Source organism: Benincasa hispida, chromosome 2 (assembly GCF_027475165.1).
Source record: "Benincasa hispida cultivar pf3 chromosome 2, pf3_genome.v1.1, whole genome shotgun sequence".
NCBI classification, from domain to species: Eukaryota; Viridiplantae; Streptophyta; class Magnoliopsida; order Cucurbitales; family Cucurbitaceae; genus Benincasa; species Benincasa hispida.
Window position 1 is genome coordinate 53,746,107 of NC_143479.1, and position 72,089 is coordinate 53,818,195.

The window sequence follows — 72,089 nt, forward strand, 5'->3', positions numbered from 1 at the left end:
TAGGTAAGAAACAAAAGAGATGGCATTTGGGAAAAAAAAAAAAAAAGAAAAAAGAAAGTGTAATAGAATTGAATGCAATTGCAATACTTTTAATGCAAAGATGCCCAAAGAAAGTGACACACACACCCATCCTTTTAAAGAGACAAAAATTGCCTTACAATTTTGGATGAAAGTGGGTTCAAGTTTTTCACTCTAATTTTATTTGTCTTTCTCTAACCTTTTAAGATTCCCTTACTATGTTCTCTCTTACTATTTTCATTTTCTCCTCTTTTATCTTTACACTTTCTATGTTGTGCCAAAAAGAGACCTTACTTTTTGCTTCCTTCTTTCTTTCTTTTGGACTAAAATATAGGTTAGAATAATCTCTTAGATCTGGTGTTATGAGTTTCATTTCATTTTAGTCCTTATACTTTCAATTATTCAATTTTAGTTCATATACTTTCAGTAAATCTCAATTTTAATCTTTATATTTTAAATAAAAAAGGAAAATATACATTTTTCGTTCCTAAATTTTTTATCTAGTTTATGTTTGGTTCATATGTTCAAAATGTTCTATTTTTACCTTTGAGTTTTGGGTTTAGTTTTCATTTGGTCCCTAGGTTTCACATATTACTTTTTTACCCTTGCATTTTGTGTTTTGTTTCTATTTAGTCTTTACATTTCAAGATATACAATGATTATAATTAATTAGCTTTAAATAATTTTCCATCATTGTTAAAATTAATGCTAAAATTTTACTTCATAATTATTTTTAAATTAACTAACTAAAAAGTTAATGCTAAAGACTGAAAATGAGAATTAATGAAAACTCATGGTAAAAACCTAAAATATTAGGGATCAAATAAAAATAAGACTCAAAACTTAAGTATAAAAGTATAACATTTTAAAATAAATAAATAAATAAATAAAACTTAGATGTAGTCCTTATTGCTGCACCCAATTAAAGGACATTTATTAACTTTTTAAAAAATAATTAATATATATAGCTAGAAGAAGGGGAGCGTGAGACTTAGGTAAGTCTAGGTTGCACCTAAGTATTACTCTTTGAAAATTAAACTCAAGATTTAGAGATAAATGTGTAATATTTTAAAATTCAGGGATTAAATTGAGAATTAAATTCAAAATTTAAAGGCTAAAAGGATTACTTTTTTTTAGATTCTTAGATAAATCTTAAATGTAATAAGTCAAAGTTAATTTTTTATTTAAATTAGTTGTACAATAATAATAAGTTTCACATAAGAAAATACGCCATGTAAATTTATTTTCACAAGTTAAAAAAAATGTTAATAGAGACTGTTTTTTATTTTTATTTTAAAAAATCAACAATAAATTAACCATAAAGACTAGTATTTCAATTTATTAAAAATATAAAAACTAAACTTAGAATATTTGAAAAAATAAATAGACCAAAATGATATTTTAATTTTGAATATGTAAATTTGTCTTTATGTTAGATGTCATTTTCCAATTTTATGAATAATTTTTCAAAAGTTTCATTGTAAAAAAAAGAAAAAAATCATTGATATAGTGGTGATCTTGGACTAGACATTCCCATCAATAAAATAAAATAAAATTAAAAAAAGTATACCCATCTCACAATATGGCTGCCATTGTAAAAAGTGAAACCATCATTTTTTTTAAAAAAAAAAAAAAAAAAAAAGTTACACTATGAAAAGTTAGACCACTCCATTTTGAAATATAAATATTACTTACATTTCCCCATCAACATTCTTTTAATTTAAAACCCAATAATTGTAAATAATTGAATGAAAAAGTTTGTACATAAAGAATAAAAATTAAAGCTTGTAAAAGCTTGCCCAAAAGGTGACTTTCTAAACAACAAAGCAAGAAATAGTTGTAAGTTAGAAATAAGTAGATAACATTTATGATACTTTAATGATATAATAAATATGGTTGTTTCACAATGTTAAATCTAATCATGACATTTTGATTAAGAAAACACTATCCTAACTCAAATGATTATGTAATAAAACTCAAAATCAAATTCTAATCAACATTGCTACACTATACTCTACAACTCACCTTTATTTTATTCTACACAAATATAGGTCTTCAGATTCTGGGTTTAGTTTCTATGTGGTCTATAAGTCTCAAATTGTTACATATTTAGTTCTTAAATTTTGAGTTTTGTTTCAACTTAGTTCCTAAGTTTTAAAATGTTTTAATTTTACCCTTGAAATTTGAGTTTTGTTTCAATTTTGGTCATTGTGTTTCTAGATTTACACTTTTAATCTCGATTTTACACTAAATACTCACATTTTGTCTTAATTGTTAATGTCTATTAATTAAGGTCATGTGTTTGCTCTCCACTCTTTAATAATATTCTATGAATTATTAATAATACAAAAAAATTCATTAAGATTGTAACAATTTAATTAGAGGCTAGTAAATATGACCTAGTTAAAAGAATTCTAATTAATAAATTTTTACTATTTTTCATCATTATTAAAAATAAATTTGAAATTTTACTTCATAATTATTTTAAATTAATTGATAGACATTCATACTAATGATTGAAAGTGAGTATTTAATGAAAAATTGAGGTTAAGAGTATAAATCTTGAAACCTAAGAACCAGTTTGAAACAAAACTAAATTCTCAATAGTAAAATGGTAATATGTTGAAACCTAGCAATTAAATTGAAACCAAACTCAAATTTAGGACTAAATGTGTAATATTTTAAAATAAAAGGACCAAATGGAAACTAGTCTTAAAAAGTTTTTGTTTTATTTAGTACAACTATGTGAGGGAGGAAGATTCAAACTTCTAACCTCTTAATCAAGAATATATGTTTTAATCAATTGAGTCATGCTCATGTTGGCTACAACTCGACTTTAATTAAATAGATGCATCTTTCAAAATAAATATTGTATGAGCTACAACTCTCTCGCATTCCCCGACTAATATAATGGCTAAATATTTCGAGAAATTATTTATATGCTTATAATCATGTTTTAGAAGAGTGTTGTTGGGGTTGGGCAATATAAAGGAAGTAGAAGCCCTTAACTATAATCTATTAAAGTGAGTTTGGCTCGATGGTATTGGCATAATCTTTAACATTAATCGTCCGTTTGGTTCATGGAAATAAGAGGTGAGAATGAGAAATGATATTTTATTTGGTACAAGTTTTTAACCTTGGGAATGTGAATATCTTATTTAAGACATTTCATATTCCCATCCATTGAGATTTTTCATTAACCACCCAAATAGATGGGTTTTCTCCATTTCCAATGATTTTTTTCTCTCTCTTACTTTTTATCTTTTCATTTTATTTTTTTTCTTCTTTGTTGATAGTAATTAATATATTTAATTTTTATAAATAGGTTTAAATTAAATTTATAATTGACATATATAATTAATCTTATTAATAATAATGCTAATATAATAATTTATTCTATTATTATGAATTAATATGAAAAATCATAATTTTTTTTTCAAAAAAAATATGAATAACCATAACTATATTGGCTTAAATCCCTTTTTATTGGTAATATATATTAACATCATAAATTATTTATTAAAATTATTAACTAGTTTTTTAAAATAAATAACTAATTAACTAATAATAAAATAAGTTAATTTTTCCAACTAAACAATCTTGTACACTTGTACTTCTAGTTTAATCTATAATAATAGTTTTTTTAAAAAAATTAAAAACATTGTTTGATGATTTAAAATAAGCTAGTTTATATCAACTTCTTTTGTATATATATATATGTACAACTTATAATTGACATTAATCAAGGAGTTAATTAACTATTCAATTAACAAAACTACAAAAAAAAAATAGATATTTAAATTAATTACCAATATTTTTAAAATAAAAATTGATAATATATATGTGCAATATAAAAAATTTAATTGATAATAAATATATTAAATTGGAGGGTAAGTGGGTAAACTTAGTTAAATTTTAATGGCTTAAAATTGATTTAATAACTAATGTAATAAAAATAAATTAACAAACGAAAATTAATTGTTGAAATTAATAAAATTAATTTCAAACTTTATAAATGCATAAAAAAGTATAATACATTCTCAAACATCAAATCCCCATTCTCATATATAACTAAACACGGTAATCATTTATTCTCAGACATCTTATTCCCAAACATCCTATTCTTAGACATAATTTATTCTCAGACATCTACAAAACCTTAATTCAAACAGCTCCTAAAGGTCGAAGGTTCAATCTCCTATCTCACAATTGTTGTACTAAAAAAAATTATAAGAAGCAATTTTATTATACATTTTTATGAAGCACAGACACTGATACAGATATGAAATACGGATATGATAGGATACGACAATACACCAATTTCTAAAAAACTAGGATACTGGTACATTGAAGATACGTTTTCTTTTTCTTAAAAAATCTAAGATATAGATAAATTTAGCATACAAGTTAATAACAATAGTACAAAATATAATACAAATACTTAAGTACAATAAAAAAAAAAAAAGCACCATCTAAGACATTGAAGTACAATAGTCAATAAAATGTAATAGAAAAGTGACTCATATTGATTAGAGAAGAAAAAGAAGATTAGAGGGAGAAGTTTGAAGATAAACGAAGAACTTCTTTGTTGAATTTTTTAAGATATTCAAGTGAGTTATATTTTGGAAGGCTTTGTAGGACTCAAATGTGAATATGAAGATTAGATGAATCTAAAGTTTGATCTTTTATGTTTTTTCTTCCTTTTAGTTTTGGACTCGAGTAGTTAACTTTTTTAATAGGTTGCCTAGTTTTAAATTGGGAGAGATGAGATGAGTTGCTTTTTTTTTTTTTTTTTTTTTAGAAAAAGGTAAATATAAAAATAGGTATGTCTAATCACGTGTCGTATCTAGAAAGTATCTGAAAGTATTAGTATCTGATACAGATTCTTTGTCTCATATGAAATATATGTGCTTCATAGATTTATTTTGTCATATACATACTCTTCATTCAACCAAAGTCCATGAAAATTTATTCACAAAAATTTAGGCCATTTTTGGTTATTGTTTGCGGAGTTTTTAAAATATATATATTTACATTAATTTTAAACTTTTTTTTTTTTTAGCTTTCAAAACTTGACTTGAAGTTTTAAAATTATTTTTAAAAATTAAAGAACAAATCATAGAAATTCATAGGTAGAACTAAACACATAAACTTTTGTAACAAAATAGCTCTTAGGCTTGTTTAATATTACATATAGCTCTTACCTCCTCCAATTATTTTGTATTCACCTATCCAACCACAAAGCCTTCTCTATTAAAGATGCTTGAAATTCCACTCCAAATTTGGGGTACAAGCAAAAATAGGGAAAAAAATCGACCTAGCCTGTTAAACCAACCAGCCATCTGTCCATGTAAGCAATTTGGAGTGTAGGAACTAAAAACAAGCAAAATTGGTCTATTTCGAGTATGGTTAAACCGAACCAAACTACATATACTAAAACTAGTCAATTAATTCAAAAGACTAGGGATCGATTTGAATTGACTTTTTAAGTATTTAAAAACACATTTTTAAACACGTAAAAGTCCAAATAGATCTTGAGAAGTTGAATTAGACTTCATTTTCCGGCCCTAAATGAAAACCACTTTTAGTCTTCCAAAATTTGAATCCCTTCACACCGTAACTAGTCTTTGAGAATTGAGTATCAATTTACTGTTTACTTTGTTTATCATATTTAATATCATTTATTTGTCGGATTTTGTTTAGTAAAAAAAATTGATAAAATATATTTTTAGTCCATGAAGTTTGAGATTGATGTCTATTTAGTCCATAAGGTTTTAAAAATAGAACTTTTAGTCTTTGATAAATTTTTTTAAATAGTTTGAAAATGTTGATATAACAAAATACATAAATTAAATAATATTAGTTTGGTTGATTGAACTTTCTCACTCTACTCATTTTATTGTTAATCAACTAACGGTCAAAAGAGTCAAAATGACATTTCTAGTCCACTAACGGAGAAAAAGGAAAAAAAAAAAAAAATCAACCAACCCCACTAAAGAAATATTGTTTTACTTCTTAGTGTTCTACTTGTCATGGGTGAAAATGGGTGAAAAGATAAGTGATAGGGCAACAAGAAATGAAGATCATGTCACTTTAGATAATGATGATTTAGATAAATTTGTTGAGATGTTACCACCAACAAATCCACAATCAAAGGAATGAAAGAAGAAAGAAATATCTATAATACGTATGGGATCATTTTATCATATTGTTCAATTGTAATGAAGATAAATCATAGACCAGATATAACGATGAATGGAGCAGTAATAATGAGATTACATATTAATGGTTACAGTTTAAAAAACGTCCATGAGCAAAAACAAAATATGCATCTCATCAAGAATGATGTTCAAAAGTAATGAGAGAAAACAATAAATAAACCACCAAAGTAAGCAATTTTAGTGCAGAGAATGCTAGAAAACTCATTATTGAAAGATCTATCATATTTGATGAGTAATCCATTATATTTGTGGAGGGAACAGTCACTTTATTAGTATCTAAGTTTGTTCTCCCTTCTTGAAATACAATTGCAAAGGATATTTTAGCAATTTATGCTAGCAAAAATGATTCAAACGAGATCAAGGATAAATAACTAGAAAATCACTAAGGAGATCATAGTTAGAGAATTTGATGTTTAAACAATGGAAGATTGAAAATGTATTAGACATTGACGGTTGGTAATGTTTCATCGATTTATATTAATTATTGTATATCTAGTTAAGCATTTAAAATATGAGTTGGTGTTGAAGGTAAATTTTTGCACATATTATGGATTTGAAATATGTGTTTTGAGTAAAATTATTTGAATTCGAATGCTCTTAGATTTTCTCTTGCACGGTTTGCTAAGTTTAATGATTGTATTGAATAAATTATACATAACAATAATATTCTATATTTGCATCCCAATTATGTGAAACTCTACATATTTAATGCTTCATGCAACAAAAGTTTGAGAAGACATTTGAAAGTTTAGAAGATTGCAACATAGTTTACTTGAACTTAAAAGTTAGAGTTTCACCTGACTGAAAAATCAAGACATAAAAAACTATTGCTAGGTATATTCTCCTCTTCAATATACTTCTTAAACTTAGGAAATCATGCACGAGAAGATCTAACAAATCTACTCGCATTTCAAATTCAGACAATCAACTGTATGATTCGATAAATATTATAAGAATCAAGGTCAACACTTTTTAAACCTCTACAGTTTCGAACATTGTTCAACTTCTCTTGGGTGGGAGGGAGGGATAGTTTGTACTATGATCAGAGACAATCAAGGAGAAAACTAAAAAAGGAAGCCCACCACAACTTATAGTTGATATTGATTTTTTATTTCTAAAGTTCAATCGAGTCTGAGATTGAATGTCTAACCTTCTAGACAATGGCAAATGTCATAACTAGTTGAGTAATACTTAGGTAGGTAATTTGTCTTTCTGGTTAATCGGTCAATTTAGGTATATACAATTTGGTTTAGCCAAACCCCAAAACCAACCAATTTGCATTAAGTGTTTAATCCTTCATGTCAAACAACCAACCTAAACCTCTTTTAACCCAAATTGATATGCAATCTAGGTGTCTTTCTTTCGATTTTTGTGTTCCCTCCTACACGAATCTACAAGTAGGAACAATGAAGCAAGATTCAAGGAATTGTCCTATCTCCATACATCTGTAACAATTACAATTGTAGTCATCTAAACTAGATTGTACATCTTTTTCTTTTTCTTTTTTATATTTGTATCTGTCTGAGTCGGTTTATGCACATCTCGACTAATCTCATAGGAAAATCCATCTGACCCTACATCATTTGGGTATCAAAGAAACTTATAAGATATTAAATTCTAAGTAGATGGCCACCATGGAATGAGATTGCCATCAATAATGCTCTTTAGTCAACACAAGTTGACTTCGAGTTTTGGATTCAACTAATTTGTACTTAAATTCACTTTCTTGTTAGGGACTTCACAACACATGGTTTCCCTTTTTTCTTTTGATAAGAGAAAATTTCATTGATGAGTAAAATTACAAAAGAGGGATAGAAAATAACCCCAATCCAAAGGAGTTACAAAAGACATCTCCAATTGGACAAAAGAGAATCAAAACTATAATACTTGAAATCTTTAGACAATTTACACCAAGATATAGCAATGAAAATAACGTGATCAATGAAGGGGTCTATTTGTTGACATTTGCCGTTGAAAATCCGACCATGTCGACCACAAGAAAATGAGGCAAAGAAAACTACTGATGTCCCCAGGAAAAGCCACAGATCAATTAAAGGAGCTAAGGACGAGATCCCAAAATCTTTTGGAGAAAGAGCAAAGGATGAAAAGATGATATTGTGTCCCGTTGCCTCTTGCAAAGAGTGCACCAACCTGCAGAAATTGTCATAAATGGCAAACGACGTTGAAGTTTAGCATGAGTGATAACAGCCTTGTGACTGAACTCCCAAATAAAGAATTTTATCTTTTTGCGGAAGTGGTCTAACCAGATGGATTTGAAGGGGCCCCTCGCAGATGTAGAGTTTGTACTATGATTGGAGGCAAATCAAGGATTTGGTGGAGAAAAACCCAGATGGCTCAAGCTTCCAGAACCATTTCTCTTCAGACTGTTGTGGCCGGAAGTCAGTTAGCAAGAGGGACAGAACACCCCACTCGCTTATCTCCAAATCATTTAGGTTCCTATGGAGCTTTAGGTCTCAATAGCTCTCCCTTATCTTCCAAGAGTTGAAGACCGAAGCCTCCTTGACAAGGGAGAGAACGAAAAGGTTAGGGAAGGCAACTTTCAAAGGGGTTGAGTTCACCCAAATATCATGCCAAAAAGCAACCGAACGCCCATTGCCCACTGTCACAGCAACGTGTTGATCCACTTATGGCTGAAGGGGGGAAATGACCTTCCAAGGGCCTTTCACAGTATTTAAAGAGATGGTTCCAGGCTTCCAGCTTTGGTATCTCTATGGGAGGAACCATATTTGGCCACGATGAGCCTTCTCCAAAGAGCATTATTACTCTCTAACCTGAATCTCCAGATCCACTTAGCAAGGTGGGCTTCATTTCTAAGTTTCAGATTAGTAATCCCCAGCCCACCATGGGCTATTGGTTTGGTGACTTTATCCCAGCCAACAAGGTGCAAACCAGACCCATCTTTCCCCTTCCACAGAAAGTCTCTATACAGCTTTTCAATCGAGTGAGCCACTTTACTCGATAATTTAAAAGAGAGAAAGGTAGTATGTAGGGAGGTTACTCAAAGTGGCTTGAATGATGGTTAACCTACCACCTCTGGATATGTAAGACAATGGCCAGGTTTTGAGTCTCTTCTCAATCTTCTCAACAATAAGGGAACAGAAAGATTGGTTTCTCGGCTTTCTATTCAAGGGAAGACCCAAGTAGGAGTCGGGCCAAGAACCAACCTTGCAGCCATATAGATCAGCAATGCTTTGAGTTTCTTCCAGATCCATATTAATACCCATAATTTCTGATTTGTGGTGATTTATGGACAAACACCCGAGCAAGATTCAAAAGTACTAATGATGCCGAATAAGTTTTTTATGGATTCATGGCTGTAAGTGGAGAAAACATGGTTCCCCTTGAGTCACGAAGCCATATCTTCCCCTATGTAAACAACTCTTTCTTTCTACACATTGGCCACTCTTTAAAGAATGAAAAGAAAGATCTTTGGCTTCAATTCTGGCATATGCGGCTTGGAAGAAAAGAAAGACTTATTCAACAACAAAGATAACTGAACTATGATATAAACAAAATTTCAACCAATTGAAGGAGGTTCTTGTAATCTCCTTTTGGCTTCTTTCCTTCCCATCTTCCTTAATCATAATTTAATGTTATATACCATATCCAGTTTTTTCTTAAAAGAAAATTCAGAAAATACATAAAATTATGATAATGGCAACATTTATAGACTACAGAAAAGAAGAAAAGGCACAAAATAATTTATTTCTATAATTTAACATTCTGAGAAAGAATGGAAAAGTAAACAAAAAGCATACTCATCATATGGCCATAAGAATTGCTAAAGAACAAAACTGATGAAAATATTACTGGTGAACAGCAGATGGAACAGAGAGTTGAACCCAAGCAAACTCCTCTTTATAAGCTATGCTTGACTCACAGGATGCTTCACACGTATACACAACAATTGTCGCCCAGTCGAGTGAATCCACGTCATTCTTTACCCCAAAATAATAAAGCAACTGAGGCAAGATCTGTTGTCACCCAATACGAATTATCTATAATGCTCGAAACTAAATAATCCAAATATGAAACCAGAAGAAAGAGGGGGCAGGGCTTACCTGAAATTCATAACACATGGGACCACTGCAGTAACTGCATTTTGGGATATCTTCTTTGGAAGGCAGACCACTTGGCATTGGCCATAAAGGTTTAGATCCCACATCTCTACAATATCTGTTTCCATTTTTTTTATTAATGATATTAATAATTTACTGACATTGACATGAAAAACTTAGTCAAGTAAAAATGTAACTGCACGTTTTGATCATCGGGTGTCATAGCATCACTTGCAAATATACAAATAGGCTAAAATGTTTATATGATAATAACTATATGATTTTAATTTTATTTAGTCCCCTGATTCAAACAGCATCTAAGGCAAGAGAATTTTTTGCTTCATTCATATTTTACAAAATATCATGCAAATGATCAACTTTTTTTTTATCATCGGGTGTGGTAGCACCACTTGCAAATATACGAATAGGCTATGTTTATATGCTAATAACTATAAGATTTTAATTTTATTTAGTCCCCTGATTCAAACAGCATCTAAGGCAAGAGAATTTTTTTGCTTCATTCATAATTTACAAAATATCATGCAAATGATCAACTTTTGTGATTTGCAGTTCTGTATGAATAATCACAAGCCCATGATCAAAGTTCCTTTGGCCAGGGATCTTTGAACATGATCAAGTTCAATCAACTTAGTAAAATTTCAGTAGAAAACTTGAAACGCTAATATTACCTCAACACTTGTTCAGGTGCCTTTGATAAGCGACCTTGAAAAGAGGCCCAAGACTTTCTATCATCATCTCCCTGTATACCAAAAATTTCATAAAATTTAGCAACAAAACAATTTACCCTTTTAATGAAATACCGCACTTTCACATATAAATGAAAGAATACGAACAAACAATATAAAAAAGAAGAAAAACAGACAACAAAAGAAGCCTCCTATATGAAGAAACCCAACTTGATATTACAAAAGGAACTTCAATACTTCAAAATAGTTAAACAACTTCTAAGAAATAGAGATACAACAAGAGACACTAAGGCCACTACCAAAGACGACTAAAGTTTTCAAATGATAGGATACCATAAAGATAAATACCTCAAAATTGGCCAACAAGGACTTCATCGAGTCATCCATCCTATCCTTACAAACCATAGCATTTGCATAAGAATTGTCATGAGATATTTCAATGTCGAACTCACTCTCGTATTCATGCATGATCTCAAATTCAGGCCAAAGATGCTTGCTTGAAACTGTCGGAAAAAACAAATAATTCTCGGTTAAATTTTAAGAGCTACTTCCCATACAAATATTTTTTCCCTTTTTTTGGGGATAAGAAACAGTACTTCCCAGCCATCTTAGTCAAGCAATTCAATCCTAGAGCTTCTACCAGATTTAAATAATCTTTTGGGTAAGTGCTAGTGTGCTACTATATAGGAACGATACTTCCCGTACATCTTAGTCAGGCAATTGATCCTAGAGCTTCTACTAGATTTAAATGTAAACTAAATATCACATTTCATCCAATTGTACAAAGAACATTTATCTAAGCTATTGATGATCCTTCAAATATTCTGCAGAAAGAACAAATACTAAGAAGTCCAAGCCATGTATGGAGGGCAAAAGAAACCACAAATCCAGGGCAAGGACCAAATCCAAAAAACCAAATAAAACATATGCATCTTCCTATTATCTCATTAATACACAGAATTTTTCTCTTCACCAACCTTTCTCAATGTCTGTTTCGGAATGACTGTTAGTCAGTCTAGAACTTGACAACTGAGAAGACACACACATCCGTTGGCAATCAGTTTTATGCCCAGTACGCCAATGGATGGCCTGAAGATATATAGAATAGAGTATTGAGGATCTCAATCAAGAAGTTAATTTGGTTTTGAGTGTTAAGAGTTCAAAATACAAGAAATTGTACTTGCAGGCTGGCAGCAACGCTGCAAATAGGATACCTGATGTTTCTCAGAACAATAGCGTACTGTTCTACACTTGCCACAAACTTTGTCTCCTTTCCAAGTACCACACCAGTTACAACGTGCAACTAAAACAACATCACATATGCTAGACATGTTATAAATCAGTGCAATTTTAAAGAACAATAATGTATTAAAGTAATTTGAGGACTTCGATAGAAGGAAGAATAAATCAAAACTACCTCCCGATTCACAAGCTTTGTCACTCCCATCATGTTTTGGGGGTTCACTCGAGTAAAAGGGATTACTACGGGGTAATTGGCCGCGGAAAACCTTCACACTTCCAAAAACAATTACAAAGTATTAAGAAAATTTTAAAATGTAGGTTGATGATCAAGTAAAATGATTTCATTAGAAAGCCAGCTAGTAAAACCTCCGAGATGATTTATCAGACTTCCTTTTCCACTGCTCGTGTTGATCTCGTAGAAGACAAGTCATGGATGGACACATAAACGCAAATAATGTTCGATGAAATGTTGAGTCCTTCTCCACAATAGGAGCATAAATCTAACAATTTAATGAACAGGAACAAACCATCATAAGCTATACTTCCATGTGGAATGACAATAATCGTTTACAATGAAAAGAAACTATATGATCTCACACCTTAAAAAATGTACAAAAGGTATTTCCAAAATCCACAACATGTTGCAAAATCGATAAAGTAATTTTATTGAGTTTTCCCACACATATAGAGCCATTGGACTATCATTTTACAAAATCCTTATTCCTATTTTAGTTACTTAGGGGCGTTTGAGGCAAAGAGTGGAGTTGTTAAAATTGGAGAGTAGTTTACAAAATCTTTCTTCCTATTTTAGTTCCTAAATGGACATTTGGGACAAGGAGTAGAGTTGTGAAGTCCGGACAACTGTTTAGTCATAAGGCCAATAGTGTAAGGAGTTAATAAGACTAAATTTGACCTTTTTTTAGTCGTAAGGTCCATGAATTCCTTAGGCCAAACAAGGAGTGGTACTCCCAACTTCAACTCCTTGGGCAAAACACCCCCTAATTGTTTAGAGAATTTAGAATTTAGATTGAAATGCATAAGATGTAAGGAGACAGCAAAAGAAAACACATGAAAATTTTGAGACCGAACAAATACCTGGAGCAAAAACTGCAAAGGCTCTCCACATATATCACAAACACAAGACCTTCCAGACGGCAGATTCACGGGATCCAACCAAGCCTGAGGTGCCATTTATTTATTCAATCAAATACGTAATTTGGTTTACCAGTACTAATAATTCTATACAAATAATAGTCATCCAACTTCAGTACGATTCGATCTTACAAGAAGAATGGAAAAAACATCCATTTTCAATCACCAGATACACCACAAACAACAATGAAGTTCACACAGAAAATTGATCAACATTTATAATATAAAAGAGAAATTCAAATGATAGAGATATGGATTATGCTTACACACCGGTACTCCTCCAGCCTTGCTTGGAAATAGCTGAGGAAGAAGAGACCAAGAATTTTTGGGCTTTGCAACGAAACCCAAAACCACTGATTCATTTGATTCTTCATCATCATCATCATCAGTGTCATGGTCATCTTGCAATTCTTCATCATCATGAATGTCATCGTCATCTAAAGAGGTTATACGGAGGCTATTAAGTTTATCCATGGATTCCACCGCACCAATTTCATCCATATCGTCGGCCTCAATCTCAGACATAAAATTTCATCAATCGCAAGCCAACCCTGCCGCATGAGGGATAATAATCAACCAACCAAGAGACTCATCGGCCATTGCCATTCAATCCTTTTTTTTTTCACAGCCAACAAACTTCTTTTTGTGGCTTTATTCATCTTCTTAAACATTGTTTCCACTTTATTTATTGATTCAGATAAGAATGATATAAATCTTATTCCTTCTTATTCATTGATTCAACCGGTTTTTTTTTTTTTTCCTAATTTGTGAGGTATACATTCTTCGTTGCACGTTTTCATTTAGGCTGGTTGAATAGTGGTGGAAGAAGAAATCAACCAAAAAGAAATTGTTCTTCATTTTCTTCTCCGTTAGTGAAAAGAATAAAGCAAAACAACCCAGCGAAACAAAACAAAAAAATCACCAAAGAAAACTCAGTACCTTGCTGTATAACGTTCCAAACTGATGAAAACTGAGATAGGAAGCTAGAACCAAGCAGGTAAGTCGATTCAAGGTGCAACCAGTCGTGGGTAACGTAGACAAATGCCCGAGAAAAACAGCGTTGTTGGCTTCCTGGTGCGCGTGGACCTCGACGGTGGCAGGCGGTGACCGGCGACTGAAGAAGGCAGTGGCTGTGACTGCAAAGTGATTGGCGCGTTCCACAGCGGTGGCGAGGCTACGGCGGCAGTGAACAGAGAGAGAGAAAGATTAAGAGTGAGGGGAAAGAACCCAGCGGCCGGCGTGAAGGGAGGCGGAGGCGGATCACGGCGGCGCTGAGGTCTGGTTGCCCGGTGGCTGCACAACGAAGAAGAAGAGATGTGGACGGAGACTCTGCGGCGCTCACTTGAAGAAGAAGCTGATTTATTTTTTCTTTCTGTAACTTGCCCTAGTTGACTATGTTTTAATGAAAGTCAACTTTTCCTATATTTCAAACCCACACCTCATTTGTAGGGTTGGTAACAAGGTCGGGACAGGATACGGATTCTCCATCCCCATTGTCAATGGGGAAATTTATCTCATCCCCACTTTCGTCCCTGCTATTTGAAGGCAGAAATGGGAGTGATGATTCCTCGTCGAAGAAAGGGACCCACTCCCAACCTCATGGGATTCCCCTCTTAATACCTAGGCTAAATTAGGGTTCGTTTTGGGTTGGACACTTTAGTTGGGCTAGATTAGGCTAAATTAAAAATTGGTAAATGTAAAAAGTTAAATACCTAATATATATTTAAAAATATATATTTTTAAAATCTAATTGGGGTTGGGGTCAGGGTTAGGGCGGGGATACCCTCCCATCCTTCCCTATCCCCCAATGGAGACCTTAAAAAGATCCTCAGTTTGACTCATATCCCCAAAAAAAACTGGGAATTCCCCGATCGGGGTGGAGCCTCGTGGGGAATTTTGCCAATCTTACTCATTTAGGTTAAATTTAAAAGAGGATTTTGTATGGATTGCTCAGATGAGGGAAAATGAGATTGGTAAATAAGGTTGTTTGACACTAACGCCAAATTTGGGTTAAATTACCAAAACAAGACTTTGCACACACCTGGAACTCTCTCGTCCCCTCACACACTATTTCCTTTTGTCACAAATCGCTCTCCTCTCTCTTATTATCTCACTCTCTCATTCTTTGTTAGTCTTGCTCTCCGATATTTGGGTGCTCACTGTCAGCACATGCAAGTTGGTGCAAGAGGAAGAATAGGAGGAGGATAAGGAAGAAAAAGAAAACCTCGCACAAACCAACGGAGAAGAATAAGAGGAAAAAGCCTTCAGAGAAGAAAATGAAGAAAGAATGACAAATCTAAAACTTTACCGGTCTGTGACATCAATAGAAAATGAATTACCAATATGTTCTAAAATGTGGAACATTTTTCATCTTGAGATTCCAAGTGGATCACTTCTCAATTTAAAATAGTTAATTCAACTTTTTTTAAAAGAAAATGTCTAAATGCAATTTATAATTAAATATTAGAAATCATAGTGATGAACGCATTCTATAACTTCAGACTTTAACTCATCTTAAAACATACTTGATAACAAAAAAGCATAGTACCAACTAGTTCATTCAATTCAAAAACAAATATATGAAACTAATTAAAATGTCTAAATTTTTTTTTAATCACAAATCAAAATGGTTATACATCCAGGTAATTCTTTTAACAATACATCACAAATCAAAATAGTTACTATGGATGCTTACAAAAGTAATAGAAAACGTATTGATTATATACTTCTACTGCAAATGATTTAAGTCGAATGTTAATCTGATATACATATACATGTGTGTACGCCTGAATGGAACAAAAATTATTGATGAGTCAAATCAGGAAAAAAAATTGTGGGAAAAAATAGTCAATAAAGTGATAATATTAAGAACAATGATTAGGTGTAGTCTGTGCTCCCACTTCTCTACCAAAAAAAAAATAAAAATAATAATAAAAAATACAAAATAAAAATGTCACGTGACAAGACCATACTTGGGATGCGCATCCAAGTTTTTCTCTAATATTAACTAAAATTTGGTGCTACATTCAAGTTTACCAATGGGAAAAGGTTAAATCAATGAGATCCTTATGTGAACACATTCATACTTGCAACTCCCATTGCATGCAAAACCCCCACTAAAACCCCATTTTTGCCTCTCCTAATCCACCTTTTTGCCTCCACCAAAGCCCTCATTAGTATTGGGATTCTTATGGTTGTCCTTATATATATTTTTAAAAAATTGATTTAGTGTGCTCCCAATTTTTTAGACTGGTTCAATCTAGGTAAATAGCACTCAAATCTTCGTGTGTTTTATTTAGATCTCTTTTGATAACTATTTAGTTTTTTGTCTTTGTTTTTGAAAATTAAGTCTATGTCAGCTACATTTCTAACGATGATTTGCATCTTTCTTAAGTGCGTTGGTTGAATTCTTAGCCAAATTCCAAATTCCAAAAACAATTTTTTGAAAGCTACCTTTTTTAGTTCTCAAAATTTAGCTTGGTTTTTTAAACCATTGGTGAAAAGTAGATAATAAATAAAGAAATTTGGAGGTGGAAATAGTGTTCATAGGCTTAATTTTAAAAAACAAAAATGGTTACCAAACAGAGCCTCAATGTGTTAACGATTTTTCAGTGACAAAGAAAAATGAGATAAATAAAAGAGAACTGATGGGTTATATATCTTAAAACTCGTGGTTCGTAAACTTTTAAACATATTTTATTTTACAATAAAATTGTTATTGAGTTTATTCAGTAAAGATGTTATTGAGTTTATTCAATAAAAATGTTATTGAATATGTGAATTGCACTTTTTTTTTACCATAAACCCAATAAACTAAGAACCCATAGCTATAACATGAATACTTGAACTTTATATGGAGACATAAAAGTTGATCAAGTTCGAGTAATAGCCAAAACAGTCTATGTATATGGATAAGACTGAGTATCTTAACCTGGGGACACTATGGATGCGGCTCACTTTGTATTTGATATAAACAATGTGATCCTGAATTGTTCATGTGGAGACATGCGAGTGGAGGCATCCTATGCAATGAGTTTGATAAGACCGGACCATGAAATAGTCACTTTTACTTTATAACGTCGTTTACTGATAAGACTGACTATTTTAATTCGATGATCTAGGTGACTCGATCTTGAGCTAACTATGAACTCTTGTTTATTCAGGATTATCCTTTAATCTGAATGGGTGAGAGTGACTCAACATCGCCGACTCAATAAGCCTTCCATTTTAGGGATAAGACTAAATAGATAGTTGGGGACATAGTCCTGCAAGATGAAATTCACTCCTACCCAACTCTAAGGATAGTAGATAGGTTGTCTTTTAAGTGTTGACTCTAGGCCGTGAACAAGGGGTCCTACCTTCTCATTGGTCTGAGAGGGACTCGGTTTAGTGGTTGGACCACAAACCAATTATTCATCAGAGGATCAGTGGGACTTAAGGAGCAATATGTAATTATAGGGGTAAAACAGTAATTTTGACCCAACTATAATTACGAACAACCTGTGAATAATCAACTTACTAATCATGGTTAAATCAATTAGACAAAAATATATCTACAGTGAGGACATTGCAGCTATTAGGCTTTAGTGGAGTGTATTTGTAGTTAACAAATGTTGGTTAATTAGGTTAAAGAGTTTAGCCAGTTCATCTCGGGTCGTTGGAGCACATGACCTGTAAGTCTAGTAGGTCCCTCTGCTAGCTCATATCGAATTAAACCTTAAAACAATGCGATGAGAATTTGAAACGTTCAAATTCGATTTAAAGAATTGTAGTTAATTATATATGATAAAGTTGACGTAATTATATAGTTTAATTATTGAATTAAACGAAATTGGAGAGTTGTAAATATTAAAATTTAAATATTGTACACGTGAATGAGGATTCATATTCAGGATTGGTGTTTTATTAATTTAATATTTGATATTAAATTAATTTTATTAATTAAATTATTATTAATTTTATTTAAAGGGGTCTTTTTAAAAATAAAAAATATTTAAAAATATTTACACTTTATAGCAAAAAGTTCAAAAAGTATAAAACACTTTTTGAATTTTTGCTATAAAATGTAAATATTTTTGGGATTTTTCTATAGATAAGAATTTTCCTTATTTAAAATTATTTTAAAAAGAAATAAATTTTATTTAAAACTAATTATTTAAATTCATTTTAAAATTGAATTCGTGAAGCTCATTTCAAAATTGATTTTGTGAAATTCAATTTTTTAAATATTAGGGTTAGTAGGAAAATCCCACTTTTCCCACACCTAATTTCCCACTTATTTGATGTTGATTTGGTGTCATCTTGAGATGCAATCCTATTTGTCTGCTTTCTTCTATAAACAAAATAAATTTTGGCAAGTAAGGTTCATGCAACTTGTTAATTTGAAAATAATTGTTCTTTCTCAAAAAGTCTTCACACCAAATAAACTCTCAATTCCTCTAAAATTTCTTTCAAGTTCATCATAATTGGATCCCACGATCCATTCTAAAGCCGGAGAATAGCAGTGAAGTCTCTAGCGATGATCCACAACAAATTCATGATCAGATTCAAGTAAGAGATTGCTGAAACTTGGAGATTCTCCAAGTTATGAACATGCATGCTTGTGTCCTCAAAATTAACGTAGTTAGAGTGCTTAATTTCTTGATTTCTTCTGCATGCGCGTTGAAGACTCCTAGAAGAACAAGTGCAAAGTTGCAAGTAGTTTATGGTACATTGGGAATTAGAAAAGAAACAATCTCCATCTATTTGGAAAGCGACGATGAAGTATTTGAAATCTGTTCATGTATTGTGTATACCAATATAACATGTGGAGGTGTATAGAATTGATGTGTTGCAGATACAAACAAAAGCCTTGAATTGAATAAAGCTATATGCAATGAGCACAGCATTGATTATGAAAATGTTGATGTACATATGGATATTACATTATGTACAAAACCTTGCATTTTACTTCCTAACACTTACTTTTTTCTTAAGTTGATCTTTGTTTGAAAATGAGAGTTCCACTAAGCGGAACTTTTTAGACATGAACATGTGTCTTGTGAGTGAAGTGCACGGTGAATTAATTTCTCTCCATCTTCTTCAATCATGGTCTTTTCCTTGCCTGAGAATCCAATGAGAATTTTTTTCTTTTCTTTTTAAATGATGGCACTACTACATAAATTGGATTGCTTGACGTTTTTCTAATGTCAAGTAAAGAGTATATCTGACGCTTATAAAAGCGTTGAATATTCGACTGGCAAGTATAGTGTGATAATTAACTTGACTTCGAAAAAACGTCAAGACAAATGTTTCTTAATACAATTTTCGTGTGAAAAAAGATAATACACTTGACATTGGTAGTATGTCAAGTTTATTGATTATTGACATTGATTACGTATCATATATGATAACTCTTGACGTTTTTTATTTGTTAAGTATATGTCTTTTTTTTCTCCAAATTAAATGCCTCAATTGATATTCTCATTTTTTGTCTTATATTCCAACAATACAATTACATCAATTAAATAAACACTATACATTTAAGATTTATTAACTCAATATATTCATTAAAAATTTCATATGTTCAACTATGACCTTTCATTTGAACACTCCTCACAAATTACAATAACATTTCTCTTTCACATGTACATGCACAAAATAAAATCTCAACTATTGCTTTTGTATACAAAACTCAACTTTCAACAAACACAAAAGTGACAAATTATTTAATAGGTAACCTTTCAACAAAGTACATTATTTAATCTATACATTGAGCTTTCAAGTTTAAAGATCGAGAACTAAGGGTCTAATAAGCCATGTTTAAGCAAGTCAACCTATAAAATAGAATAAAGGGCGATAACATCAATTTTCAAAATATAAAAATAAGTGTTAAGATACAACAATGACAAAAAGTCACGCACAAGGAAAATGTACATGATTGACTTACTTTATGCAATGGAAAAATATCATACTCGAAACTTAAAAAATATCTACAACTTAAAGTTAGGGACTTACTGGGATTTCAATCATTCTCTTTTGACCATATCTAACCTCAGGAGGAACAATTACCTTTTTTGCAAAACAAAGGAAGATGAGAGAGATTTCAGAAAATATAATAAAGAAGAAGATTATCAACAAATCAAGCATATGCTAAAATTTAAAATAGAAGAATGCAGATACCTTTCCTCCAACTTTCAAAACTTTCACAACTTATCTTATCTACAAGCAATAAAAAAAATAGAGAATATAGGAAACTCAATCTTATCTACAAAATTTCATTCAAAACTACAACCAAATAATCCAATCTTATCTACAAAATTTCATTCAAAACTACAGAATATTAAAGCCCAATTCTTCAAAATTTCATTCACCAAAATAACCATTAACTCCAAATAGATTACTCAAAGTGTGGTTTGATTCGAATGTCACTTCAAAACTACAACAAAGTAATCCAATCTACGAAAAGTTCGATAATAATAGTTAAAAAACGCAAATTTCAACAACTATGTAACAATTCCAAAAGAGTTTCAAGGTCTTAATACCTATCAAAATATCCAAACATCCTTAACTTTGCTAGACAGTGGCTCTAGTTCCTTGAAATCTTTGAATTGAACATCAAAATTTGAAAATAACTCAATTATTAGACCAATAATTCAATGGATAACAAAGAACTATTAATAATAACCTCCAAAGTTACCAAAACCTTGCCAAGATCGGTCTCAAACCTATTGGACAACAACTCAACTCCTTCCAACACTTCAAAATCAATTTCATCATCAAACATTCAAACAAGCAAATCATTACAAAAGATGCTACATTATAACCCAAATCATAAATTCATTCCAATACATCCAAAACACTTACCCAAAATATTTGCTCAAATCGACGCTTCACTCGAGCCTTGGCCAACTTGCCTAAAAAGAAAAACAAAAGAGGAACAAGAACACTCATAAAACTATAAGAAGCTCTTACTTGATAGGGGAAACGTGGTTGTACGACGAATCCAGTGGACGATTGACCTATCTAGTAAAGGACTGACCAGATCTAGCGCGAGGCTAGGCTAGGCGAATGACGTGGATCCAATGGAGAATTGACCGGTGGGCATACGGTGGCTGACTGTAGGCGTCTGACGCGGATTTGGTGGATGTCTAGCATAGGTCCGGTGGAGGACTGACCGGATTTAGTGCGACTCCAAATGAGGTTGGGCATCTGGCGCGAGGCTAGGCTGGGTGTCTGGTGCGAATCCGGTGGAGGACTAACCGGTAAAGGCTGTACGGCGGCTGAAAAATGGGTGCCTGGCGCAAATCTAGTGAGCATCTAGCATGGATCCCATGGAGGTTGTATGGTGGCTGACCAGTGCTGCAAATAGAGGGTTTCGGGAAGGGGGTTGCGAGAGAGAAAACAAGGAAGGGGGAAGTTTTATTTAATAATTATTTTTTACTTATTTAAAATAATAAGTTAATTATTTTTTATATTTTATTTGATAATTTTGGTAGGAGGAAAACAAAATTTGAGAGAAGAATGAAAATGGGGAGGGAAACAAAAAATAAAGATTAAAAAAATATTACTTTTTATATTTTACTTGACACGAAAAATATGTCAACTAAGAACTTCTTATACTTGACACAAAAAACGTGTCAAGCAAGACCTTATATTACTTGACACGAAAAACGTATCAAGTAATAGTTCCCGTGAAAATATCCAAAACATACCGTCAATCTCCACTTTTTAACCCTTTTACTTACCTTTTCTTTTCTAAAAGATCATTATTTGATCATTTTTTCCCCAAATAAACGTCAAGTAATTAAAAACTACAAGTATTAAGTAATGTAGATTTTGTAGTTGTGTGGTTTAAAGTTGCTCTTAAAAGAAGTTAAGTTTTTGTTTTGGTCTCGGTATCGATCTTAAACGAGATGTTTTGGAATTCACGATATCCAAACCGACAATTCAAAAAAAAAAATCCAAAATCCGTCATAAGTATTCTTCCACCATGAATCAAAATTCAAAAAATTTACGTTCTGATTATCAATGGCGACATCTTGAACCAACATGCTCTAATACCATCATAAATCACCAATTGACCCAAAAGAGCTAGTAAGTGAAGACAAATTTAATTATATCATCTAACACTTCCCTTACTCGTGGGCTTCAAATATGAAGAAGAGTCAAGCAAGTGAAAATTAATATTAATTGGGGAGAAAATAATGTTGCAGGGGCTTGAATCTAGGACATCCTAAAGCAACTTGGTCTGATAGCATCTTAATCATCGATTAAACCAAAAGCTTTCTTAAATAACCGATTGACCCAAAAGCTTAAGTTCATGGGTGAAGGCAAATTTAATTAGAGTATCTAATAGTTTCACTTCACAATCTCATGCTTTTCTCTCTGATCTCAATCGCTCTTGTTTTAACTCTGCTTTGCATCAACATTTCCACGTTGGCAAAAAAATGGGTTGGTCAAAACTTACTAGAAACCACAAAGCTTCAACTTTTGGGCCAATTGTACCATTAAAAGTTTTGTTTTATCTCGATATCGATCCTAGCTGAGATAACACTAAGACATGCCACATCATTGCATCTTCACATCAAGAATAAGACTCTATTTGTACAAATTATTCCAAGCTTGGTAGCACATCTCACTCCTTTGTTTTAATGTTGATCAAACTTTTGGCTTCAAGAGATGTAATACATATCAACTACTATTGAATTATATTTACTTTAGCGAAAGAGTACAAAAAGGTGAAAGAAATTCCAAATTCACTTTAACAAAACGAGTATAAAAGAGGAGCAGGGAATTCCAAAACTCAAAGTTAACACCACAATCAAATTAGGAATTCAAAACTCAAAGGTAAGATAGGACATGACCTTGATAAAGGACTAAAAGGTCATGGTTTCAATTTATAGTGACCACCTAAGATTTAATATCCTAAGATTTTTCTTAACACCCAAATGTTTGTACAATTAGGTGAATTGTCTCGTACGATTAGTCAAAATGCATGTAAGTTAGCCCAGATAAACATGGATATGAAAAAAAAATTAAGAATTAAGATAATACAAACAACACACATATGGAGATTGAAGAGTTGAAGAATTAGGAAATTATGGGGAAAAAAACATTCCCCTACTTCAAGTTATTCATTATCCAAAATAAAATGACCATTTAGAATAACGAAACAAATTATATTTATTGAGAAGTGCAAAATCGTATGGAGATGATCCTCATTGTGGATCTTAATCAACTAGATCGTTTCTTTTTGTGGATTCCTATACGAAGCTTTTTATATATGTTTCTGGGTATTCCTTTAACATTTCATCTATATTTTTGGGCTGACAAGAGAAATAGCAAATTTTAAAAGTTTCATTAGGAAAAATGGCAAAAAAGTATTAAAATTGTAAAAATAACAAAATGAATTTAAAGAATAGAAAATACTAATTAGTAAATGAAAAAACTACCCCAAAGACTAACAAAATGAGTACAAATAGACAATGCTTAAAAAAAATTGAAAACTGCAAATATGCTCTATATAAACATTCTAGAAGCAAAAAAAATTACAATATCAACCAAAAATTAGCTAAAAAATAAATAACATGGCCAAAATCTTAAAAAGGGTTTAAAAATCCAAAAACAAGCCAATATGGTCCTCACCGATAATCAATTGGCAATTGCTTCGTCGATGGACGACTACAATGGTCTGCCTGCAGTATGATGATCACAGGTGGTGACATGTGGCTGCTTAGAGAACTAGTTGGTAATGAGCAAAAGAAGACGTGATAGTCATGCAAGCCGAAATGTATCAGAGATGGTGATGGTGAGACAAGAAATAATGAAAGGTTCCAAATGAGGAGACTCAAGATGCAAATGTGGCGAGGAGGGTGTGTTGGCATCAATTTTAAATGAGAGGTTGTGGAGATGTTACGACTATAGGCTTGTTGCAAACGGAAAATAAGAAAGAGAGAGAAAATGGTGGAATGAGAGGAAGTAAAGTAAAATTAGTGTTTTTTAAAAAATATATATATTTATAAATATGTAAAGAGAAAAGTGCTTAGATTTTTTTATTTTCTACAAAAAATTATAAATATATTGGAACTTGGAAATGGGGTTAGTTTTTTTTTTTTTTTTTTTTTTTTTTTTTTAATGAAACAATGGAGAATAAATTTTATTAAAATAATAAATAGGTATATAAATATGTTTTATATACCAATGATATATTGTATCACTAGATTACATTCTAAAAAGTATAAACTATATAAATAGTAATAAAACAAACAAAAAATCTATGAATATGCTAACAAAACGTATGAACAATTAAAAAAAGAATAAAATAAATCTGATAATAAAAAAATAAATTCAAATGGATATTTTGTGAGAATTAGGGAGAATCTCTAAACTAAATCAGGAAACACAAAAAATGATTATTAAAATTGTACAACTTCATATTACAATTATACTGTATGTGAAGATGTAAATTAGTTAATCTCATAACTTCATGTTACAATTACACTATATGTGAAAATGTATATTAGTTAATTTTCAGAACTGATAACAACATGTTTAAACAGAATACAAAAAAAGAATTCCACTGCATGAAAAATTGTTACAACAGTTCTCTTCCCCAATCTCAATTACAATAGCATTTTCTCAAAGCTTTTGACTATTTACATCTTTTTTTCTCATTCTCGAACTAGATAATACAAAAGGAATTTAATTAGAATTAACACACTAAGCTTAAAAGTGATTCTAACTGAGACGACTGATAACAATAAAACATGGACTCCTTATATAGGCTTTGAGCCCATGACTTCCCTAAACATTTTCGATGTAGGACAGATCCATGACTTTCCTAAACTTTTTAAATGTATAGGACAAGCTCGTGACTTTCCTAAATTTTTTTTATGTGGGATAACTGTACTGATATTTTGCCAAAAATCCCAAAAAGCTTTCTTATGATTAGGTGTTGACGGACATAAGCCCATTGACAATGGTCATCACATTTGGGTATAAACTCCATGCCAACAAGACAAGCACGACTTAAATGATCTCGAAGCACCCATTCCAGTCCACTCATTTGACATCAAATTTCCATGCAACGTCAGTGATCAATTTTTAGTTGTTGTGGGAAAGGAGGTTCCACCCACAAGAAAGAGAAAGATGACCTATGAAAGTCAATCTCCATTGGACCCTTCTATTATCGACTGAGCAAGAGGTAACTGCAACCTCTACAATTTTTTAAGAGTAGGACTATTTATAGAATTAATTTTGAAAAATATAAATTAATATTAGTTTGTACATTTTGATATTAATTTGGATCAATTATAGATTTTTGTCCTTAAATATCAAAGATTCAATGGCTTTAAAAGAGAGATCTTCTAAGGCTCCTTAAATTCCCATTTTCAATCTCATAGTCGTTAAATTTTTTATTTTGTATCCAGTAGATTCTTAATTTTAAAATAAAGTATATTAGATTAGAGACTTATTAGACGTTAGATTGAAAGTTTAGAAACCTATTGATATAAAATTGAAACTTTAAAAATCCAATTAAATGTTCTTTTGAAAATTTAGAAGCTAATTAGAATGAGTCAAACTTATAATTTAATCCATCAAGTTTGATCAATAAAAAATAATTTTCTGTTATATGTATATACAAAATGAAATTTAAAATAATAATAAGATTAGTTAAAAATCACATTTAGTCTCTATATTTTCACTAAAGTAACAATTTGGTTCCTGATTTTTCAAATGTAACGTTTTAGTCCACACACTTTGAAAATGGTTACGATTTAGTCCTTACTGTTAAAGTGACTATTAAGATCTAACAGAAGTGGGAGGTGGCTACCATCCAAGATACACGTGTACAACATTTTGTCGGATTGGTTCAAGCTTAGGTTGGCTCAGAATTAAAACAGGTTCAAACCAAAAAATAAAACGTCATTTTAGATTGATGGAAGTGAGTTTCAAATGGGGATTGAAGGAGATGGGTTTCAAACGTGGACCTATAGATTGTGTTTCGCCAGATGATTCATTTTCTAGTAATATTCAATCAAGAAGAAATTTTTCTTTTTAGAGTTTGTGTTTATATGAATTCTACAAATCGACGTGTTTGATTTTAAAAGCAAAGGAACTAAATAGTAATCATTTTTAAAGTATACTTTACACTTCTGTTAGATCTTAATCGTCACTTTAACAATAGGGACTAAATAGTAATCATTTTTAAAGTATGAGGACTAAAACATTACCTTTGAAAGTTCAGGTATTAGATTGTTACGCTACCAAAAATATAAGGACTAAATGTGATTTTTAACCCAATAAGATTTTGTTTCTTTTTTTTTTTATGTAATACAATTTTTTTAGAAACAATTTTACTAAAATTTATTAAAAAAATAATTTTCCAATTTCTCAACTTAAAAAAATTAAAATTTGAGAATGAAATAAAACACATTTAATATTATATGACATTTGAGTGGGGAAAAAGGGAAAAGGGGGAAAATTAGAAATTAGAAAGAAAGTAATTATTATAATTTATAGAAACAAAATACGTGATTTAAATGCAACCATTCTCTTTTTTTTTTTTTTTTTTTTTTTCTTTCTTTATTGTTATTATTATTATTATTATTTGACAATCATTGTTAATTCAACAAAGTAAATGTCTCTTCATTTATGAACTATATATCTAAATATAACAAAAAAAAATTGAATAACCCTTGATCACTGTGATTATCTCAATCAACATTTAAGCTAGTAGAGGTATATAACAATTTTTATTGTGAATTCAAAAGAATGCATACACAAAAACAAATAATTGCAAAATATTCAATACATATTAGGAGTTGTAAATTGGGTAGATATAATTTTTCTACTATTGTGTCTTTTATATATACTAGTAGTCTAATAATATAGATTATATACATTATAGAGTTTTACCTCTTAAATGCTAAAATTGCTTGCAAAACTTATTTTTTATATTATTTTTATTTTTCTCTAATTGTTGAACACACTTAACTTAAACCCTATATCTTTCCAATTTCTATGAACTATTTTAAAATAATAATAGATGAAGTTGTAAATATCAAATTTATATGGATCTTCAATCAAGTAGGCCCAATAAACACGAGATTGGGCCCAACTTTGACTTTTCCACTATATATTGGGCCTTCAGATTCATTCCCAATATAATGCTAACAAAAAAGCCTTTGGGCCAAGCTCATTACTATTTTCTTCCATTATATTTTTCAACGTTATTGATTTTAAAGGATATATATATATATATATATATATATTTTATTATTATTATTATTATTATTATTATTATTTTTTGTGAGGAAACAGATGAAAACTAGAAAACAACATCAGGAGACAACAAAGAAGATGGGGTATGGAGAAGAGAAGTTATCCTCTCTTCCAATGGCTTTCCTAAATGTGTCGAGATGTCGTAACGGTGGAGATGTGAGGGAAGGAAACATCTCAGTGTCTCAAGTTCCTAGCTTAATATCCTCAATTAGGTAAGAGACTTTAGAAAGATGATTGTTCACGTTATTTAGAAGATTAACCACCTCCAAACAATCTAGGTATTGGGACGAGTATAAGCCTCTTGATAATGGTTGTCACTTCAAGAAACTTAATCTCAGAACATCTAGGTACATACTCCATGCTAGCAAGACGAGTACGACCTGAGCGATCTTAAATCATCTATCCTAACTCACTCATTTATCGATTAAAGTTCCATGCGGCTCCAGTATTCAATTTTTCAATCATTGTGAGAAAGAGGATTCCATTAACAAAAAGGGAAAAAAAAAAAAGACGACTAGGAACATCCAGCTCCCTAACTATATTGACTACCAGATAAATTTGTAATCAATTTCTCGAATTTTTAAATTTTTCCAATTTCTCGACTTCTAAAAAAGAAAAAACTGAAATAAAAAATAATAACAATAATTTATAGAAACAAAGTACATAATTCTAATTGCAACTTTTTTTTTTTTTTTTTTTTTTTTTTTTTTTTTACAATCATTACTATGTAAATGTGTCTTCATCTATGAACTATTTAAATATAATAAAAAAACCTCAATCAACATAAATAGTTTGACACAACCATTCAAAGTAAGCTTTTAGACACTTTCAAAGTGCATTATAAACTTCTTTTTCTTATAAAAAAAAAAATTAAATAAAAATAGCTTTTAAAAATATTTTTTTTCTCTAGACATAATCCAAATAAATCCTTCAACTAATAGAAGCATATAACAATTTTATTGTGAAAACATTATTATAATGTACTTATAATTACAATTATAAATCAACAAGTAATCGATATATTTAAATTATTTGTTTTTTTTTTAATCATTCAAACATTAACTTCTTTTAGTTTAACAATTTTGAGTATAATAAATTGAATTATCGACCTTTAAAATATAATAATTGATATTTTATCTAGTGAATTAGGCTTGAATCGACCTTCCAAAATCTACCTTATAAAAAAGCCATAAGCAAAGGGAATAATGATGGTTTTTCATTAAAGCTAATAGTCAAACCCTAAAATAATTGAGTTAAAGAATCATCAATTAAACAAAATTATTATTAAAGGTTTGCTGTCAGAGCTTGAATGGAACTTAGCCCATTATATTATTCATATACTAATTAGGCAGCTCTCCAAAGTTAAAAAATTCCTCAACTTTTTGACTTTTCTAATATCCACTTTTTTTTTTAGTTATTATTATTTAAATTTTTATAAGGTAATCATATTTTATCTACTTTCCATCATTTCTTAATTCAACTTTAAACATGCATTTCACTTACGACTTACGTGTTAATTTTATACGAACGACATGTTAAACAAAGTTAATTATGTATTTAATGTATGATACAAAAATAAAAATGATTTAAAATTTTGAAATGATTATTTGTAAATTATCGATAAAAGTTGGAAAATTTTAAGTTTATCATGCAAATTTGTAAACGGAGTGAAAATAATAAATAATCCTTGTTTGATCTTATTAATATCCTCTTTGCTTGAATTAGTAATCGGACGTATATCTAGTTCAATGTGAAATTTGAATGATCTCGATTGTTGCAAATTCCAATTTGAGTATCAAAGTCTCTTTATTCCTACGTTCATATGTATTTCATGCATTACATCTATTACACCTATGAAGTTAGGTCAAATTTCATGTGATTCAGTAAACATAATATAAATTCCATCATTGCGTCATGAGATTTTTTTGATAAATGGGAAATAAATAAAATGCTTGGGGGTGGAAATGAGAGAATGTCTACAATACCTGGGTTTAATCAGATACAATTTGAAGGGTTTTGTAGGTTCATTGATCAAGATGCACAATGAGGATCGTATCCATACGATTTTGCACTTCTCGACAAATATAATCTGTTTCATTTATTTATCTCAAGTGGATAATTTAAACTTCTCATCTCTACCACAATATTGTAGATCAGATTTGATGAGATCACTAGAGAAGGATTAGTGAATGATTAATAATAATTATGTAGAGTTATAATTTATTTATTATTATACATTACAACTTTACCATTACATAGATTATTTGTAAATGCCTTTAAAAGTTTACTTCTCACACATGAAGATATGAATGTTAAATTAAATATTTATTGGAAGTATCCAAACATTATTGTCCAAAAATTATTAAATCATCCTTCTCTCTCTAAAAAATAATGGAACTCCACTATTGGAAGATGTGAGGAGAGAGAAGAAAAAAGATTATATTATATAGTTCATAAAGAGAACATACATGTATTTATTAAACAAAAAATAAAGTCATATGACTCATAACAACATGTTAGAAAGAGAGATAGATATTAAAATATGAATAAAAAGGGAAAAAAAACTTTATGAAGAAAACTTTGAAAATCCAACTAGAGTTGACAAGCAAAAAAATATTTTATTTACATACTCTATTTCTTTTACAAAAAGTTGGAAGTTTTAACAAAACCAATGCAAGATTTTTAAATAAAAATGAATTAAAATTAGCTTTAAAACCCCAATATATAGATAAAAGCATTGGTTGTAGGATGATGGGGAACATTTTGAATATTAAAATTAATAACTCTGTTAAATGAATTATACCTTATTTTGAAGTTCAATGAATTCGAACAGTTCTACATTATGATTATTATTATTTTTTAAAATAATAATAATAACAATTTTGTTAAATTAAAATGTTTTTTTAGAAATTTTCACGAATAAAAAAATATCAAACTATTTACCTAAATAGTAAAAAAATACCATAGGTAGATTTCTATACACATTTATTAGTGTTAAACTTCAATCAATTTCTATCACTGATAGATAGGATAGACTTCTATCTCTATCAACTTCTATCGACTAAAATTTTGTTATTTTGGGTATATAATTTCTTTTATTTTTTTATTTTATAATTTTTTTTTTCTTTTTTGGTTTTAAGTGGATGTGAATATTCTAGTTGAGTTTAACTGTTGTTAGTGCAATTTGACCATTTTTTTAATTTCAAAAAAGCAAAATCTACTTTTTCTACACAAAATCTTAAAAATTGATTTTTTTTGGATTTGCTTTTTAATTACTTTTCTAAAAAGATTTAGCTTCCTTTTTATCTATATTTTCAAATAATTTCATCATATTTGTTTCAGAAAATATATATATATATTTATTTATTGTTTTGGATTTCTTGATCTTATTTTGCTTTATGATCTTTTCATTTTGTTTATTTCATTTTTATTGTGAAATTATCGAACATTTCACTTTAATGATCCAACATTGCATAAGAACCGCTTATAAGTATAATAAAAATATAAGAGTTTGAATAACGGATCTTTTGGTTTTGCTAACACATTGTTGATTGAGCTAAGTTTAGTTTAACGTATAAAAATTATTTTAGCAATTTGTTATTTTTTTATAAAGTTAATTTAATAAAAATAATAATTTAGAAGTTATAAGAGTTTATGATAAGTGAAGTTATATTTAGAGAAATACTAATAATTTCAGTGGGTAGAGACATAAATTTACAATTTTCAAAACTTAAAAAATGGCAAATATCAATTCGTGCCTCTAAACTTTGGGATATGTATCAACTTAAATCCCAAATTAATAATTAAATCAATTTAAATCCTAAATTTTGAGAGTTTGTATCAACTTAAATCCCAAACTAGTAAATATATAATTTAAATCTTGAATTTTTATAAGTGTATCATTTTAAACCTTGAACTTTTATAAATATATTAATTTAAAATCTGAAGTGTTTCATAAGTATATCCAAATAAAATATAATTGAGAGTTTAAGTTGTTACAATTATGAAAATTCAGGATTTAAATTGATACACTGTTTAAATTATACAATTATTAACTTAAGGTTTAAACTAATACAACCCAAACTTTAGAATTTAAATTGATACACTTATTAGTTTATGATTTAAATGGGTACAATATCCAAAGTTGAGGTGTATAAATTAGATATTTGTAATATATATATATATATATATAAGGAGTAAATTAGAGGGAATTATAAATTATAAATTTCTCATTCATTTACCATTCTATTTAATAAGACAAATGACGAGTTAATATAGATTTAAAAGTATCTAACATCTAAAAATTAATGAACTAAAATAAAACATCTAAAATTTAAAAATAAACATAAGATCAATATAAAAATTCAAAGAGCAAAATAATATTTACATCTTTACTAAATTAAACTTATTGTTAGATTTATGTATGAAGTAGTTTTTTGACAAAATATTTTAAAGAAGTTTGGTTGTGGCATTTTTTTAAAAGAAAAAACAAAACTAGAAGAGGAACAATATAATTGTCTCATTAGATCCAATTTGATCCATTGTGAATCAAATGGTTTGTTTATTAAAAGAAATGTTTCATTTTTTTTAACATTAAAAAATGTATGATCTTGATTCCATTGAACTCTATATATCTTTTTTTTTAAAAAAAAAAAAAAAAAAAAGTTGAAGTTGCAAAAATAAAATTTTTTATGCAAAAACCTAACTCATGAAACTTCTATGATTCAAAAGGCTCCAAAGGATAAATATTATTGACTTCTTAAAAAGTCAACAAGAGATTTGGATAGTTAAATAAAATAAAAGTTTATATCACACTTTTACAATCCTTCAAATAAAATAAATATATATATTGAATTATTTTAGTGTTATATATATATGATAAAAATTTTAGATCTTGTTTAGTAATTATTTCATTTTTGGTTTTTGGTTTTTGGTTTTTGGTTTTTTGTTTTTAAAAATTAAACTTATTTTCTCCCCATTTCTTATTTGCATCTTACTACACAATGGTTGAATTTTTAGCCAAACTCAAAAAACAAAAATAGGTTTTTAAAAGCTAATTTTTTTTAGTTTTCAAATTTTGACTTGACTTTTTAAACTATTGGCAAAAGTAGATAATAAATAAAGAAATTTGGAGGTGTAAATAATGACTATAGGCTTAATTTTCAAAAATCAAGGTCTTATTTGGTAACAATTTGGTTTTGAAAAGTAAGTCTATTTTATCCACATTTCTTACAAAGATTTACATCTTTTTAAAATACAATGGTTGAATTCTTAGCAAAATTCTAAAAACAAAAACAACTTTTTGAAAGCTACTTTTTTAGTTTTCAAAATTTGGCTTGGTTTTTTAAATCATTGGTGAAAAGTAGATAACAAGAGAAGAAATTTGGAGGTAAAACTAGTGTCTATAGGCTTAATTTTCAAAAATTAAAACAAAAACCAAAATTGTTACCAAATGAGACCCAAATAATTACCAAACGGAATCTAATTTTTATTTACATTTTTATATTCACCTAGGACTAAATACCTACCTTGACATATTTTTTTATTTAAGAAAAATACATTGACTAGCATTTGAAACGACATAAAAAAATTAAAACTAAAAAATAAAAATATAAAAAGAGAGTTAGGTTTGTTTTTAAACCATGGGAGTTTCTATTATCAACAATGATCAATAGATATATATCCATAAATTAGATGGTTCAACATTAATATCAAGATGTAACAGATATGTTAAATATTTCATATAAATATTCATAAAATATCATCGATTAATCATAATATAAATATTAATACTCGTAATAAGATGTATAAGATGTATGAAAAGAGCTTAATTATTAATTTAAATTAATTTTATAAATTGTTTGACTTATAGAAATATTTGTCGATATCGATATTTTATCAATACATGTATCTCGATATCAATATCTATCAATATCGACACCGGTTTTTTAATCCTTGATTATCAATCACATTTCACATCAACTGATAAAAGAGTAGGAGTTAATGAATGGGCCCCTTATATATCGTCTCCTTATGTGGGTTGATCGAGAAGCATTTGTTGATTTGGATGGGTCTCATGGCGAGCTAGCTTTTCATATTTTCCCTTCCCCTTCCAGTTCCTCCTTTCATCTCCATTGGTGTCCCCTATTAGTTGGTAGCTAGAAACTTAACGTGGATACGACGTGGTCTTACCAGGAGGGAAGAGGAGATCTTGATTAGATTGTTCGTGATATAAAGGTCCAATACTCTTAAATGAATGTAAATTAAACCAAATGAGAGATGATATTAATCTGTTGGAACAAGAGACCCTCTTGGAAGGTCTGAAAGCAATCCAACTCTCTGTTAGAGGTCAACTCCAGTTCATTGGAGGTTATCAATCTCATTAAAGGGTGAATTCTTCCTTGTCTGAAATTTGGGTTTTTGTAAAGGACGTTAATTTTTTTTTAGCAAGCTTGTTAATATTTAGAGCTTTTGTCATGTTTTCCGAGAGAGGAACAAAATTGCTCGTGCTTTTACAACTTTGGCATCCTCTCACGATCTTTCTTCGATATAGAAAGAATTTTTCCAAATAATATTCTCTCATTTTTTTAAGGAGGAGATTAGGTTATAATTTCTTTTGCGATATTGTTAGTCTAAAATAAAAATAAAAAAGGTATAATTAGAAAATATAAAAATGTGAGGGACTAAATTGAAAAGGAAGATATAGATAAACATGGGTGGGACCCACAGCACTATAATATGTCCATAGTTTTTGGGATAGAGTGAGTGTCCATTATATTATTACCAGAAGAAGGCTTTGAAGTTGCTGTCTCCAACTCCAATGCCATTTCATGATCCATCACATTTGTACCAAACAAACACAACAACCCATTCATTTTGGACCTTTTTTTTTCCTAATCAACATTATTAATTATTTTTCAATCTCCAATACTATTTCTTTTTTTTTTTTTTTTTTTAAATATATTGGTTCTAAAGTTTTATCAATGTTGTCCTGAGATGTTTTCAAATATAAGAAAATAAGTGATTTTATTTATAAATATAGTAAAATATTATCGATAATATATATATACATCGATGTCTATCTATCAGTACCTATCACGTATAGACAGTGATATTTTGTTATATTTGAAAATATTTTCAGCAGTTTTTCATTTAAAACAATTACGCATGTTACAATTTAGTCCCTAAAATTTGATTTATTATGACTTAGTCTATCTACATTCAATTTTGTAACAATTTAATCTTTGCATTTTAGTATATTATAATTTAGTCTATGTACTTTCAAAGTAATTTATAACAATTTAATCTTTATCATAACAAAAGGGAAATTATTTCAAATGGTAAAATTATTGAAAATATTTACAAGATATAGCAAAATTTTCGAATTATCAATGATAGACGCTGATAGACACTGATAGAAATATTAGTGATAGATATTGATAGAAGTCTATCATTGTCTATCAACATCTATCATTGATAGTTCTAAAATTTTGTTATATTTTATAAATATTTTGGTTTATCTTTTTATATTTAAAAACATCAAGAATAAATGTTAATTTTTGTATGACTTAACATATATACTTTGCATCATATAAATATAAGGTACCTAAAATATATTTCATTCCTCATTAATTTACTGATCTAATTACGGCAATAAATTTCATTAAATCTCAACATTATTTTTTTTTACAATAGAGATTAAATTGTTATAAATTTTAAAATACAATAATTAATTTGTTACATACTAAAATTTAAAAACTAAATTGTAAATAAATTAAAAGTTTAAGGACTAAACCGTTACAAATCAAAATTTAGAAACTAAATTATTGCTTTGATAAAAGTTTAGAAAACCCAAAATGATTTTTAACCTTCGATAATTTTTTTCAAATTATTTCTAAAACTATGAGTGAAAAAAAAATGACAAATCGAGTTGACCGATATTAGAATTTCACTCACTTTTTTCCTATAATTTAAGTAAAGTTTTAATTTTTTTAAAGATCAAAATTATTTTTAACTCAATGATAAAATGTAAATATGGTTTAACACACCTATTTTTCAATTATTAATTTATTAAGGCAAATATAATGGTTGAATCTCTAGTATTAAATATATTTTTTGTAATCCATTGTAAAAATAAAGGGAATAAAAAACTCTTTTGTAATTATATAAATTTTATTCGCTTCATTTATTTGTTCATATCGCATGCATAGTATGTTTTTTCTTTTTTCTTTTCTTATTTTTTTAATCAAATATTTCATTAAAAAAATTAACTTTAATATTTAAAGCAATAGGACAAAATCAAATCATAATATGAGGGCCAAATGCCAAAGTCATAAAATCCAAAGTACAAACAAAAGTTAGGAAAAAATACCAATTATATCTTTTAATTTTCGGAGTTATATCAATTTAAATCATAAACTAATAATTGTATTAATCTAAATTTTAAACTTTCACAAGTGTATTAATTTACATTGTCCTTCAAATTTCGTTTAAAAAATATCGTGTGAGACTTATAATTATATTAATTAAATTCTTAAATTGTGAAAAATGAATCAATTTAGACCTTTTATTAAAATTACTTTTAAAAATTGTCAACCTGTGTTAAACTTTTTTTAATGACAGATTAATAATATGGACGAATAGAATTATTGATTTTCAAAGAAAATCTCATATGAAAATCTAAATTGATTCATTTTGAAAGTTTACAGGTTGAACGGATAAAATGATGAATTTCACACTATTTTTATCCAAACAAAACGTAATGAAAGGTTTAAATTGATACGCCTAAAAAGGTTCAAAGTTTATATTAATACAATTATTAATTTAGAATTTTAATTGATAATAGCTCCAAAACTTAGGAATATAAATGGATATTTTCTTTAAAGCTATTATTTTTAAGTCAATAAATGTCTTCAAGTGTGTTGACTTTTGGTCCTACAAAATGAATATATATATATATATATATATATATATATATATATATATTTCATTTTTCTAATTTGTACCCCCACAATATTCTTAAAATATGATTAAAAATGGGACTCCCAAAAGATATATCAATTTATGAAGTAAACTTTATGAAAGTAAATAAATAAACAAAAAAGGAAATAGTTTGAGTTACAATTGTAGGCATGAGTTTTTAACCTTTATGTCAATTTCAAAGTCTTTACTTTCAAAAGTGTCATTATTATTTCTATTCTTAGAACATGGTTCACCAGATATATCTCCATGGGTGAATATTAAAGAGAAAATTAATGCAATGATGACGGAGTAAAACAAATGAACAATATAACATGACACTTTGTATAAATTTACGTGCAGTTTACGTATATCACATTACTAAAAAAACACACAAATTTAAAGTGTGAACCTAAACGTACTTCAATAATCAAGACATACTTAAATGTAGATCTGATGTCTAAATTCCTACCTTACAAAAAATCGAGTTTAAAATCTTATATTCGGTTGAAGAGCAAAATGATAATAGTCAACTGTCAAGTTAGATTTCTACTACTCTCTACATCTAACTAATGGCAAGAAGAGGTAAAGCTATAAATTTTCTTAAAGAGAAGCAAAAGTTTAGAATTTAACAAAATATATAGTATAGGTATGCACTCTTCTAAAAATCTCATAGAGATGTAAATTAGAAGAAAAGTAACCAAATCTTTGATGTGTAAATATAAGACAAATTAGATCTTAAAGTCAACAATGTCGAGTATATTTAATCAAAGAATATAAAACGACAAAACTTTAAAAGTAGAAGAACCAAACTAGAACTAAACTAAAATACAAGGACTAAATTTTGAAATTTAAGTAATAAACATAAATGACAACAAAATTTTAGAAATATGGTAGAACTAACATAAATCATAGGGATTGAATTTGAAATTTAACTAAAGACACGCCGAAATTTTAGAAATATAAGCACCAAACTAGAACTAAACTAAAGCATAGAGACTTATTTTGAAATTTTGACTAGAAAACATAAATAAATAAATAAATAAATAAATAAACCTAACAAAGACCATAGGGATTGAACTTAAAATTTGACTAAGGTCTCGTTAAAAATCTTAACCGTTTAGGTTCTTATTGTTCAAAATCACACTCTTTTGAATTTAACTTCTGCAAAAACCTAAAAATCTGTATATTCTTCAACTAAATTTTTTTAAAAATTACAACTATATTCTTCATTTCCCATCTATTTTCCTTTCAATTTTTAAGAACAATTTTTTTGTTTATCAAATAAGTTAGATAAAGATAAAGTATTGTTAATTTAAAGCCTATAAAATTTTAAAATAATAATCTAATTTTAAGTTTGATATAAAATATCAATAAATAATTTAAATCATATGTCTACTTTAGTCACTATAGCTAAATCATAACAATTTTGTCAAATACCTAAATATCTTGTTCGAGTTTGAAATTGAAACTGAAACTTACCAAACCTTATTTTTACTTCATGTCATAGTTGATTTTTCTTAAAACATTGTTGTGATGAATTATTTTGAAAACTACAACAATTCGAAACTGAGTCTAAAAGAAGCAAAAGAAAAGGAAACTTTAAAAATACAAGGACTAGAGTAGAATTAACCTAAAACATAGGGACTAAATTGCAATTTTTACTAAAAAGAAGGGCCTGAAAAGAGAAAAGAAAGATAGGGGAAGGAGTGGAGAGAAATGGTTTGAAACATTGACCGCCGACATGAAAGGATGGAAGAGGATGAGGCTTTGTTTGGAGTTGAAGTAGTCCCCACTGACCACCACCACCACCAAACAAAACAATAACAACAGTAACAAACAACAACAAAAGTAAGACCTACATCTCACCATTATTACCATCTCTAATGTTTCTCCAACTTGCCTTGTCTCTTTCCCAACCCCTAAACAATAGATAAGCTTCAAAGCCAGCTACTACACCTCACATTAAAATCCAACCACCCTAACTCGGTTCATCCTGGTTCGCAACGTTGTTGTTTGATTCTATCATATCATGTTTGGTTACGACGCATGTGCCTTGTTTGTAAGTGATGTTAGATATGAGGTTGATCAGGTGGGTTCATTTCGAACAGGTCTGAATTGTGTTTATGCAATAAGCTAGACGTTCCACTTTAAAAAGAAGGTTATACTCGAAAGGAAACTTAACATCCTTCTAGATTTTAGCTGGAATATCGAAAACGCGTGTTAATAGCAAATTACGCGACAAAGCAATTGTGAGTAAACAGTCCAATTTCTCAAAGGCAATGAGACAAAAGACTAACAATTGTTATCAAATGGGTGCCACGCTCGCTTAGCTGTCGGGTTCGATATTCCAACAACTCTAGGCTCTATAACTTTCATTTTGCAACCACTAGAATGAAGAGGATGACAGAAGGGAAAATGAAGGATTGTTGAAATAGTTATTTCATATAGACAATCATTTGGATATGTAATCAACAACAGGGCAGGGTAAGTAGTAGCAGTAATACTAAAAGGATTCTCTCCACTTATTTATCAGTCTATTGGAGAAACTTAAGACTTACATTACATGATGACCTTAAAAAGATATTCTACAAGCTAATGACATTATCCATCCATTTGTGTGAATGACCAGTAGGATGCATCACCGAACATTTCTTTTTAGACAACACAATTTCATAGTTTCACCAAGTTAGGCCAAACCCCAAAAGGTAACTTTGACTGGTTCCTAGTAAAAGTAAAAGGCAAACCCCATAAGAGAGAGAGAGAGATACTCAAACTGTAAAAAGAACTGCTATGAATTTCACTGCTGCTGCAGCTGCTGTTACTGCTGCTGCTGCTGCTTTCGACGGAAAGAATTCATCAATAAAGCATCGGAGTGAGAGCGTGCTCAATGATACCATAATGGAATGTCTTGCTGTTTCGCCAGTGTATCGATGGCTGCTACTCCAGGTACTTCTTCTTTGTAGTCGAAGGTCGGCAAATCAAATGAAGAGCTAAACATCAAGTGGAAGTTGTTGTTGTTATTGTTGTGCTGATGGTGGTTGTTTTCGAAAGGTGAATTCACTGGCTTAAACCGGTCGAATTGGCCTTCATCTCTTGTGAACATTTGATGGCTGCTTGAAACATTCGGTCCCTCAAAGAAGTTTCCCTCGATCATTAGACCTTGATTGCGGAAGTATTCATCTTGTTGAGGTTGGATCTTCAACTGAGGAAGATTTTGGTTCTCCGTGATGGCACTGCTACCGGTGTTTAAGTTGTTCTTGTTGCCTTGGATGTTGGTGTCATAGATCGACATGAGTTCACTGATCAGCTTTTGGCCATCTTCTGGAACGCCTAAAGTGGACAGGTCAAAGGAAGGTGGAACTGAGCTGACCGGTGGTGGAGCTGACTTGGGCGGGGCGAACGACTGAGGGAAGATAACTGGTTTGACCTCGTTGACGTGAAAACTTGAGCCACTGAATTCTGAAGAAGTTCTATATGGGCAGGTCAACTGATGATTGTCTCTGGACGTCCTGTCATTAAACCCGAGACGAAGTTCACTATAAGGACACTGGAGGAATTCACAAGTATAGATTTTCTGATCCATCATCATGTTCAAATCGCTGGTCGGTTTCCTCTTTCGCATAAAATCCAAGTTTGTGGGAACCTCTCCTTTGATTGCATAAGATGGTTGTCGAAGGGACACCCGTTCTCTCATTCTGTCCATTCCCAAGTTGAATGAGCTATGGTTATCAGGTTTACGGTCTTGAACATCAAAGCTTGGTTCCTCCTCAGCGCCTTCTACATCGTATTCACTGCAATCATTAATGACCAACGATCCACTACCCCCACCAGAAGACAAAGGGGGGCAAGAGTCGGGATAAAGCTCCCGAGCCAAGATCTCCTCCTGGTTGATAATAGCAAGCCATGTAGCACTCTCCTTGGCAGTCATTTTGTCCTGCAAACACTTGGACTGTCTAACAAGCTTGCGGATCTTGGCTATATCAGGGGACATATGCTTGATGACCGCAGTCAAAACACCGACTTTCCACGCCTTCTTCAAGTCGTGAGGCTTCTTGTAAGGTGGAGGACCTTGGTCCTTCGGCAACCCGAGCTGAGGCCACCATTCCTCGACTCCAGTAGGCCACCATGGTGGGGGAACACCTTTCTCCAATGGAAATCTTCGTTGAGGAGGGTCACAGTGCTGCATCAGAGCTGATAAAAGAGATCCTAGGGTGGTATCCTGAAGTTCCTGCAAGGTGTGCGGGGTTGGACCGATCGAATTACATCCATCATTTCGTCCTGGAATTGCATTGTCTGCCTGGTACTTGGCTATGGCAGCTGGTCCGTTTCTATCAAATCTGACCTTGTCTTTCCACCATTCTCGCAGATTATCCGATGCCCCAGTTACTGGTTTTCCCTTCTCAGGAATTATTCCATATACAAAACCTTGGGCATTACAAACTTCAATAATCTTCAACATATACTTCAAGATCCCATCATGTGCCCTCGACATCTTCTTCCTCCTAGCCTGGTCTTGAGACTGTCGCTGTTTCACAATATCGATCCCTTCCTTAACCTTGCTTTGCTCTTTAAGGCGTTTGAGACGCATCTTATCCCTCCACATCCTCCTCTCAAGCTCATCGACGTCGATCTCTTCATCAGAATAATCATCTTCCACCACGACTTCAGGATCGGCTGGTGGAGCTATGGCATCTCCTTCCACAATTGGAGCAGAAAGGAAATCCATATCATCACAAAATCCCATCTCATTGAACATCATCATCATTCCCCACAAAAATGAATCAGCAGATATTCACCAAATTCAGACGATGAAACTCAGGCGAGATCCAAAAATCAGATTTACACCAAAAAAAATCCTAATCTGCTACTGCCTTTTACCTTAGTATGAGATATGATACGGAAGCTACTAAAATTCTCTATGCTTCCTCACCTGTAAACATAAATTTCAAGGCAAAAACCTAGTCAGACTCGAATTAATTACTAGAAAAACATATTTATCCATAAAGAGATGTCTGGTTCATCCCAAACGGAAAAGATCGTAACCGCGAACCCGCGAATTGATACACACAACGAAGAACACCAAAAGATTTATTCCTTCGCTCTAAAAATTTCTCAAAACAATCGGAAAGCAAAAGCCACACCTCTTCCCACACCAACCACCATGATAATTCCTTTTCCTTTCTAAATAATCTTATTACATGCAAAGCTCAACCAAACAAAGTAGATCAAAAAGGGGAAATGGCAATTTCTTTAACCTCTTTTTAGTCTATTTCACACAGATCAAGTTCAAGAACAATACTAAGTTATGAAATTAAATTCAGAATCAAAACACAAAAGAAACAGAGCATTAAACATCACATCTAAATCAAACACTTCCACACAAAGGTATCATAAAATCAACAATCAGATCTCATCTCCAACTTGAAAACGAACACAAGACTTCAACAAAAAGAAAACAAAACATCACAATCCATCACAACCGATCTTCCCCCAAAAACCCCAGAATCAAAATTCGATAGAAAATCAAAACAAATTCAGATCTACAAACAAAACCCAACTCACAGAATCGACCCATGAGAAGAATAAACCATCACAGAGCATCAGAACCATCAAAAACCCAAACCCCCTTCAAATCACCCAAAGAAAAGAAAAGGGGGGAAAGGGGCAATCAATCAAGCAGATAAACAAGTGAAGAAAGAACAAAGAACAAAAACAACCTGAAGAACAAGAGAGAGATAAGAATTGGGTCTTGAAGCTAGAAACTGGAAGTCAATCCAGAGGGAAAGAAACCCAGGAAGCAAATTTGTTGAGAGAGAAAAAGAAAGGGGGGGAAGGAGAAGGGGATGATAATGTAATCCAATAAGAAAAAGTTGGGGGTGGAAGTGGAAAGGTTTCAACTTTCATGTGAGATAAAAAAGAAGAGTCGGTCCCTTGGTGACTGTGAAAGGTGAGAGAGCATTGGTGAAAAATGGCGATGGTGGGGACTGAACTTTGAAGGGGTAAAAGAAGAAACCCCCAAAGGAGAGAGAGAGGGAGAGAGAGAGCGTTTCATAATTTCATTTCCATTTATAACTCAAAAAGCTCTGAGAGTCCTTTGAGAGTTGCACATGGAACTGAGAAGGAAGATTCACAAATTTTTCTATTTATTATTCTTTAAATGTTTTGTTAATCCATTTTAGTCTTTCATCTTCAACTATTTTTCTCGATTTTTCTAAATGGTAATTTAGTTATGTTCTTGCATTCTATAATTGTTACCACCTTGAAAACCTCGATATCAACCAAAAAAAAAAAATTAAGATTTTAATTTTACGAAAATATCGATAGAAAAAAATATAAAAACAAAATATTCATAAAAATAAATTTAAATTAGTAAATAAATATTTTATTATTTCTAAATAAAATTGGCATGTCTATTATTTATATCAGTAAAATTTTGTTGCTTAATTTGTATGTTTCATATTTTTCGATTCATCTTTTATGTTGATGTCAAACACATGAAAATATAGAAATATTTATGGAAATATTGACACATCAACAAAAATTTAATACTATTGTTGTTACTATAGTTAAAATATCATTTTGCACCTTGTACTTTAAGTTATATTTTATTTTAGTTCATATACTTTCAATAAAATATTAAATTTAGTCATTCAATAAAATTATTTTTATCAAAATTAGTTAAATGATAATAACAATAATTTTGATTCCATGAATATATTTTCACAATTTATAAAAAAATATATAAAAATAAATGATAAACTAATTGCATGATTGATTTTGATAATTGTTGAAAGTAAAAGAACTAAATCGAACATTCAAAATTAAAATAAGGTTGTTCGTGCTCTTACGATAGTGTAGGTCTGACTTTCTCATGAGTTATTTGGTAATGTCTATTTCCTTAATAAGGGGTCCAAACCTTACTTTTATCTAGTTTACTTCCGTTTAATATATAATTTTTTTAAAAAAAACAATAATAGTAAAATCCAAAATATAAGGACTGAAATAGTATTTTCTATTTGAATTATTTTTTTTTTTAAGTATCTTACTCTTTTAAGATACGAGAGTGAGAAATACTTGTTAGTGTTGTTTATGGTAGAATCAGGCACTTTAACACATTTTGGTCAAATTTATAATGTTTTAATCAATGCATTTAAGCTTTACTCCAATTAGCAAATTATATATTTTTTAACAAAAAAAAATCAACAAATGTTGGTATATGTTGAATCTTCAATTTTTACAAAAAGATAATAGTTAGATGTTGGTTAATTCTTGAACTTTCAAGTTTATATATATTTAATAGGTATAAAAAAAATTTAAAAACTTTATAATTAGTCATTGGATTTTCAATTTTGTGTCAATAAATATTTGATAGGTAAGAATTCTGAAATGTTATAATGTGTACAAAATAGATCCTTGAGTACATACTCTAACTTCGAAGTTGATAGTATAAATTTTATATCAATTAAGTTATACTTATTTTGACTACGATAATATAAAGTAACAAACAATTGAATAGATTAAAATGCATGGTTTATTACCCTTACTTTAATATCATTTGTTAACACAAATACTAGGGTAGAAGTATATTTAAAATAAGTGGGATCACCTTAGTTTCTTTTCCCTTGGCAACCAGGCTAAATGATCACTAATGTTAGTTGGCATCCTCCTTAATTGAACACCTAGAAGCTAAAAACTGATGTTGTGTTGGAGTTATTGGGACCATTTTTGAGTCGTGTTTGTCTAGTTGGTTATACGTTCATATCAATATACAATGCAGTTAAGGTTCTAAAAGTACATGCAATTTGTGATAATCTTTGTAATTTTACTTTACTCAATATTCATCATATCGTGGTCAAATGAGACCGTCTAGGGATGGTTAATTTGATTACTGGCTTCTCCGCAAATTTTGCCAAAGTCTCATTTTTCATTGAAGAGGTAGTGTCGTTTGAGAATGAGATGATTGATGTTTCCTTTTTCCACGTGAGACGTGTTAGGTGTGTTTTATTTTAATACGTATAATTAAAGTATGGGGCTATATATGTGGGTTAGTATTTTATCACATCGATTATTTTATTAATATGTGCTTTATTATATAATAGACCTTAGATTTCTAATTAAGCATGAACTTAATGGGTAGAAGCCCATTACTAGTTAATTACGTTTTAATGAAAACCCTAATTGAACTAGTATATAAAGATACCTTAGGGCTATGGTCTACAACATACCAAAACAATACGCACCCAGTCTTTCTATAATCTTATCTAAGGAAATATCTCACTTAGAGTATACGGAGTAAAGATAATAGCCACCTTGTGTAGTTACCATTAATCTTACAACGAATTCAATATGTTATTTATTTTTGATAATTTAGCACGCATGATCTTGAGGATAAATCTTTTTCATATAGGTTATAAGAAATATTATCTAATAAGACGTTGTCACAATGTGTTGACGCACTCTCTTACGTTTAAGACATTGAAAGAGTAAGGTTATTGGGTCCTCAAAATCTTTGTTCGAAGTGATTTAATTTTCTTGTGGCACACATATTGTAATATAATTTTCTCGTGGTAGACATATTGTAATAGTTTATTTTGATGATTGTTTCCTTAAAAAAGTATAATTAAAAATTAAAAATTAAAAATTAAAAAAGAAAGTAAAAATGAAACTTAAAAACTCATCCAACATTCAAAGCTTAGGAGTTAAAGTTTAAAATTAAATAAGATATTTTTTCAAAAAAAAAAAAAAAGATAAAAGAAATATATAAAAGAAAAAAAGAGAGAGAGAATTTAAGACAAAGAGTGGTGTGGGGACCGCGTCTCCTCGTCCGCTTGTAAAGACATTGTGTCCCCACCATTTGAGGGCGCATTTATTTCTCATGGAATTATCCTTATGGAATTTTATTATTAGTTTATTTATTATATATAAAAATTACATTTCCTTTGAAGTTGCTTTTTTCTTTTCTTTTTTATTGTTATTCTTTAATTGGAATATTCCTTTTCCTCCAATTAAATTAATTTAATTAATTATATTGGTATGTTTCTTTTTTATGACCAATTATGTACATCCATGTTACCATGTAAGATTATAATATTAAGTTTGCCATTTAATTTAACCAAATTATTTTGGAACTTGTTATGTCAATTAATTTCTATTGATTTATTGTAAAATAAATATACGATTCTGGTGAGATTGAGGAGCACAATGGAATACATATAGAGAAAATATCATATAATAAATAAATAAATAATATAATATAATAATAAAATAAAATAACTAAAATTATGAAAATTTAATGATAACTTGAAGTGAATTTCTCACCAATGTGTATGATTTAAAGATCCACCAAATGTCACTATTTATAGACAAAGTGGTAAGTAGGATATGGTCTTACATGGACACCAAAAATGAATAACTACAAGGCACATGGACAACATGAAGATTGACACAGGACTTTTAGGAAACTAAGCAATGAGCATCTATTTATTTTTATAATATTTATAATACTCTCCCTTATATGCTCATATAATACTCTCCCTTATATGCTCATATATATGAACTATGTCTCGTAAAAATCTTACTAGAAAAAAACCAAATGGATAAAAGACCCTAGTGAAGAAAAAAAAGTACGTATTTCATATAATATATAGTCCTAAAAGAATACAATATATTTACTCCCCCTCATGAAAACATCACTTGAGATCTCTAATTCGCCGTATTCCAATGTTGTGCACCAAATTTTCAAAAGTTGCGGTTGATAATGCCTTTGTAAATAAGTTTGCCAGGTTATCTTTCAAACAAATTTATTGTACAGTAATATCGTCATTTTGTTCAGGATCATGAATGTAGAAAAGTTTCGGTGAAATATGCTTTATTCTATCTTCTTTAATATATTCTTCTTTGATTTGGACTATGCAAGTTGTGTTGTCTTCATATAATATTGTTGGAAGATTTTTACTATAAGACAAACCACATGTTCCACGAATGTGTTGAGTCATTAATATTAGTCATACACATTATTTACTAGCCTTGTGAATTGCAAGAATTTCAGCATGATTTGAGGAAGTGACCGGTATGATCTATTTAACCGATCGCCATGATGTAGCAGTTCCTCCACATATGAACAGATAACCTGTTTGAGATCTAGCTTTGTGTGGATCAGATAAATATCCAGAATCTGCATAACCAACTAGGTCAAAAGTTGATTTATTTGAATAAAACAAACTCATATTGATTGTTCCTCGGAGATAACGGAGTATATGCTTAATTCTGTTCCAATGATTTTTTGTAGGAGAACTATATCTAGCTAATAAATTTATTAAAAATACAATATCTGGTCCTATATTATTAGCAAGATACATTAGTGCACCAATTGCACGATATGGTACTTCAGGATCAAAAAGTTCTTCGTTATCGTCTGGAGGTCGAAATATATCTTTCTTTATATCCAATGAATGGACTTCTACTAGAATATTTAATAGATGTGCTTTGTCTATATAAAATCATTTCAAAATTTTTCCTATATAAGTTGACTAATGAATAAATATTCCATCTACTAAATGCTTAATTTGCAAACCAAGGTAAAATTTTGTTTTTCTATAATCTTTCATCTCAATTTTTTTTTAAAGATATTCTATTACCTTTAAAAGCTCTTCAGGAGTTCCAATTATATTTAGGTCATCAACATATACAGTTATAATAGCAAATCCTGATTGTGATTTCTTTATAAAAACACATGGACATATTGGATTATTTTGATAATCTTTCTTTCAATAAATATCCACTCAGGCGATTGTACTGCATCCGTCCTGATTGTTTCAATCCATATAGTGATCTTTGTAACTTTATTGAATATAATTCCCAAAAATTTGATGTATATGTTTCAGGTACCTTAAATTCTTATGGGATTCTCATATAAACATCATTATCAAAAGATCTGTATAACTGTATTGTGACTACATCCATAAGATGCATATCTAGACTGTCATACACAGTCAGACCAATTAAATATGTTAGTGTAATTGCATCCACCACTGGAGAAATGTCTTCTCATAATCAATACCAGACTTTTGTGAAAAACCTTGTATAACTAGTCTTGCTTTGTATTTTGTGACCTCATTGTTTTCATTTCTTTTTCTCACAAATACCCATTTATATCCCACAGGTTTGACACCTTCTGGTGTTCGGACTACTGGTCCAAAAACCTGACGTTTCAAAGTGAGTTTAATTCTGCCTTGATCGCTTATTCCCACTAAAGCCAGTCTTTTTTATGTCGACATTCTTCAACAAATTTTGGTTCAGGATCATCATTTTCAGATATAATATCAAGAGCAACATTATACACAAAAGTGTTATCAATAACTACATTAGTTTGATTCCATCTTTTTCCTGTCACGACATAGTTTATTGAAATTTCATTATTATCTTTAGGTATTTCATCTTCCTCCATAGTCATGTCGAGAATTTCTTAATGGGTATTTACATCCTCAACCAAGCATTTTTTACTATTAATTATTTTTTGTTTTCGAAGATTTACTTTGGAACTCCACTGGCCTTCTAGTGTGTTCCCAACTCATTAGTGACAACTTGTTGTGTTGGGATATCAATTTTTTATGAAATATTTGCAGATGGTATATGTGACTTAGTTACTTTCTTTGCATCTATAAATGCATACGGTAATTGATTTGCTATATTTTGCAAATGACTTATTTTATAAACTTTAAGTTCACATTGATCTGTACAGGATCTAAATTAGACGATAACGATACATTTTATGTAATTTCTTTTTCCAATTTTTTAATTCATCCTCTTAATGTTGAAAAACTTGTCTCATTAAAATGACAATCAACAAATCGTGCAGTAAATATATCACCCATCAGAGGTTTAAGATATTTAATAATTGATGGGGAATCATATCCAAACATATATTTCTAACCTCCTTTGAGGACCTATCTTAGTGCGTTGTGGTGGAGCAATTGGAACATATACTGCACATCAAAAAATTATTTGACGGGAAATATTTGGCTCATGACCATAAGCTAATTATAATGGCGAGTACTTACGATAAGCTACTGGCCTAAGGCGTACAAGTAACACTACATGCAAAATAGCATGTCCCCATATAGATGAAGGAAGCTTAAATCTCATAAGTAATGGTCTTGCAATTAATTGCAAACGTTTTATAAATGATTATGCTAAACCATTTTGTGTATGAATATGAGCTATAAGATGTTAAACACTTATCCCAATGACCTACAATAATTATCAAAAGCTTGAGATGTAAATTCACCAGCATTATCAAGACGAATGATTTTGATTCTATAATCAGGAAATTGTGCTCTTAACTTAATTATTTAAGCAAATAATCTTACAAATGCAAGATTTCGACTTGATAATAAGCACACGTGTGACCATCTACTGGATCCATCTACTAATACCATAAAATATCTAAATATTCCACTTGGTGGGTTAATAGGTCCACATATATCACTATGAATTCATTCTAAAAATGCAGCTGATTCAATTTCCACTTTAGCTGATGATGATTTAATTATTAATTTGCCTTAAGAGCAAGCATCACATAATAATTCATTAAATTGAAGAATCTTCTGGTTAGAGAATAATGTATTGTCAATTGTAAATTTTGTTTCTCTAGGCAAAATAATATTTGTTTTTCCAAAACCTTCGATCAAGTTTGTAGAACCTGATATTGTATTTATTTTGCTTTCAACATTGTTAATTTAGAAAAATATTTTTATTTGTAAGTATTGTGTGTGTAATCGCACTGTCTGCTAGACATATATATTCTTTGCTCACTTTTTAATCACCCAACATATAAAAATGATCCATGTTTCTCCATGAAAAGAACATAATTACAATAAGAAAAACAACACTTAAAATATACAAAAGTTACTAAGAACACACGAAGATAGATAAAAGAAACAACAACATTAAGTCTAGATATTCTCAAAGTCAAAAGAAACACTTGAAGTTCCATCAATTGTGCCAATTTTCTCTTCAAGAGATTCAAAGAAGCCCGTCACATCCAAATTTGTTATATGAAATGGGTCAAATATGTCATTATCCTGGCATGCAAAATTTGCTTCCACATTTTCTTTTTTTCCTTCAAGGAGGCTTGATAGAGGCCAACTAAGCGTTTTGACGTACAACAGGTACGTGACCAATGCCCAGTCATTCTGCATTAGAAGCATTTATTTTCACCACTCATTGAACTTTTATCTTGTGGAGTTTTTCCTTTGTGATCACTATTTTATATGGTTCTTTTGAAATTTGAATGATTAGAATAACCACCTCGAAAATAATAATTATTTCTTCCTCTACTATGGTCACGACCACGACCACAATTATTTATAGGCAAAATGGCAAGTAGGATGTGGTCTTACATGGACACCAAACATGAATAACTACAAAACACATAGACAACATGGAGAATGACACATGACTTTTAGAACACTAAGCAATGGGTATCTATTTATTTTTATAATATTTATAATAACGGTTGATTTTTAACTTTTTTAAAAATTGGTTAATTAATAATAATAATAATAATAATTGTTATGCATGATTAATAGTTACACATCAACTGATACGTTAATTTATGTGAATTATATTGTATATGATGTCACATATACCTTCTAAACTTTACACATCGATCATCGCTCCAATTTCTATTTTATTTTAACAAAAAACTCTTCCAAAAATATTTTGATGCATCGAGTGAAATGTATTAGGTTAAACAAGAGAAATCTATTATCCCTAGATTGAGAAAGAGCTATCTATTACAATTCTATAGTAGTGGCTTTATATAGTTGGTTTAAATACTACTTTGGTCCCTATACTTTTGGTCTTTGTACATTTTTTGTTCCTATACTTTCAAAATATTCATTTTGGTCTCCATATTTTCAACTTTGGTTCATTTGAGTCCCTAAACTTTGAAAATGTTCATTTTGGTCTATGTATTTTAACTTTGGTTCATTTTGGTCTTTATACTTTTAAAATGTGACCATTTTGGTCCATTCATTTTAATTTCTATTTCATTTTTAAGAAATAAAATGGTCATTTTTCTAAAGTTCAAAGACCAAAATGAACAAAAATTGAAAATACATAGAACAAAATGAACAAAAATAGAAAATACATTAACCAAAATGAAAATTTTGAAAGTAAATTGTCAAAATGAACCAAAGTTGAAAGTACAAGATTGATTTAGCTATTCTAGAATCGTTTAGACTTTATTTATGGGTTGGAAACAGGATGAAGTGATGAGTGTAAAATGAATAGAAAAGTAAAGAAAACAAAAATCGAATCTCAAAAGTAAAAGTGTTACAAGGTGTTGAAAGCCCGAGAGTAAAATGAATAAAAGTAGAAAGTACAATAAGTAAATTAGTATTTAGAACTTTAATTTATTTAAAAAATTCACGGGATCGTCAGTAAAAATTATTCTTTGACAGGAAAAAAAGAAAAAGAAACATGCGTGTAAATCTTACCTATTGAAAAATAATGGTAAGGTAAATGGAAATATTTGCATATGTATATATCCTAATATTATAAGAGCATTATTCTACGAAAAAAAAAAAAGAAAAGAAAAGAAAAGAAAAAATTTATCCAACTGATATACTAGAAAGTTTGAATATTATCCTTATCTTTTGACTATAATGCCCATGCTAAATTAGTGAAGAAGTTACATATTTGACCGTGGTAAATTAAATTGGACGTGCCAAATATCCTTACTTTACAAAAGTTTACTCTTTTTTTTTCTTTCTTTTTTTCTTTTTTTTTTTTAAACAAAAAAGAAAAAAAAGTGTAACATATCTTCTCTTTTTGACTTTTTAACAACAAATTAAAATAAATGTCCTTCGAGGAGTCCTAAGAACCCTATTAGATTACGTTATTCGAATTAAATAGAATAATATAGCTATTTAAAATAGGATTTATATATATCTATTAGATTATGTTATTCGAATTAAATAGAATAATATAGCTATTTAAAATAGGATTTACATATATATATATATATGTATAGGTTTTTGAATTAGAGCTATTCTCTATATTTGAATTATGATTTGGAATTAGATAAATTAATATTTTATTTGGTATAAATATATAATTAGGTCATTCCAAAATTTAAAAATTTTTGTCAAAAGTTTGTATTATCGACCTCAAAATTTAGAGAGAAGTTTGATTCTTCTCCCACATATTGTCAAAAAAAAATTACAAACTCGATTAGTAGTATTTATTATATCTCTCTCTAACATGTTCACTTCGACAAAATCAAGTATCACATTTTAACCTAAATTCGATTGTTATATCCAAATACAACTTATCACGTTAGAAGCTTTATAATTCACCAACTTAATGAAAATTATAAAATACTTTAAAGTATAATCACTTATATAAATATATAAACGTGAAATGACTTGAATTAAACAAATAATATCATCGTTCAAAATGTAATAGAAAAGGAAATAAACAAAAGAAAGAGAGAATACGTCAACTTGAGCAAAATTATGATATATACCATCAACCAAAAGATTAGGGTTTCAACAATCCACCTGATATGTTGTTGAACGGTAAAAAAAGACAAAAGAAAGGAGATTTAAATATCCTCGTGTTAAATTAAAGAAATGTGGGGGAAGTAAAGGGAGAGAAATAGAATAATTTGAAATTAATAGAAGGAAAATAAAAATGACCAAAAGAATAGTAATTATGTCAACCAAAGGTGACTATGAAGTGTGAAATGAGAATATATATATGTGTGCTTCAAATAAAGAGCATTAGAATAATTGAATGTGTTTATGGGATTATTACATGAAGTCTTCAAATGAAGCATCTCAATCTTTGAAAAGTACATATTATATTTTCATTTTGGCATCTACAATAGGTGCTTATTTTTACTTCAACTTTCCTATTATATCAACATAAAAGTCTTAACTTCACCTATTAAATAATTACTATATATATTCAAATCACTAATATGTTTAGAGCATGTGTTATTGATGTGATTAAGATCTTATATATTTATCAGTTTATTTGAAAATATCTCTTTTTTTTTTTCTTCTTGAAATTAGAAATTTTAATCTATGATTTTTTTTTTTTTTTTTTTTTAAAAAATCCTATTCTAAAGCATCTAGTTTGTAAATGATAGAAATTCTACAATTAGGTTCATCTTAAAAGGCAAAAGCTTACGTTCAACCCAAGTTCAAGTCTAATGAACCTAAAATATTGTTTGGACTTGGATCGAACCGACCTATCCTTCCATAGCCCAAATCCTTAGGTTTGGTTCATTTAATCAAAGTTTGGATTGAACTTGGGTTAAGACTTGAGTCAACTCTTAGATTAACCAATTTAATATTAAATATTTAACTCTTATATATATATATATATAAATTAAATTTTATTTATTTGTACTTTTTAAAAATTCCAATAATTTTCCTCTGTTTTTAACACTACAAAAAATTATGTTAATCAATAATTATGATATATCTAAACATATCTAAAAATTGTATTAAAAATTTATGATATTTCTAAATGAATTGGGGAATTCCCTATTAGACTAGGAATGTAGAGGGAGGGGAGAGAATTTTCTACCCATTTGCTAGACAGAACGAGGAATATAATATTGTTGTTTTTATTAAAAAAAAAATTATAAGTTTTATTTGAATATAAAATATATAGAAAATGACTCATTTAGTATAGAAAGTCCTAAAAATTTTATATGATTGAGAATAAATTTTAAAAATTGAATAAATTATGAAAAAAAATTGTGAAATTAAAACGAGAAATTTCGCAAGAGTGAGAAGTGAAATAAGAGGTGAGCCTTTCTCGTCTCCACCTTGTTCCACCTCATAAACATCTCTATTTAAAATCCATTTATTAATAATAAGAATTTAATTAAAAATTTTAATATTTATAAAAAGATTAAATAAAAAAACTTTAATAGACTTGTAGGTCTTTTTAAAAGAAAAAAAAATGTAGCATATACATGGAAGACAAAAGATATTGAGTATGACAATAAAATAAAAAATATATAGGAGAAAATATCCTTTTAATCTTTAAGTTTTGACCTTAGTTTCTAGTTCATCTTTTATAATGTTACACTTTTATCCTTGGACTATGAGGTTTAATTTTTATTTGGTTTTAAGTTTTCAAAATGTTACATTTTTTTGCCATTGAGTCTTGAGTTTAATTTTCTTTTTGGTATTTAGTTCTAATACTTTACAATTTTACTAATGTTCATTTTTAGTCCTTGACGTTAACTTTTAGTTAATTAATTTAAAATAATCATGATGCAAATATTTCTATAAATTTTAATAATGACAAAAAAATAGTGAAAACGATTTTATTATTAATTAATCAGTTCATATAAATTAACATCAAAGATTAAAAGTTAGTATTTTGTAAGAAGTAAAGGGTAAAAATATAATTTTGAAACATAGAAATGAAATAAAAATAAGATTCAAAATTCAGAAATAAAAGTGTAACAGTCCCCGAGAGGGCTTAGTTGATCCATGATTTATGTTTCCCTTAAATTTTAATAACTTATTTTATATTAGCCAAATAATTAGACGCAATGTTCATAAATTGTTATCATTTGAACTATTTGTTAGCGTTTATTATTTTTATTAAGTCAATATTATTTTTGTCCTTATACTTTGAATTTTATTTTATTTTGATTCATATATTTTCAATAATTGTTCAATTTTAGTCCATTTACTTTTAATAAATTTTAAATTTAGTCTCTATATTTTAAGTCATTTAAAGTTAATTTTTTATCGTAATTGGTAGTTAATAATAATAATTTTTATGTAAGAAAAGACATCGTGTGAATATATTTTCCCAAAATTGAAAAGAAATGTTAATAGAGACTGAAAAAGGTGTCGAAAAGCTTAACTTAGGAATTAAAATGCTTTTTGGTTCCTGAATGGTGAAAAATAAATGCATTTAGTCCCTCACTTTTTAAATGGGTCATTTTAGACTTCGATTTTTCAAGAATGAATTTAAAAGATCTCTCTAATAAAGGAAAATAATTAACTTTGAACAAGAGATTGACTAGAACTTGGGACTAAAATGATCAAGGTAAAATGTGAAAGACCAAGCGCACCTATCCTTCAAAATTCAGGATAAAAAAATATTTTTCTTTTATTATTATTATTTCGAAATAAGTTAGAATGCATGGAAGTTTGGTCATTTGGCTTGTGAGAATACTGCAAAAATTTTCTAGTATTTAATGTAAATCATTGTATGTATTTATTCATTTACTTTTGTATTATTTCTTTAAAAAAATGTGAAATATTTCTACCACTTGCAAATGTGTCTTGTATGTTGTCTTTTTTGTGCACTTTTAATTTAAAGTCTAAAAGCAACTTAACTACAAATTTAGTCTTCATGTTTAGCTGTCTCGACATCTTGTTCGTGCTACAATAACAATTACAATGGAAGCAAGGCTCTAAGATGGACCAAATTCAAAAAGATTATCTCATTTTGGATTGTTCTCTACAACTCGGGAACATGAAGTTAGAATTATTAATAATCACAAATCAACACGCTACAGTGAATATGGTACTCACACCTTGTACATATTGTCCATCACATCCTGAGAATGAATTTCACTCAAAGCATCAGACCAATTAGGGCGGATCTATGAAGGGACCAAGGAGACATGTGCCCCCTTTAGATGGTGACATTGTCATATATGTATATAGTTTAAATATTACATCCCTATCCCAAGAGAGCTGTATAGAGTGAGGATTCACCTTTGAAAGAGGTTGAGTTCGACCTAGAGAGCCTTTGAGAGTGAGATTTTGCCTCAAGAGTATTATTACTATTTTCTCTCTATTTTTTTAGTTCATTCTTTGTATTTTTCATTTCTTTATTTTCTACTCTTTGAAAATAAACATTGTAACTCATGGCTTTTGCACCAATGAAATTTATTCGTTCTTCTCTCGTTATGAGTTAAATCTCTAAGGGATTCGATCATGTGGATGCCCTAAGACTTTATGACTTAAACCAGTGCTGCTAATACATCGTGTTAATTTGACCTTTACATTTCCTTTGTTAAGTTTACTGTTATCTTGCTAAGTTGAATAGACCACTTAATTCAAAATGCTCGTAGAGTTTTAATACTAAGAAGGTTAAGATAAAAATAAATTTCACAAAGGAAGGTCGAGTAATCTTAGACATAATGTAAACCATATGATTTAGAAATTACATGAAATGATCTAAGATTTAGCTAACCATAGAAATACATAGCTACTTATTCTAAAAGAACTTGTAAACAAGAGTAGATAGAAGAAGTTTTCTATCTATGTTGGGTGACTGCTGACGTGATGTAACAACATAGTTCAAGGCATAAAGCTTGTCAGTTGAAACTTGACTATAAATCCCTACTATCATCTACTGCTTATTTTAAGATTCTGCACAACTTCAAATCTCCTCTATTACTCACTAAGTTACCACCGGTTTGCATTGTTAGTATTGTTTAAAGAAAAATTGAATAGTATTTAGTCTTATGGGATACAATACTTAAAATACCACCAAGTTTATCACGAATTGACAGTGTATGTTTGCACTAGACCACTTCAAATTATATTTTCATCATTCATACACATTTGATTGATTGAATTCCTCTTCTCATAATGTCAACTCCATCATTTATAGTAACCGCCCTACTTATGGAAATACTACAAATGATCTCAAAATCAATGAGATAAAATAACTGACCAATTTTTTTTTTTTTTTTTAAAAAAACGATCGAATTCTGAAAAAGGGTATAAGTTGATCACTTACAAAAGTTCGTACTTTAACTTATACAATTATTAGTAGGGTCTAAATTGGTACAACCTCTAAAATTAAAGGGTATAAATTGAAAATTTCTCCAAATTTAAAGATAATTTTGCAAAAAATAAAATAGAGAACTAAGGCCGTTTTTTATAATAATTTTATTATTTTCTTAATTATGTATATTTTCTCATCATTTTTTGAAGAGCTTTTCAACTTCATTTTTAAAATATTTTCGTTTAACTAGTTTTTAAAAATAGAACACCGGAGGAAGGAATTTGTTTGTTCCTTCTATGAAGGATTTCTATGGATTATGATTGTTTTTTTTTTTTTAAATGAAAAAAAGAAAAGAAAAGAAAAGAAAAGAAAATCATATTAAAAAACAAAAATGTACAATGTTCTCAAATTGACAGTTGAAATATTATGTTACACAGAAAATATTAATAAGTTAGATACTAGATAGCTACATTGCATTAATGTAGGGTTAAATTTTGCTATTTTTCATTTCTTGTAATTATTAGCCTGGAAAATATGAATGCTATAAATATAATAAAAATATTAAAAAATAAAAAACTTGGATATTATGTACATGATATATGTGTTTCCTTTGTTTTTCACATTTTTTTTCAGTACTTGAAGTTGTGAACAAGGACAAAACCATCTTTGTCTTTTAATTTTGGACAAAGATACACTACTTGTCACCGAGATTTTGATTTAATAGCATTTTGGTGTGTCTTAAGTTTCCAAATTGGACTTTTTAATTTCAAAACTTTAATCTTAACAATTTTAAGTAGAGGTGTTCAAATATACCAACAACTCGAATAACCCGGACTACCCAACCCAAAATATAAGGGTTGGGTTGGGTTAATTTTGTTTTTGAGTTGGGTTGGGTTAAATCTTTTTTTATTTTTGTTGGGTTGGGTCGTGGGTTGGCTAAAAAAATTTTGGGTCGACTCAACTCAACTCGAATTTTATATATATAAATAAAATATACTATATATATTTCTCTTTGTTTAAATTTCAATTACTTTGTATGGATTAATTTATGAATCTTAAATATTTTTCTTTTAAAATTGTTATGATATTTGTCTTTATTTGAAGTTTGCAATAAATATCTTAGATATTTGGTATTTAATATTTTAATTTTATAAGATTTTAGTTATTAGTCATGTGTTGTATATAAATTTACATATTTTTAATTAAAAAGAAAAAAAAAGTTATATCCCGACAATCCAACCCAACCCAACCCGAATTCCAACAAACATCCTTAACCTAATCCAACTCAATCCATGTATATCCCTAATTTTATGTTATTGTCGAGTTTGAAAATTTAAGAACAAAATTGTTGTCAAGTTATTTAAAGAATAAAAAACGTTGTTTCTTCTTAATTTTATATTTTTATAAACTAAAATTTAAAACCTCCAATAACATATCTTTCGATGTTTTAATGAAATGTACTTTTTTTTCCCTTTTAAGACTAGCATGTTTGTTAGTTTGTTTTTCTTCCGAAGGTTTGGTTACCATTCATTTTTTCCAATAACAAATTAGACAACAAGAAAAAATATTATTGAGAAACATGTTTAAATTTATATTGACATTTCGACATTTTTATCGACCGTTCCACATTTTCATGGTTTTGAATTCAACAGAGTAAAAAATAAAAAAATTAAGATCATAAATTATGTGTTATAAATATTGATATAGATCACGATTATTTATTATAGCTCTCATTCGAGTTATAATTACCATGATTGACGTTATTGTATGTGGTGTATATTATAAACTAGGATTAATGCTTATTTTGAATCTCATTCACTTTCTCTTTTCTTTTAATTTTAAATTTCATTTTTGTCGTTAGATCTTCCTAATTTCTATGTAATCCCACATATATATATATATATATATATATATATATATATATATATATATTTTTGTACATCTTCTATTTTTTTTCTTTTTGGAGCAGTTAGTACGAGATTTATGAAGAAATATGTTTCCTGTAGTTTAACCTGTGTTTACGTTGATTTACGTGGATGTGGTTTGATCTCTAATATTTGATCATTTTATTCTCTCTATTTAATGTTTACGCTTGATTTGAGGAAGAGAAACATGTGAATATTTTTAAATTGAAGTCTTGGAAGAATGTTTGTATTTTTAAAAAACTTATATCTTCGAGGAGTGTTTAGCCTCAAAAGTTTAGGGAATCATTTGATTGTTGAGAGAATTATCTCTAAATTCTATGGAATCTTAAATTTTTGAACCCTTCAAACGAAGAATAGCTCATATATTTATAAAGTTCTCATGTGAGTTTGGGTTTGGTTTGTCCAAAGACTTAGCCATTCGACTCAATTAATTAGATTTTGGGCTTGGTTAACCTATGGGTCAAACTAGACCAATATTTGAGCTCAATTGAACATGGGCCTAAATATCAATACCAAATTGGACCAAGTTAGCTTATTCGACTCAACAGTCATGGTGGAAACACACGACATCATTAGCATCTGTCAATTTCTGCATACAATTTCAATTTGGGACAAATGTCGGCGATTAGACCCAAATTTGATAACTTGTAATCCTGTTATTTAATTTGAAAAATGACATGACAATTTGTGATTGGTCAAAATTTCTCATTCAATACAAATCTCTTAGTTTTTTACCTTATTTTTTTCCATTAATAAAGGAATAATAATAAAATGAAATTTAAAATCGTACAAACATTCTTTGACAAATATACGTATTCCTTCATAGTATAACCATATGTCTTACTCTTTCTTTTTTTTTTTTTCTTTTTTTTCTTTTTTTTCTTTTTTTTTTACATAATTTCATATTTTATCTTTCATATAACGTGCTTAATGTCTTATTTCATTTTACTCCAGAACATTTGAAATTTTAAATGAAAATATATCGCTTTATTTTATCTCTTTTATTTCTTTTAAATTTTATGTCCAATATTTACGACCTAAACTCATATAAGTATAGTTATTAAAAAATTAATATTTTAAATATTTTTATTAATCCAAATCATAAATGGGTGACAATGAAAAAACTATTATAAAAGTTATTGAAAAAAAAAAAACTCTATTTTTTTCTCACAAAATACACGATTTTAACTTTTATGGCTCTTTTTCTCTCTCCCTTTGATTTGGCTTCCTCTTGTGTCATGAAAACCCTTTTTCTTTGTTGCAGCAGAATTACTATGCATTACTTTTGTGCATGCATTTGTTGACAAGATAATCCTTTAGAATCAAGGCTAGATATGTAAAGTCACAAGCTAAAGTTAATTAACTTTTAATGAACATCAAGTCGTACACAATCATTTAGAAAAAAAATATTATGATTTTTCTTTTACTTTTATTTATTTATTTGAGTAGAATTTTGGAGTAAATAGAATATTTGAAACACTATAATCATTTTAGTTTTAGATGTTAGTTATGAACTGTCATCATATATATTTGATGGCGGATTACAAACGGCAATTATATTCCATGTCATCTTAGGATACGATGGCAAATTATCTTTGATGACGATTTTGAATCGCCATCAACTTTTCCGTCATCGTGTTGTTTAGAATGGCAGTTGTGAACTATCATTTTATCATAACTATTTGATGGCAGTTTTGTATGATGGCGGTTAGGAACTGACATCATACCCATGTTATCATACATAATACGATGATAGTTAGGTACGATGTCAGTTTGTAACTAACATAATATAGGTCATGGATGACAATTAGGAATTGACATTGATTCTAATCAAAGTTGTTTTGTTTAGATGACATTTAATAATTGTTATTGTTGTCAATGCCAGTTTAACACTGACACTGTATTTGTTATAACCTGCAACAAATTATTAGCAAAATATGGAACCAAATCTTGCATGAACAATTTTTCTAATATTAATGATTCTCATCCTCTGTTTCGATTAATTTCTTCACACAAATATTCAGCAAAACAAAGACGAACTTCCAATCTATCATATCATTTCAGTATTGATGATCATTTGACAATTGAATTTCAATATATAGCTACATAGCATGTTTTCCAACCTATACAAAAATGTATAAGATCTACCAAAATTTCAAAAAAACATCTCCAACAGCTTGAGAACCAAATAATGCTATGTGATATGTATCAAAACAACATAATGCTTATGATCTACCAAAATTTCAGAAAACTCTCTAGCAACTTTACAACCAAAATGCCCAAAGGGATATACCAAACGTTCAGAGCAAAATCCATATATTATAGCACCATGCATGCAACCCGATCAAATGTAGTTTGATATATGCTCTGTCCACTCAACTCAGACCTCATTGAGTTCTTCTTTGGTAAAAGGGTTCTTAATATTAAACTACATCAAAGAAAATATATAAAAAAAAATATTAGAAAAAAATCATTATCAATAAGTTCACAATATGTAAAAAGTTAGAATAGTGACATATAAGGGACTTGATAGGAGTATCTGAATGATGTAAAACTTCTCTCATGAACTTCATCACATAGTACCCACACTCTATGCAACCTTTTCGGCGAAGACACTAAACCGCAAAATTAAATAACAATAATTAAGATTTTTTTTGTAGATGTAATAGTAGCTAAATGATTATAACTCAATTTTATTTGCCTTTACAGGGAGCCATGCCATATTGGCACTTTTTTGTATTTGATGAGTACTTTTAGTCATATACATTTTCATTGTCCTAAATAAAATACAAGAACATCCAAAAACAAATGCAGACCTTTTAACAAACTCACATAATTGAAAATTAAACTATATTAATACAATATTTAATAAACTTACATATTTATAGCATGTTTCAGATCATCTAACTTGCTAGAGTGTAGTGAGTCTTGCATGTATGTTAACAACACATAATATCTAATGACCCATATCAAAAGAAATGAAAATGAGTATGATTACATACTTATCAAAAGCTACATAAAATCCAACTAATATACAATAATGTAACTCTTACTCAGGATTGCATGAAATGAGCACCATTTGTCGTGGTTGATCTGAGAAGACTATATATAGAATCTTTGCTCGATTGGCCAGTGTCCCAAAATAAGATGTGATGTCATTCAAATCTACTACTTTGAAGGTATTCAATACTTCTAATCCTTCAAAATACCACTTTGAAGCCTACACTCTTTGGAAGTAATTGAAAAGCATAGATTCCCCGTCCAAATTTCCCAATAAATTTTCTTGTATATTAATGTGAATGCCATGGTACTTTTTTTCTGTTAAAGAAGGGTGAACATTGTGATTCTTGTAAGGCTTGCATTAAAGTCTTTATAGATAAATCTTCAACTCAGTGGCAGAACACATCTATAAGGGTGATCGAGAATTGATATTTTATTGCCTAGAACACATCTATTCACAACCATCAAAGAATGAACATGAAATTTGATGTAAGAATTAATAAATAAAGAAAAGATAAAGAATACCTTAGAAACTTGACAAAGAACCGACCTAGATTTCAATGTGGGGTCTTTAGTGAGTCAGAGATAGTCGTTTGTCTCACAGAGTATTCTAAAATTCTTGCATGCACTACAAGAAATCGCAGTTCTCTCTACGCCCCAAATCGTCGGGAAAGGGTAGAAACTGCATCAGGAGATCCTCTCCCGACAATAGATGGTTCATCGGGAGTTTGATCGAGAAAAATCCATCGAGAGAGGAACTTCCAACGCATAATATATGACGTCTACAGTTCTAGGAACTCCCGACGTCCTATTCTATGCATCGGGAGTTCTAGAACAACTCTCGACAGCTTGTTTTATGCATCGGGAGTTGTAGAAACTCCCGACGCTCTGTTCTATGCGCTCCCTATGACCTGTTTTATTCATGGGAGTTACGGAAACTTCCGACACGCTAAAATATGCGTGGAGAGTTCCTTCATTGGTCGAATATTGGCTTTTAATTTTTTTTTAATTTATAATTTGTAATTTTTTTAAAAAAATTGATCTGAAAAATTTATAAAGCATCATTAACCAACTCAAACAGATTCATATAATAAATAAAACAAAGAAAACGAAGTCCATATTATAAGAAATAAATGAAAAGTTACAAGATCCTACAACAAAACAAAGTCGATACTAAATAAAAGAAATTTGTTTTCAGAAATACATAGAAGAAATAAAATGAAAACAACGTCAATAAATACAGAAAAGAAAACAACGTCTGGAACACAACATCTTGAACAATCGTCCAACCTCATCTCCGAACAACATCCTACAATAAAACAAAAACATTCAAATTTTATAACCTTTAAACATCCACAACACGTTCAAACTTTATAAACAAAAGCATCCATAAATGTCATAATCGTCCAATAATACGTTCAAACTTCATAAACATCCATAAACACACAAAAACTCTAAGTTCAACGGCAGAACGAGCAAAATAAGTATAATCAATCTTTACCTACCCTCCACAAAATTTCCGATGTTCATAAACATAAAAAAAACACACGAAAACCTACAAGTTCAACTCCAAAACGATTATAACCGAACTCTACTCACTCCCACAATATATTCAAACTTCATAAACAAGAACTAACACACATAAAACTTAAACTTTCTCCTCAAAACAATCTAAACCAAATTCGACTCAACCCCCACAACACATTTGAACTTCATAAACATTCATAAACACATAAAAACTCCAAGTTCAACAACAAAACGAGTAAAACGAGTATAATCAAACTCTACCCACCCCCACAACAAACATGAAACTTCTTATATACATAAAAAAAAACAAACAAAAACCTACAAATTCAACTCCAAAACGATTATAACTGAACTCGACCCACCCCCTACAACATATTCGAAATTCATAAACATTCATAAACATACAAAAATGACAAAACGAAAAAACGACAAAACGACACAAAACACATCAAAATCCAGTTGTTTGGCTGTCATAAATGCATGATAGCCAACAATTCTTTATCATAAAGACAACTAAATAATGAAGTAATCATACCTAATTCGATGACCCTCCTCTCTGTGATCGTATGTCTTCAATCATTTTTTTCATTTTTTTCATTTGTCTTGCATGATCCTCTTTCATTTTTTTAATGTCTTCAAGTTCTTTAATCCTCGACTGAGACTGTTCGAAATTGCCTTTCAATTCCCTCACCTCCCTCTCCGTTCCTTGAGTAGATGACGAACTCGATGAGTTGCTATCCCTTCTTGACTTAGGTTTAGGCCCCAACCTAGATCTTTTGAATATCCGAGTTGTCTACCCAAAATCGTCTCACAAATTTCATCCCCTGTTAGTGGTTGAGAACCTTCTGGAGTAGAGTTGGGTTGTAATTCTAACATTTGATTCTGGACATATTAATTAAATGGGTAAGTACGAGCGACTGAAGTTAGAAATGAAAAACAACACGAAAGTAAAACAAAAAATATTACATGTGCATTTTCAGCTACCTCGTTCACGAACTTGCGACCTTTAGAGTGTGTTTCCCTCAATAGGTCAATACGTCATATTTCTTGACCTTCCTTTGCCTGCAACTCTGCTTGAATTTGCAGGAATGATTTCGATCCGCCTACGTGATCGAACGGTAATTTCTCTCTATTCTTCCTGTTCGTCTCTGATATTTCCTACATTTGAACAAAAAAAAATAGAAAACAAACATTATATAATAGTAAATAAAGTAAATGATACACGCCCTAAATTATTCTAACATGAAACGCTTCACTCTCAAAGCAGTCACACAAGAAATACCAATCTTCTAGTCTATTTTTAAGTCAGCTAGGCAAGTTGACATGTGCTTGTTGAGGATCTTCACATTTCCTATAATGTCTGTGCAAATCTCCTCTAAATTCTTTGAAGGAGTTTTGCATTTGATGTTCAAAATGATTAAGTCGTTGACTGGATAGATCAAGCATGAAATGAGGCTACAAAAGAATAAAGGAAGAATTAACATATATGATATTCCTGACTCTTAGACTACAATTGACTCTAAAAGAATAAACTTATAACTTACCAACAATTGACTCTTAGCCAATTCTATAAACTCGTTTGGAACCTCAGCAAAAGTATGACATCGTACTGGAAATGCAAATCTCACGGCGACACCAATTGCATTACTAAATCATACCGAATGTTGAGAAATCGGCTTCGTCTCCCTCTCATTTATCACGATTGTAATTTTGCCATGTTTTTAGACGTATTTTTCTAACTCGATGTTCTGCGAATGCTCGCGTTTCCTCCGAGTGGATGCTGAGCTACTATATGAGGAATAAAAAATTTAAAACAGTTTAGGATGTATTTCAGTTAATTGAATATATTTCAAAATATACTAACCTGAAGTGTCACCCACAGAAGATCCCGTGTTGCCTAGATGTATCTCTTGCTCTTGGAATTCTTCATGAGCCTCTTGTTGCCTATTAGGGGTTGACACCGTATCTATACAAACACAAAAAAGATAAAACAATATTAAATTAATATGAAATATGTGTAAACAGAGAAAGAGAATTGAGTAGATACATGATTACTCATCATCGTCATATAAATTAAACAATTCGTCAGCACTTGAACTGTTATTGGGAGATAATTGTTCTTCATCATCATTTATGAAGTCATCATCGCCATGTCGAATAATTGGTCTTTCCACAACTAGAGGATCAACGTCAACTCTGCATAAAGTAACCTCCTCAATGGTTTCATCCACTCGGACTCTACCGACAATTTCTAGTAAGTCTTGTGTGCATTTTCAACATCATCCACTTCTGATACATCCCATATTCGCTTATTTTGGACTACTTGAACAACTTTCCAATTTCTACCATATTTTTTTGTTATCAATGTAAAAGACTTGTTGTGCTTGGATAGCAAAGATGAAATGCTCATCAACATACCAAAAGCGTAATGTATTGATCAATTTGTATCCTACATCTACATGTGTCCTATTATTTTTGTTGTTATTCGTGTCAAACTATCTACGCTTGAACAAAAAAACGCGTCTTTTGTTCGCATATTGGAAATCTAATACTTCGTTTACAACACCGTAGAAATTGTTATCCACATTTCCATTCCCACTGATCTCCCCGACCACTAGGACTCAACTATTTTGTGTAGCTCGATGATTATCACGCTCGACAGTGTGAAATCATACCCCATTAACAATGCATCCATTATAAGAGCGCACGTCAGATAAAGGTCCTATTGTAAGTGAAAAGAAATCATTGAAGATATTTTCTCTCCCACGCCGTTGTAGAACCTGATAATTAATTATACATTAAAACTGGCTACAAAAAATGAATCATCTCTCAACTTCCAATTTGTGTTGATGTCTTATATATAAGTCAGAGGCGCTTTGAACTTCACAACGAATTAACCTCAAGTGTTTCCTAGAAAATTGATCATTTGAAAGTTATATTAAAGGATTTATCCTAAAACTTAGAAATTTATAAAGTTTGAAACGTACTTGCGATAATATGTTATTTCTTTACAATTGTTGAGAATGTACCAATGTGCGATATGCTTTTCCTCCGCTAATAGTGTCTGTAAAGTTGATGCCCTTAATGGTCATACTCTCTGCCTAAATAATTAAAATTCACCAAATATCTCATAATCGAGAATGTTATCATCATTTCGTTCATCTCTATTGAATCTCATTTCAATCCCACTTAGATATCGCAAGCAGAAGTTCCATGATTCATTCATTGCATATGCTTCCGCTATAGACCCCTCAGGACGTACTTTGTTTCATACAAATTGTTTTAATGATCGTAAATTTCTTTCAATAGGATACATCCAACTGTAACTGACTGGACCCACCACTTTGGTTTCATATGGTAGATGAACAGCAAGGGTGTACTATTACATCGAAGAAGGCAGGCGAGAATATTTTCTCCAACTTACAAAGTATGACTATGATGTCTGCTTGTAGTATGTTCAAATCACTTACACGTATTGTTTTTGCACATAAGTCGCAAAAGAATGTACACAATTCAACAAAAGCAGTGGATACGTTCTTCGGTAGGTATGCTCAAATACCAATAGGGAGTAGTCTGTGAAGCAATACATGACAATCGTGTATTTTCAGCCCCGATATTTTTCCATCTTTGTCATTCACACATCGTGCTATGTTAGACATGAATCCATCAGGAAATTTCACTAATTTCAAATACTTACAAAATGAAATTCATTCACTATTAGTTACCGTGTACGTTGCATGTGCTTTTACAAATCTGTTATCGATCTGTATCAAGTGTAGGTCCTTTCTTATCTTCAAATCTTGTAAGTCTAATCGAGCGTTCGTTGTATCCTTTGTCTTTCCTTAAATATTTAACAATGTGCCCACCAAATTGTCGCCTATGTTTTTCTTAATATGCATTAAATCTAATTTATGTCGTAACAATAGTCTGGACCAATATGGAAGTTGGAAAAAAAAATACTTTTCTTATTCCAGTTTAAAATTCGTTTCTTTTCTATCTTGCTTTGATGGATGTTTGCTAAGCACAAAAAAATTCAACATATTTATTTGTTGAAAGAACTCTTATGCATCTATTACGACTGGAGGAGGTCTATGTTCAACTTTTCCATCATATTGCCTACTTCGACGCCAACTATGATTCTCTGCAAGATGACGTCGATGTCCCATAAATGATATTTTTCCTCTTATCCCGAAGGACGAATTATCTTCTTTGCATATTGGACATGCTTGATAACTCTTCAATCACCAGTAACAGAATCATAAGTTCGCACATCAATTGTCCATAACTCTTTCAACTCTTCAATCAACGACTGCAAGTAAACATCAATTTCCTTTCCAGGAGATTTTGGATAAGGTATGAGCAAAGACATGAAGAAGTTTGTTTCCTTCATGCTTTCCAAGGGGGTAAATTATAAAGAATTATCACCACGGTCCACATACTATAAGAAGTACTCATATTTCCAAATGGATTGAACCCATCTGAAGCTAATCCCAAATGAACATTTCGAGGATCTAAATCGAAATGAGAAAATTAACGATCAAAATGTTTCCACCCCTCTGCATCAGCAGGATGTTGCAATACATCCTCCGTTTCAACTCGATTATCTTTATGCCATCTCATGTCAGAAGCGCCTTCTTTTTATGCAAACAATCGTTTTAATCTTGGTATCAATGGAAAATGACGCAAGACCAGTATTTTTTTTTTTACCCTTGCCATCATTAACTTTGTACTGAGACTCACCACAAACGGGGCATTGTTGCAAATCTACAAATTCTTTCCGATACAATACACAATCATATTTGCACGCATGAATAGACTCATAACCTAGGCCTAAATCACGCAATTTTCGCTTAGCTTCATAAAATGAAGTAGGTATAGCGGTGCCAGCTGGAAATGTTACTTTCAACAATTCCAATAACATGTTAAACAATTTGTTACTTCAGTTGTTGAGAACTTTGATATGCATCAACTTCACTAAAAAGTTCAAAGACGAAAATTGCGAACAACCAGGGTATAGTTTATTACGTGCTTCGGACATTAAATCCTTGAATAAGTTCATGATATCTCTTTCTTGACCATTAGAGGATATTTCATTCTCAATCCCTTCTTCATTTGCATCTTCGTTTTCAATTGGAACTTGTAGATCGTTTATAAGATTCAACATCTCATTTTCTTCGACAACATTACTCTCTATACTATCTACTTCAACATTGAATATTGAATGAGTTGTATGACTTTGAAAACCTCTAGATAAGTTTACTGGCTCTCTATGATATACTCATTCACATTATAAGGAAGATATTCCATATGTTAATAGATGTCATTCCATGATATCTAATTTTTTCCAATTTGAATTCATACAATTCTTGCATGGACATCTTATTAGTCTGGAATCATTAACATGAAACTTTGCCATATCTAAAAACTGAGATACTTCTTCTCTATACTCCACTGATAACTTATTCCTTAGTTTAATTCATTCTTTATTCATCCTTAAAAATAAATCTTTTTTGACCAACTTGTAATCCAAAACAATAACCTGTATTAGAGGACAAAGTACAAAGTCTTTATTAAGCATGAATTTTGATTAATTTAATAAACAATTCCAAGTTTGTTCGGAGAATTTAAAATTTTAAATAATCTCTAATAGGTGATTTGACTTTTTTTGCTTTTGATGTTATTGATTTTTTTGCCCCTAAACTAAATCTAAAATTAAGTAATAAGTAAAAGGGGTCCCTTTTTTTGCCCCTAATGTTATTAATTTGGTTTGAAAACCAAAGATTTTTAGGGGTATAGAGTTGAATTTTCCTTCATTAAGTTAGTTGAATTAACAGAGGTGGACACTATGTGATGTATCGTTTTACTTATACATGTGTCAAACACTCATAAACTAAATAACATACATCAGTTACTCCTCTCATTATCAATTTGAATATCCACCTCTTCATGTTTATCTTTTGAGAAGAATCCCTTTAAACTCTTTTAACAAATGAACACACTATTGTCATATCCTATAAAAGAGAACGGACAAGTCTTTCACAAGTACTGCCTTGAATAGTTGATTCAGATTAGTCAGACTAAGCTGCTTTGTACAATTATTAGAACTCAAGAAAATTTTAGGCTTCAGAAATAAAACTCAAGAAAATCATCAACTTCTAAAACAAGTTTCCTATCCATGCTCATCATTAGAGACCATGGCATAACTTTTAAGAAGAGTGATGATTAAATGTTCATAGAATTTTCAATAGAAGTTTTAGTCATATACACAAACATCATAGTAAATTTGAAATATATTTAAAATTAGTTTTAGTCAAACAAGTCACTAAATCCTTAACCTTAATAATTAAAAGGAAAAAAAAAAGACTCAATCCACCAAATCGCAGAAATGTTAACATCCACAATGCACAATAACATCCACAATCCACCAAATTGCAGAAATTGTAACGTAATGAAATATGTCAATCTCAATTATGGAAACAAGGAAGGAAAAAATCATATGCTAGAAACATTAGATTTAATTTAAAGAACAACAAATGAGATAGATGCTAAATGACAATAAATCAAAGCAATAATAATCAGATTTCAAAGAGTATCAGATTTCAAATTCATGAGAAATGAACCAATCGCTTGAATTCATAAAATAAGAGAAAGGAAATAAAAGAGATGTAGGCAAACCTGTTGAAAGCTTGCGAAGGACACCAGAGCGGCGAATAGCAAGCAATGGAATGGCGACGACAAGGAAATGAACGGCGAAGGAAAAGGAGAAGAGACGCGAAGAAAAGGGATTAATGGGGTTAATGGGGCGATGGCAAGGGAGGCAGCCACGGAAGGCGGGCCAGGTAGGGCAAGTGGCAGCAACGACGAGGCAGAGGCGCAAGAAAGGGGAAGGGGAAGGGACGCGACGATGACAAGTGTGTGACGACTAAGGGTTTTAGTTTGGGTTAATGGGGAAGAAGGGGAAGGGACGCGACGACGGCAAGTGGGCGGTGACTAGAGTTTTCAGTTTGGGTTAATGGGGAAGATGGGGAAGAGGAAGGGAAAGATCTGGTATATACCAGATCGGATCTCCCGACGGCGATCGACGACCGTCGAAAGTTCCTAAGGAACTCTCGATGATTAAATGACGGCGTCGGGAGATAGGTCCCATCTCCTGACAGTTTTCTAGCGTGCCAGGAGATAGGGCCCTTACGTCATCAGGAGTTCCTTAGGAACTCCCGACGGTCCCTTACGTCCTCGGGAGAGACCCTATCTTCTGACGATCGAGCTCCCAACGATAGATTTAGGCGTCAAGGGAGCTTCTTTTTCTTGTAGTGATGTTAAAATCAATCGTTTAACACTATGAGCAAGTCATCGAACCCCAAGACGCCGAACTCTAAACGTCGTCGAACCCCCCACCGTCAAAACAATGTTGCGAACTCCGAGCCATCGAGACCCACACCGTTGAAACACACATTGCGAACTCCAAACCGTCAAGACCCATGTCGTCGAACTCTGAGGCGCCAAAATCGTTGATTGAAGGGAATAAATCTCCAAACTCTAAGTCATTGTCTGCCTCATTGCCATCGTCAGCCACCATCTACCTTATTTTCGTCGTCAGCCAGTATCGACTAAAACGAAAACTCCCTCGTCAATTGAAGAAACCAGCACACGCCAAGTGGTTGTGGGAAATTCGAAACGCTGCCGCACGCGAGAGAGGATGAAGCTCTTTAGGGTTTTTTGCACTAACAGAGTCGTTTAATTGTTAGTTAGATGGCGTTTTCAATAAGAAAAAACTATATTTTATGGTTAAATAATAAAATAATAAGATAATAAGATAGATGGCAGTTGTCAGCCGCCATTATAACCTCTAGTTTGATTAAAATTTTCTTTCTCGTCGTTTTATGCTTATAGATGGCAGTTCACAACCACCATTGTAACTACCATTTCGATGGAAATTTAAAATTGACATCTTATATGTATTATTTTTTCGAAACTGACATCATATAGTCAATTTGTCGTCGTTTATAAAATGCCAACTAACATCTAAAGTCAAGATTGTTGTAGTGAAACCGTAGTAAACAAAATACAAACTCAAAGAGTATATTATAAATAATAATAATAAAATAAATTAAATTAAAACTCACAATGGTTACTTTGATTCATTCTCACTATTGATTATTGATTATAGTTTATATGTTTTTTTTTCTATTTTATTTATTTCCATTTTTTTCACATTAAACGGTTGGTGCATGTCTTGTGCCTTTTTTTTTTTACTATTACTCACTACATTTTCCTATTAGAGGTATTTGAAGCGCAAAATTGTGTTAAATTAAGTTGTATTATTATCTGAGAAGTTAATTATCTGTGGAGTTAGATTGTCTGTGTTTGGAGTGTATAGTTAGGTTGAGTTGAGTTGAAATGTTTGTGTTTGAGGTGTTGAATTGAGTTGAATTGAGTTAGAATGTTTGTGTTTGAGGTGTAGAGTTGAATTGAGTTGAGTTGTGGTATCTTGTGTGAGTTTTTCTAAATGAAATTGGTTTTGTCTTGAATTTTTCCTTTTTTTTTTTCATTTTCAACTACACGCATATTTTTCTAAAACTTTTAATACTAAAAAGTTCTTTATTTTATTTCCCATTCTTAAAACATAACAAATTCCTACAAAGTAAACATATACTAAACACAAATTTTGAATATAATTTTTAAACACTCAATTCTATAATATATATATATATATATTCATTCCTAAACACCAAACATAGTTTAAACAAATAAATAACTTTTTACAATTATTTAGTCCTCAATGAACACTAAAAGTACTTAAAAATTGAACAACATTTTGTTTTTCCTTCTTGAAAAATGTAACATATTTTTGCGACACAACTTGAACACTCAATTGCATAATAATTTTATCTACATCCCTAAATACATGTCATATTCTAATAAAATGAATACTTCCTCTAATTCCTAACTCTCAATTTTTAATCTTTAATTAATTTTAACTCAACCATAAATGTTAATTAAAAAGAATAAAACAAAACAAAACAAATTCTTATCTTGTTTTTTCCCTTGAAATATGAGTTTCAATTTTTATGGATAATGATTTTTTTTTTTTGTACAAACGTTTGATTCGTTACAATTTACGTTAATGGAACAAAATAATATTTCTTTTGTGCAAATTTTTTTTTTGTTCAAACATTTTTTATGGTTAAATCTAATTTGCCACTT

The 72,089-nt window shown here is 30.2% G+C and overlaps 3 protein-coding genes across 5 annotated transcripts; all 3 read right to left on the minus strand.

The window, feature by feature from the left end:
* Positions 1-8,931: 8,931 nt before the first annotated feature.
* LOC150038002 (uncharacterized) lies at positions 8,932-9,484 on the minus strand. The gene is made up of 2 exons (XM_090311106.1): positions 9,292-9,484; positions 8,932-9,209 (listed from the first exon to the last, which is right to left on the minus strand). The coding sequence occupies exons 1-2, from the start codon at positions 9,482-9,484 to the stop codon at positions 8,932-8,934; spliced, it is 471 nt and encodes a 156-aa protein (XP_090167232.1).
* A 282-nt stretch (positions 9,485-9,766) lies between these two features.
* LOC150038003 (uncharacterized) lies at positions 9,767-15,006 on the minus strand. Of its 3 annotated transcripts, none has more exons than XM_090310906.1 (11): positions 14,359-15,006; positions 13,690-13,970; positions 13,363-13,446; positions 12,634-12,767; positions 12,443-12,540; positions 12,240-12,328; positions 12,003-12,114; positions 11,374-11,528; positions 11,008-11,078; positions 10,322-10,436; positions 9,767-10,234 (listed from the first exon to the last, which is right to left on the minus strand). In XM_090310906.1, the coding sequence occupies exons 2-11, from the start codon at positions 13,942-13,944 to the stop codon at positions 10,067-10,069; spliced, it is 1,281 nt and encodes a 426-aa protein (XP_090167032.1). In that variant the 5' UTR covers positions 13,945-13,970; positions 14,359-15,006; the 3' UTR covers positions 9,767-10,066. The 3 variants fall into 3 exon arrangements, with proteins under 3 accessions (XP_090167032.1, XP_090167031.1, XP_090167030.1); XM_090310905.1 differs by having other exon boundaries at positions 12,440-12,540; positions 14,359-14,930; XM_090310904.1 differs by having other exon boundaries at positions 12,240-12,540; positions 14,359-14,930.
* Positions 15,007-39,068: 24,062 nt separating this feature from the next.
* On the minus strand, positions 39,069-42,788 carry LOC120070800 (protein ETHYLENE INSENSITIVE 3). Its single transcript, XM_039022683.2, has 2 exons — positions 42,363-42,788; positions 39,069-41,575 (listed from the first exon to the last, which is right to left on the minus strand). The coding sequence occupies exon 2, from the start codon at positions 41,408-41,410 to the stop codon at positions 39,530-39,532; it is 1,881 nt and encodes a 626-aa protein (XP_038878611.2). The 5' UTR covers positions 41,411-41,575; positions 42,363-42,788; the 3' UTR covers positions 39,069-39,529.
* Positions 42,789-72,089: the final 29,301 nt, after the last annotated feature.

Excerpts from the sequence above, each read along its gene's own strand:
- LOC150038002 (XM_090311106.1), bottom strand. The coding sequence starts at position 9,484 with ATGGGTATTAATATGGATCTGGAAGAAACTCAAAGCATTGCTGATCTA. Across the intron at positions 9,210-9,291 it reads ATTGTCTTACATATCCAGAG|TGGCTCACTCGATTGAAAAG; the intron begins GTGGTAGGTTAA and ends TATCGAGTAAAG.
- LOC150038003 (XM_090310904.1), bottom strand. The coding sequence starts at position 13,944 with ATGTCTGAGATTGAGGCCGACGATATGGATGAAATTGGTGCGGTGGAA. Across the intron at positions 13,447-13,689 it reads GCAAGGCTGGAGGAGTACCG|GCTTGGTTGGATCCCGTGAA; the intron begins GTGTGTAAGCAT and ends ATGGCACCTCAG. Across the intron at positions 12,768-13,362 it reads CTTTGCAGTTTTTGCTCCAG|ATTTATGCTCCTATTGTGGA; the intron begins GTATTTGTTCGG and ends TTAAATTGTTAG.
- LOC120070800 (XM_039022683.2), bottom strand. The coding sequence starts at position 41,410 with ATGATGATGATGTTCAATGAGATGGGATTTTGTGATGATATGGATTTC.